We start from the raw sequence: 70,596 nt of genomic DNA, 5'->3' as shown, positions 1-70,596 counted from the left end.
ACTGTGCACACAGCACTTCCAGGCACCAACTGGCGGTGTTAGAGCCCAGGGACAGCAGGAGGAGCAGATTGGAGGTATTGCCGCACACACAGCTGGGGATCAGCTGACGTTACTGAACCCCAATAACAGAGGAGCGACTGTTGACTGTGCACACAGCACTTCCAGGCACCAACTGGCGGTGTTAGAGCCCAGGGACAGCAGGAGGAGCAGAGGAACAGAGTGTAGGCCGAAGCCTGATTGGAGCAAGTTGAAAGGAAACCTTTAACCCCCCCCCCCAAGACGTTTGTAGCTGAAAGAGCCATGTTGTGCAGCACTAAGGATGCAAAAGGAAAAGGTTGCTCTTTTAATTATGCTCCTTGCAAACACCGAAGTAAACACTAAAAATGTGTCCCTTTATACCGTTAAACCGTTCCGGAGGTGCGAATTTCCTTCGTAATGGGACACAGCACAGCTGTCATTCCTATCCCCTTGATGCCGTGCGCTGCCTCCTCAGCGTTGTTTTAAGCTGCCACGGAGCCTGCGCTGTTCTGTTAGCCCTTGGCCATGCCCAATTAGCGCTGCCTGTCTTCTGACATAATTTGGTGTCAGGCTGTCAGTGCCTGTGCGTCCACGCTGCTCCAGATCCCACCTCGCAGTCTCATCTAACGTAATCCCACTGCGGGCCTTGGAACCATGGGCATGCACAGTGCATAACCTCGACTCTCACTCCCCTCCTTCCCTCTTCTTCAGACTGTGCGGTGTCACGGCCGTGGCATGCTAGGGATCAGCTGACGGCGCACAGTCTAAAGAAGGCGGAGGGAAATGAGCGAGAGCCCGAGGGGAAGATATGCACTGCGCATGCCCATGGATCCCAGGCCCGCAGTGTGACTCAATCAGAAGACACTGCGAGGCGGGATCTCGGGCACCGCGGCCGCACAGGCGCAGCCAGCCTGACACCAAATTATGTCAGAAGACAGGCAGCGCAAATAGGGCATGCCCAAGGGATAACAGAACAGCGCAGGCTCCGTGACAGCTTAAAACAACGCTGAGGAGGCAGCGCATGGCACCAAGGGGGTAGGAATGACGGCTGTGCTGCGTCACATTACGAAGGAAAGTCCCAGCTCCGGGACGGTATAACGGTATCAGTGAACACATTTTATAAGTGTTAAGTTCTGCGTGTGCAAAGAGCTAAAAAAAAAGAGCTACCTTTTCCTTGTGCAGCATTACTGCTGCACAAGATGGCTCTTTCAGTAACAAACGACGGGGGGGGGGGGGGGGGGGACAGGTTCCCTTACATTTAGGTTGTTGTGCCAGCGTGGCGGTCGCAGGACACATTGCCGGCTACACAGCTGGGGATCAGCTGACGTTACTGAAACCCAATAACACTGGGTCGTATGTTTTTACTGTGCAGCCTGCACTTCTGAGCCGCAACTGGCGGTGTTGGAGCCCAGGAATAGCAGTTCAGGTGGTAGAAAGATGAACACAGCAGGAGACCTGGATGACACCCAATTACTTAATCAGGCAGAGGAGTGGCAAATTCCTGCGAGATCCAGGCCTGGTTCATTTTCAGGAAAGTAAGCCGGTCAACGTTATCGGAGGATAGTCGCATGCGACGGTCTGTTAGTACACCACCTGCGGCACTAAAGACACGTTCCGATAAGACACTAGCCGCAGGGCAAGCCAGCACCTCCAATGCATACTGGCTTAGCTCTGGCCATGTATCCAGCTTAGAGACCCAAAACTTGAACGGGGAAGAGCCGTCTGGGAGTACAGTAAGAGGGCAAGCCATGTAGTCTGTCACCATCTGACGGAACCGTTGCCTCCTGCTGACTGGAGCCGCCGGTGATGGTGTAGACATTTGGGGCGGGCACACAAAAGTGTGCCAGAGTTGTGCCATACTGGGCTTGCCTTGGGCAGAGGCACTGCTTCTGCTCCCTCTTTGGGCAGAGCCTCCCCCACTGCCTCGACGCACTGAGCTGCTTTGTAAAGCACTAGCAGCACTCCTCTCAGTTGGACAGGAGAAGATGATGGAATTCACCAGTGTGTCGTGGTACTCCCGCAATTTACGCTCCCGGGTCAACGCAGGGATGAGGTTTTGGACGTTGTCCCGGTAGCGAGGATCGAGGAGGGTGAACACCCAATAATCAGGCATGTTGAGAATGTGGTCGATGCGGCGGTCGTTTCTCAGGCACTGCAGCATGAAATCCACCATGTGCTGCAGAGTGCCAACCGGCCCAGAAACGCTGTCCCCTGCTTGAGACATGATCTCTGCCCGCTCGTCATCACCCCACCCTCGCTGTACACACTGACCACTGGACAATTGTGTCGCTCCCTCCTCTGGACGGAGCTCTTCCTCCTCCATTGACTCCTCCTCATCCTCCTCACAAATTGGCCCCTGCGTACCCCTTTGTGAGGAACCACGTGGCGCTGACTCTCCAGAAGCTGATGGAAAAGGTGACTCCTCATCCTCCACCTCTTCCACCACATCATCCCTTAACCCTTGCAAAGTTTGCTGAAGCAGGCAGATAAGGGGGACAGTCATGCTGACTAGTGCATCATCTGCACTTGCCATCCGCGTGGAATAATCAAAAGGACGCAAAACCTGGCAGACGTCCTTCATAGTGGCCCACTCTGTGGTTGTGAAGTCTGATCGGCGCTGACTGCGACTTCTTTGCGCCTGATGCAGCTGGTACTCCATAACTGCTTGCTGCTGCTCACACAACCGCTCCAACATATGTAACGTGGAATTCCACCGGGTAGGTAGGTCACATATGATGCGGTGTTCCGGAAGGCGGAATCGGCGCTGCAGAGCAGCAATGCGGGATCTGGCCAAGCTGGAACGCCGCAAGTGAGCACACTCTAGGCGGACCTTGTGCAGCAGGGCATCAAGATCCGGATAGTCCCTCAGAAAACTCTGCACAACCAAATTGAGCACATGTGCCAGACATGGGATGTGAGTGAGGTTGCCAAGGGCCAAAGCTGCCACCAGATTTCGGCCATTGTCACACACTACCATGCCTGGCTGGAGATTCGCTGGCAGTAACCACACATCGCTCTCCTGCTTTATGGCATTCCAGAGCTCCTGCGCTGTGTGGCTTCGATGCCCCAATGAAACTAGTTTCAAGACGGCCTGCTGACGTTTGGCCACGGCTGTGCTCATGTCGGTCATAGGTAAACGTTCACGGGTCCATGTGGGGGTGGACTGTGACGGATCCTGCAGAGAGGAATCAGAGGAACTGGTGTAAGAGGAGGAGTCGATGCGTACAGACTGGATTCCTGCAATCCTTGGAGTGGGCAGGACACGTCCTGCGCCACTCGCACGATCTGTACCTGGCTCAACAACATTAACCCAATGGGCAGTGAGGGAAACATATCGCCCCTGTCCATGCTGACTGGTCCACGCATCGGTGGTGAGGTGGACCTTGCTACTGACGGCGTTCAGTAGCGCATGTTTTATGTTTGCCTCAACATGCCTGTGCAGGGCAGGGACAGCCTGCCTGCTGAAGTAAAAGCGGCTGGGCACCTTGTACTGTGGGACTGCCAATGCCATCAAGTCACGGAAGCTGTCAGTCTCCACCAGCCTGAACGAGAGCATTTCCAGGGACAACAGTTTGGCAATGCCTGCATTCAGAGCCTGTGCTCGGGGGTGGTTGGCCGAGAATGCCCGCCTTTTCTCCCATGCCTGTACTACCGATGGCTGTAGAGTAGACTGGGAGTGTGAGGATGACTGGGAAGGTGGTGCTGTGGGTGGAATTACACAAGGTCTCTGGGAGGAAGCCAAACCAGCTGTGCGTGAGCTGGAGGAAGAGGCAACACGAGCTGAAGAGGTGGTAGCTGCCGCTGTTGGTTGGCCTACATCTTCAGTGTGTTTCTGTAACTCCACCGCGTGCCTGGTCCGCACATGTTTCCACATATTTGTGGTATTGAGGTTGCTGACATTTTTCCCTCTTTTTACTTTATGATGACACAGCTTGCATTTGACAAAACAAATGTCATCTGCAACTGTGTCAAAAAAGGACCAGGCACTGCAAGTCTTGGGAGCGCCCTTTTTGGCTTTGGAAAGAGACAGGCTCCTAACGGGTGCCAAAGTGGAGGCTACAGGCTCCGCAGTCTTCCCCCTCCCTCTCCCTCTTTGGCCCGTAAGAGGAAGCTCTTCCTCTGAGCTGCTCCCACCACCTTCCTGTTCCTCACGCCACGATGGGTCAAGGACCTCATCATCTCCACTACCCTCTGCCACCAACTGCTCCTCCTGGGTAGTCTCAGCAGCACAGTACGCACGAGAAAGCGGCACCTGAGTTTCATCATCAGATGCGTACTGCGCTGTGGTCACCGGAGGCACTGGCCCACCTGCCTCTTCAGAGTCAGAGAGAAAAAGGTGTTGGGCATCACTGCACACTGCCTCTTCTTCCATTTCTCCAATGCTGCTTGGCTGGCCCCCTGTTTCCAAGCCAAGAGATTCAGAGAACAGAAGTAGAGACGGCTCCTGTCCTGGGCTCTCTGACTGCCTGGCCAATTTGGCAGGTGGTGAAGAGACAGATGGCTGCTCTCCAGTGCTCTGTGCCTGAGAGGATGTGGCACTAACTGAAGTCGATGCCGAGGCGTTAGCTGCCATCCACCCGACAACGGCTTCAATTTGGTCTTCACGCAGCAGCGGTGCACGGCGCTCTCCGACAAAGCTGCGCATGAAGGACTGTTCCCTGCTGAAACTGAGTGACGACGAGTCACCGGCGCCCGCAGCAGGCACAGAATCACCACGTCCTCTCCCTGCTCCTCTCCCTGCTCCGCGCCCACGCCCACGTGCCTTACTCCCTGCCCTCTTCATCTTGGTTGACAGATAAAGATAAGCAGAAAAGTACTAAGGCCTTAGTGTGCTTATTCCTGTAATGCTCCTCCTAACAGGTGTAAGAAACACTAATGTTGTAAATTGTGGACTAAACTTTATTATTTTTCAAATGTGGCCTACACAAGTGTAAGTTGTGTTTGGTGAACTTAACCTTTTTTTTGGTGCAGATCGGGCTACAGAGCTAGTTTAAATCACACGGAGACCGTGCAGACAGCCGTAAACGGCGCTGCAAGGCCAAGAAACCCTCCTCTAGGTTATCCTATATAGTGTTTTTCCACTATTTAGCTGGATACAAGTGGAAAGACACTAATAGGAATTTTTTTTTTCAAATTTTAAACTGGCTGCACTATTTGAAAAAAAGGAAATTGTTTTTCAAGGTATGAGGCAGTAACGCACCCTGAGCTGAATCCAACCGGCTATGGCTGCACACAGACTACAGGGCGAGCTGGGCTCACACGGAGACCGTGCAGACAGCCGTAAACGGCGCTGCAAGGCCAAAAAACCCTCCTCTAGGTTATCCTATATAGTGTTTTTCCACTATTTAGCTGGATACGAGTGGAAAGACACTAATAGGAATTTTTTTTTTCAAATTTTAAACAGGCTGCACTATTTGAAAAAAAGGAAAATTTTTCTCAAGGTATGAGCCAGTAACGAACCCTGAGCTGAATCCAACCGGCTATGGCTGCACACAGACTACAGGGCGAGCTGGGCTCACACGGAGACCGTGCAGACAGCCGTAAACGGCGCTGCAAGGCCAAAAAACCCTCCTCTAGGTTATCCTATATAGTGTTTTTCCACTATTTAGCTGGATACGAGTGGAAAGACACTAATAGGAATTTTTTTTTTCAAATTTTAAACAGGCTGCACTATTTGAAAAAAAGGAAAATTTTTCTCAAGGTATGAGCCAGTAACGAACCCTGAGCTGAATCCAACCGGCTATGGCTGCACACAGACTACAGGGCGAGCTGGGCTCACACGGAGACCGTGCAGACAGCCGTAAACGGCGCTGCAAGGCCAAAAAACCCTCCTCTAGGTTATCCTATATAGTGTTTTTCCACTATTTAGCTGGATACGAGTGGAAAGACACTAATAGGAATTTTTTTTTTCAAATTTTAAACAGGCTGCACTATTTGAAAAAAAGGAAAATTTTTCTCAAGGTATGAGCCAGTAACGAACCCTGAGCTGAATCCAACCGGCTATGGCTGCACACAGACTACAGGGCGAGCTGGGCTCACACGGAGACCGTGCAGACAGCCGTAAACGGCGCTGCAAGGCCAAAAAACCCTCCTCTAGGTTATCCTATATAGTGTTTTTCCACTATTTAGCTGGATACGAGTGGAAAGACACTAATAGGAATTTTTTTTTTCAAATTTTAAACAGGCTGCACTATTTGAAAAAAAGGAAAATTTTTCTCAAGGTATGAGCCAGTAACGAACCCTGAGCTGAATCCAACCGGCTATGGCTGCACACAGACTACAGGGCGAGCTGGGCTCACACGGAGACCGTGCAGACAGCCGTAAACGGCGCTGCAAGGCCCAAAAACCCCCCTCTAGGTTATCCTATGTAGTGTTTTTCCACAATAGAGCTGGAGACTGGTGGAAAAACACTAATAGGAAATTTGAGAAAAAATGTGCAGCAGGCTGCACTAAGAGCAAAAAAGAACAACTGTGTGAGGCAGTGTGAACCCCCCCTGAGCTGAATACAACCGGGTATATGGCTGCACACAGACTACAGAGTGAGCTGCACACACACACACACAGAGACCTTGCAGAACGCTGTTAAAACAGCGCTGCAAGGCAAGAGCACGGTGAACAGTGAAGAACACACAGCGTTTTGCTAAATTAGCCTTTGGAAAGGAAAATAAAGCAATTAGCTAGCTCAACTGGCCCTCAGTTAGAACACAGCGTCCTGTCCCTAACTGAAATCACAGCAGAGTGAGCGCAAAATGGCGGCAGCGCTTTTTTATAGTGCAGAGTGACATCATTTCAGCAGCCAATCCAAGCCTTGCCAGTACTTACATGCCCACCATGCTAAACAGGATGTGCCCACACTTTCATTCATTCCTCATTGGCTGCTGCGTTCAATTTGAATTCTGGGAACTTCCGATTCCGGTATCCGATACGCGGGAAGTATCGGAATTCAGTATCGGAATTCCGATACCGCAAATATCGGCCGATACCCGATACTTGCGGTATCGGAATGCTCAACACTAGTCTTCAGGCTTTCGGCCTATATCAGATATTTCACTGCATTTGGCCTACTAGTTTGGTTGGGGCTTACTAACGGTGTCTGCCGCTCCTTGCTGTTCTCCTGGTTTGTTTTCCTGAGCTTCGATCTTCAGGCTTTCGGCCTATATTTTTAATCTGAAACTGCATTTGGGCTACTAGTTTGGTTGGGGCCTACTAACGGTGTCTGCCGCTCCTTGGTGTTCTCCTGGTTTGTTTTCCTAAACTTTGATCTTCAGGCTTTCGGCCTATATTTTTAATCTGAAACTGAATTTGGGCCACTAGTTTGGTTGGGGACTACTAACGGAGTCTGCCGCTCCTTGGTGTTCTCCTGGTTTGTTTTCCTGAACTTCGATCTTCAGGGTTTTGGCCTATATTTTAAAAGGAAACTGCATTTGGGCTACTAGTTTGGTTGGGGCCTACTATCGGAGTCTGCCGCTCCTTGGTGTTCTCCTGTTTTTTTTTCCTGAGCATCGATCTTCAGGCTTTCGGCCTATATTTTTAATAAGAAACTGCATTTGGGCTACTAGTTTGGTTGGGGCCTACTAACGGCGTCTGCCGCTCCTTGGTGTTCTCCTGGTTTGTTTTTCTGAGGTTGATCTTCAGGCTTTCGGCCTATATTTTTAATCTGAAACTGCATTTGGGCTACTAGTTTGGTTGGGGCCTACTAACGGTGTCTGCCGCTTTTTGGTGCTCTCCTGGTTTATTTTCCTAAGCTTCGATCTTCAGGCTTTCGGCCTATATTTTTAGTAAGAAACTGCATTTGGGCTACAAATTTGGCTGGGGCCTATTAACGGTGTCTGCCGCTCCTTGGTGTTCTCCTAGTTTGTTTTCTTGAGCCTCAATTTTCAGGCTTTCGGCCTATATTTTTAATCTGAAACTGCATTTGGGCTACTGGTTTTGTTGGGGTCTACTAATGGTGTCTGCCGCTCCTTGGAGTTCTCCTGGTTTGTTTTTCTGAGCTTCGCTCTTCAGGCTTTCGGCCTATACTTTTAATACGAAACTGCATTTGGCCTACTAGTTTGGTTGGGCCCCGCTAACGGTGTCTGCCGCACCTTGGTGTTGTCCTCCAAGTAAAAAACCTGAGCTTCAGTCTTCAGGCTTTCGGCCTATATCAGATATTTCACTGCATTTGGCCTACTAGTTTGGTTGGGGCTTACTAACGGTGTCTGCCGCTCCTTGCTGTTCTCCTGGTTTGTTTTCCTGAGCTTCGATCTTCAGGCTTTCGGCCTATATTTTTAATCTGAAACTGCATTTGGGCTACTAGTTTGGTTGGGGCCTACTAACGGTGTCTGCCGCTCCTTGGTGTTCTCCTGGTTTGTTTTCCTGAACTTCGATCTTCAGGGTTTTGGCCTATATTTTAAAAGGAAACTGCATTTGGGCTACTAGTTTGGTTGGGGCCTACTATCGGAGTCTGCCGCTCCTTGGTGTTCTCCTGTTTTTTTTTCCTGAGCATCGATCTTCAGGCTTTCGGCCTATATTTTTAATAAGAAACTGCATTTGGGCTACTAGTTTGGTTGGGGCCTACTAACGGCGTCTGCCGCTCCTTGGTGTTCTCCTGGTTTGTTTTTCTGAGGTTGATCTTCAGGCTTTCGGCCTATATTTTTAATCTGAAACTGCATTTGGGCTACTAGTTTGGTTGGGGCCTACTAACGGTGTCTGCCGCTTTTTGGTGCTCTCCTGGTTTATTTTCCTAAGCTTCGATCTTCAGGCTTTCGGCCTATATTTTTAGTAAGAAACTGCATTTGGGCTACAAATTTGGCTGGGGCCTATTAACGGTGTCTGCCGCTCCTTGGTGTTCTCCTAGTTTGTTTTCTTGAGCCTCAATTTTCAGGCTTTCGGCCTATATTTTTAATCTGAAACTGCATTTGGGCTACTGGTTTTGTTGGGGTCTACTAATGGTGTCTGCCGCTCCTTGGAGTTCTCCTGGTTTGTTTTTCTGAGCTTCGCTCTTCAGGCTTTCGGCCTATACTTTTAATACGAAACTGCATTTGGCCTACTAGTTTGGTTGGGCCCCGCTAACGGTGTCTGCCGCACCTTGGTGTTGTCCTCCAAGTAAAAAACCTGAGCTTCAGTCTTCAGGCTTTCGGCCTATATCAGATATTTCACTGCATTTGGCCTACTAGTTTGGTTGGGGCTTACTAACGGTGTCTGCCGCTCCTTGCTGTTCTCCTGGTTTGTTTTCCTGAGCTTCGATCTTCAGGCTTTCGGCCTATATTTTTAATCTGAAACTGCATTTGGGCTACTAGTTTGGTTGGGGCCTACTAACGGTGTCTGCCGCTCCTTGGTGTTCTCCTGGTTTGTTTTCCTGAACTTCGATCTTCAGGGTTTCGGCCTATATTTTTAATCTGAAACTGAATTTGGGCCACTAGTTTGGTTGGGGCCTACTAACGGCGTCTGCCGCTCCTTGGTGTTCTCCTGGTTTGTTTTTCTGAGGTTGATCTTCAGGCTTTCGGCCTATATTTTTAATCTGAAACTGCATTTGGGCTACTGGTTTTGTTGGGGTCTACTAATGGTGTCTGCCGCTCCTTGGAGTTCTCCTGGTTTGTTTTTCTGAGCTTCGCTCTTCAGGCTTTCGGTCTATATTTTTAATACGAAACTGCATTTGGGCTACTAGTTTGGTTGGGGCCTACTAACGGTGTCTGCCGCTCCTTGGTGTTCTCCTGGTTTGTTTTCCTGAGCTTCGATCTTCAGGCTTTCGGCCTATATTTTTATTCTGAAACTGCATTTGGGCTACTAGTTTGGTTGGGGCCTACTAACGGTGTCTGCCGCTCCTTGGTGTACTCCTGGATTGTTTTCCTGAGCTTCGTTCTTCAGGCTTTCGGCCTATATTTTTAATCTGAAACTGCATTTGGCCTACTAGTTTGGTTGGGCCCCGCTAACGGTGTCTGCCGCACCTTGGTGTTGTCCTCCAAGTAAAAAAGTTGAGCTTCAGTCTTCAGGCTTTCGGCCTATATCAGATATTTCACTGCATTTGGCCTACTAGTTTGGTTGGGGCTTACTAACGGTGTCTGCCGCTCCTTGCTGTTCTCCTGGTTTGTTTTCCTGAGCTTCGATCTTCAGGCTTTCGGCCTATATTTTTAATCTGAAACTGCATTTGGGCTACTAGTTTGGTTGGGGCCTACTAACGGTGTCTGCCGCTCCTTGGTGTTCTCCTGGTTTGTTTTCCTAAACTTTGATCTTCAGGCTTTCGGCCTATATTTTTAATCTGAAACTGAATTTGGGCCACTAGTTTGGTTGGGGCCTACTAACGGAGTCTGCCGCTCCTTGGTGTTCTCCTGGTTTGTTTTCCTGAACTTCGATCTTCAGGGTTTTGGCCTATATTTTAAAAGGAAACTGCATTTGGGCTACTAGTTTGGTTGGGGCCTACTATCGGAGTCTGCCGATCCTTGGTGTTCTCCTGTTTTTTTTTCCTGAGCATCGATCTTCAGGCTTTCGGCCTATATTTTTAATAAGAAACTGCATTTGGGCTACTAGTTTGGTTGGGGCCTACTAACGGCGTCTGCCGCTCCTTGGTGTTCTCCTGGTTTGTTTTTCTGAGGTTGATCTTCAGGCTTTCGGCCTATATTTTTAATCTGAAACTGCATTTGGGCTACTAGTTTGGTTGGGGCCTACTAACGGTGTCTGCCGCTCCTTGGTGCTCTCCTGGTTTATTTTCCTAAGCTTCGATCTTCAGGCTTTCGGCCTATATTTTTAGTAAGAAACTGCATTTGGGCTACAAATTTGGCTGGGGCCTATTAACGGTGTCTGCCGCTCCTTGGTGTTCTCCTAGTTTGTTTTCTTGAGCCTCAATTTTCAGGCTTTCGGCCTATATTTTTAATCTGAAACTGCATTTGGGCTACTGGTTTTGTTGGGGTCTACTAATGGTGTCTGCCGCTCCTTGGAGTTCTCCTGGTTTGTTTTTCTGAGCTTCGCTCTTCAGGCTTTCGGCCTATACTTTTAATACGAAACTGCATTTGGCCTACTAGTTTGGTTGGGCCCCGCTAACGGTGTCTGCCGCACCTTGGTGTTGTCCTCCAAGTAAAAAACCTGAGCTTCAGTCTTCAGGCTTTCGGCCTATATCAGATATTTCACTGCATTTGGCCTACTAGTTTGGTTGGGGCTTACTAACGGTGTCTGCCGCTCCTTGCTGTTCTCCTGGTTTGTTTTCCTGAGCTTCGATCTTCAGGCTTTCGGCCTATATTTTTAATCTGAAACTGCATTTGGGCTACTAGTTTGGTTGGGGCCTACTAACGGTGTCTGCCGCTCCTTGGTGTTCTCCTGGTTTGTTTTCCTAAACTTTGATCTTCAGGCTTTCGGCCTATATTTTTAATCTGAAACTGAATTTGGGCCACTAGTTTGGTTGGGGCCTACTAACGGCGTCTGCCGCTCCTTGGTGTTCTCCTGGTTTGTTTTTCTGAGGTTGATCTTCAGGCTTTCGGCCTATATTTTTAATCTGAAACTGCATTTGGGCTACTGGTTTTGTTGGGGTCTACTAATGGTGTCTGCCGCTCCTTGGAGTTCTCCTGGTTTGTTTTTCTGAGCTTCGCTCTTCAGGCTTTCGGTCTATATTTTTAATACGAAACTGCATTTGGGCTACTAGTTTGGTTGGGGCCTACTAACGGTGTCTGCCGCTCCTTGGTGTTCTCCTGGTTTGTTTTCCTGAGCTTCGATCTTCAGGCTTTCGGCCTATATTTTTATTCTGAAACTGCATTTGGGCTACTAGTTTGGTTGGGGCCTACTAACGGTGTCTGCCGCTCCTTGGTGTACTCCTGGATTGTTTTCCTGAGCTTCGTTCTTCAGGCTTTCGGCCTATATTTTTAATCTGAAACTGCATTTGGGCTACTAGTTTGGTTGGGGCCTACTAACGGTGTCTGCCTCTCCTTTGTGCTCTCCTGGTTTATTTTCCTGAGCTTCGATCTTCAGGCTTTCGGCCTATATTTTTAATATTAAACTGCATTTGGCCTACTAGTTTGGTTGGGCCCACTAACGGTGTCTGCCGCACCTTGGTGTTGTCCTTCAAGGAAAAAAGCTGAGCTTCAGTCTTCAGGCTTTCGGCTCCTATCAGATATTTCCCTGCATTTGGCCTACTAGTTTGGTTGGGGCCTTCTAACGGTGTCTGTCGCTCCTTGGTGTTCTCATGGTTTGTTTTCCTGAGCTTCGATCTTCAGGCTTTCGGCCTATACTTTTAATCTGAAACTGCATTTGGGCTACTAGTTTCTTTGGGGCCTACTAAAGGTGTCTGCCGCTCCTTGGTGTTCTCCTGGTTTGTTTTCCTGAGCTTCGATCTTCAGGCTTTCGGCCAATATTTTTAATCTGAAACAGCTTTTGGGCTACTAGTTGGTGGGGGCCTACTAATGGTGTCTGCCCTTCTTGGTGTTCTCCTGGTTTGTTTTCCTGAGCTTCGATCTTCAGGCTTTCGGCCAATATTTTAAAAGGAAACTGCATTTGGGCTACTAGTTTGGTTGAGGCCTACTAACGGTGTCTGCCGCTCCTTGGTGTTCTCCTGTTTTTTTTTTCCTGAGCTTCGGTCTTCAGGCTTTCGGCCTATATTTTTAATCTGAAACTGCATTTGGGCTACTAGTTGGTTGGGGCCTATTAAAGGTGTCTGCCACTCCTTGGTGCTCTCCTGGTTTATTTTCCTGTGCTTCGATCTTCAGGCTTTCAGCCTATATTTTTAATAAGAAACTGCATTTGGGCTACTAGTTTGGTTGGGGCCTTCTAACGGTGTCTGCCGCACCTTGGTGTTCTCCTGGTTTGTTTTCCTGAGCTACAATCTTCAAGCTTTCGGCCTATATTTTTAATCTGAAACTGCATTTGGGCTACTAGTTTGGTTGGGGCCTACTAATGGTGTCTGCCCTTCTTGGTGTTCTCCTGGTTTGTTTTCCTGAGCTTCGATCTTCAGGCTTTCGGCCTATATTTTTAATACGAAACTGCATTTGGGCTACTTGTTTGGTTGGGGCCTACTAACTGTGTCTGCCGCTCCTTGGTGTTCTCCTGGTTTGTTTTCCTGAGCTTCGATCTTCAGGCTTTTGGCCTATATTTTAATCTGAAACTGCATTTGGGCTACTAGTTTGGTTGGGGCCTACTAACGGTGTCTGCCGCTCCTTGGTGTTCTCCTGGTTTGTTTTTCTGAGGTTGATCTTCAGGCTTTCGGCCTATATTTTTAATCTGAAACTGCATTTGGGCTACTGGTTTTGTTGGGGTCTACTAATGGTGTCTGCCGCTCCTTGGAGTTCTCCTGGTTTGTTTTTCTGAGCTTCGCTCTTCAGGCTTTCGGTCTATATTTTTAATACGAAACTGCATTTGGGCTACTAGTTGGTGGGGGCCTACTAATGGTGTCTGCCCTTCCTGGTGTTCTCCTGGTTTGTTTTCCTGAGCTTCGATCTTCAGGCTTTCGGCCTATATTTTAAAAGGAATCTGCATTTGGGCTACTAGTTTGGTTGAGGCCTACTAACGGTGTCTGCCTCTCCTTTGTGCTCTCCTGGTTTATTTTCCTGAGCTTCGATCTTCAGGCTTTCGGCCTATATTTTTAATATTAAACTGCATTTGGCCTACTAGTTTGGTTGGGCCCACTAACGGTGTCTGCCGCACCTTGGTGTTGTCCTCCAAGGAAAAAAGCTGAGCTTCAGTCTTCAGGCTTTCGGCTCCTATCAGATATTTCCCTGCATTTGGCCTACTAGTTTGGTTGGGGCCTTCTAACGGTGTCTGTCGCTCCTTGGTGTTCTCATGGTTTGTTTTCCTGAGCTTCGATCTTCAGGCTTTCGGCCTATACTTTTAATCTGAAACTGCATTTGGGCTACTAGTTTCTTTGGGGCCTACTAAAGGTGTCTGCCGCTCCTTGGTGTTCTCCTGGTTTGTTTTCCTGAGCTTCGATCTTCAGGCTTTCGGCCAATATTTTTAATCTGAAACAGCTTTTGGGCTACTAGTTGGTGGGGGCCTACTAATGGTGTCTGCCCTTCTTGGTGTTCTCCTGGTTTGTTTTCCTGAGCTTCGATCTTCAGGCTTTCGGCCAATATTTTAAAAGGAAACTGCATTTGGGCTACTAGTTTGGTTGAGGCCTACTAACGGTGTCTGCCGCTCCTTGGTGTTCTCCTGTTTTTTTTTTCCTGAGCTTCGGTCTTCAGGCTTTCGGCCTATATTTTTAATCTGAAACTGCATTTGGGCTACTAGTTGGTTGGGGCCTATTAAAGGTGTCTGCCACTCCTTGGTGCTCTCCTGGTTTATTTTCCTGTGCTTCGATCTTCAGGCTTTCAGCCTATATTTTTAATAAGAAACTGCATTTGGGCTACTAGTTTGGTTGGGGCCTTCTAACGGTGTCTGCCGCACCTTGGTGTTCTCCTGGTTTGTTTTCCTGAGCTACAATCTTCAAGCTTTCGGCCTATATTTTTAATCTGAAACTGCATTTGGGCTACTAGTTTGGTTGGGGCCTACTAATGGTGTCTGCCCTTCTTGGTGTTCTCCTGGTTTGTTTTCCTGAGCTTCGATCTTCAGGCTTTCGGCCTATATTTTTAATACGAAACTGCATTTGGGCTACTAGTTTGGTTGGGGCCTACTAACTGTGTCTGCCGCTCCTTGGTGTTCTCCTGGTTTGTTTTCCTGAGCTTCGATCTTCAGGCTTTTGGCCTATATTTTAATCTGAAACTGCATTTGGGCTACTAGTTTGGTTGGGGCCTACTAACGGTGTCTGCCGCTCCTTGGTGTTCTCCTGGTTTGTTTTTCTGAGGTTGATCTTCAGGCTTTCGGCCTATATTTTTAATCTGAAACTGCATTTGGGCTACTGGTTTTGTTGGGGTCTACTAATGGTGTCTGCCGCTCCTTGGAGTTCTCCTGGTTTGTTTTTCTGAGCTTCGCTCTTCAGGCTTTTGGTCTATATTTTTAATACGAAACTGCATTTGGGCTACTAGTTGGTGGGGGCCTACTAATGGTGTCTGCCCTTCCTGGTGTTCTCCTGGTTTGTTTTCCTGAGCTTCGATCTTCAGGCTTTCGGCCTATATTTTAAAAGGAAACTGCATTTGGGCTACTAGTTTGGTTGAGGCCTACTAACGGTGTCTGCCGCTCCTTGGTGTTCTCCTGTTTTTTTTTTCCTGAGCTTCGGTCTTCAGGTTTTCGGCCTATATTTTTAATCTGAAACTGCATTTGGGCTACTAGTTGGTTGGGGCCTACTAAAGGTGTCTGCCACTCCTTGGTGCTCTCCTGGTTTATTTTCCTGAGCTTCGATCTTCAAGCTTTCAGCCTATATTTTTAATAAGAAACTGCATTTGGGCTACTAGTTTGGTTGGGGCCTTCTAACGGTGTCTGCCGCACCTTGGTGTTCTCCTGGTTTGTTTTCCTGAGCTACAATCTTCAGGCTTTCGGCCTATATTTTTAATCTGAAACTGCATTTGGGCTACTAGTTTGGTTGGGGCCTACTAATGGTGTCTGCCCTTCTTGGTGTTCTCCTGGTTTGTTTTCCTGAGCTTCGATCTTCAGGCTTTCGTCCTATATTTTTAATAAGAAACTGCATTTGGGCTACTAGTTTGGTTGGGGCCTACTAACGGTGTCTGCCGCTCCTTGCTGTTCTCCTGGTTTGTTTTCCTGAGCTTCGATCTTCAGGCTTTCGGCCTATATTTTTATTCTGAAACTGCATTTGGGCTACTAGTTTGGTTGGGGCCTACTAACGGTGTCTGCCGCTCCTTGGTGTACTCCTGGTTTGTTTTCCTGAGCTTCGTTCTTCAGGCTTTCGGCCTATATTTTTAATCTGAAACTGCATTTGGGCTACTAGTTTGGTTGGGGCCTACTAACGGTGTCTGCCTCTCCTTTGTGCTCTCCTGGTTTATTTTCCTGAGCTTCGATCTTCAGGCTTTCGGCCTATATTTTTAATATTAAACTGCATTTGGCCTACTAGTTTGGTTGGGCCCACTAACGGTGTCTGCCGCACCTTGGTGTTGTCCTCCAAGGAAAAAAGCTGAGCTTCAGTCTTCAGGCTTTCGGCTCCTATCAGATATTTCCCTGCATTTGGCCTACTAGTTTGGTTGGGGCCTTCTAACGGTGTCTGTCGCTCCTTGGTGTTCTCATGGTTTGTTTTCCTGAGCTTCGATCTTCAGGCTTTCGGCCTATACTTTTAATCTGAAACTGCATTTGGGCTACTAGTTTCTTTGGGGCCTACTAAAGATGTCTGCCGCTCCTTGGTGTTCTCCTGGTTTGTTTTCCTGAGCTTCGATCTTCAGGCTTTCGGCCAATATTTTTAATCTGAAACAGCTTTTGGGCTACTAGTTGGTGGGGGCCTACTAATGGTGTCTGCCCTTCTTGGTGTTCTCCTGGTTTGTTTTCCTGAGCTTCGATCTTCAGGCTTTCGGCCTATATTTTAAAAGGAAACAGCATTTGGGCTACTAGTTTGGTTGAGGCCTACTAACGGTGTCTGCCGCTCCTTGGTGTTCTCCTGTTTTTTTTTTTCCTGAGCTTCGGTCTTCAGGCTTTCGGCCTATATTTTTAATCTGAAACTGCATTTGGGCTACTAGTTGGTTGGGGCCTATTAAAGGTGTCTGCCACTCCTTGGTGCTCTCCTGTTTTATTTTCCTGTGCTTCGATCTTCAGGCTTTCAGCCTATATTTTTAATAAGAAACTGCATTTGGGCTACTAGTTTGGTTGGGGCCTTCTAACGGTGTCTGCCGCACCTTGGTGTTCTCCTGGTTTGTTTTCCTGAGCTACAATCTTCAAGCTTTCGGCCTATATTTTTAATCTGAAACTGCATTTGGGCTACTAGTTTGGTTGGGGCCTACTAATGGTGTCTGCCCTTCTTGGTGTTCTCCTGGTTTGTTTTCCTGAGCTTCGATCTTCAGGCTTTCGGCCTATATTTTTAATACGAAACTGCATTTGGGCTACTAGTTTGGTTGGGGCCTACTAACTGTGTCTGCCGCTCCTTGGTGTTCTCCTGGTTTGTTTTCCTGAGCTTCGATCTTCAGGCTTTTGGCCTATATTTTAATCTGAAACTGCATTTGGGCTACTAGTTTGGTTGGGGGCTACTAACGGTGTCTGCCGCTCCTTGGTGTTCTCCTGGTTTTTTTGCTTTAGCTTCAATCTTCAGGCTTTCGGTCTATATTTTTAATATTAAACTGCATTTGGCCTACTAGTTTGGTTGGGCCCCACTAACGGTGTCTGCCGCTCCTTGGTGTTGCCCTCCAAGGAAAAAAGCTGAGCTTCAGTTTTTAGGCTTTTGGCCTATATCAGATATTTCACTGCATTTGGGCTACTAGTTTGGTTGGGGCCTACTAACTGTGTCTGCCGCTCCTTGGTGTTCTCCTGGTTTGTTTTTCTGAGGTTGATCTTCAGGCTTTCGGCCTATATTTTTAATCTGAAACTGCATTTTTGCTACTAGTTTGGTTGGGGCCTACTAACGGTGTCTGCCACTCCTTTGTGCTCTCCTGGTTTATTTTCCTAAGCTTCGATCTTCAGGCTTTCGGCCTATATTTTTAATAAGAAACTGCATTTGGGCTACTAGTTTGGTTGGGGCCTATTAACGGTGTCTGCCGCTCCTTGGTGTTCTCCTAGTTTGTTTTCATGAGCTTCAATTTTCAGGCTTTCGGCCTATATTTTTAATCTGAAACTGCATTTGGGCTACTGGTTTTGTTGGGGTCTACTAATGGTGTCTGCCGCTCCTTGGGGTTCTCCTGGTTTGTTTTTCTGAGCTTCACTCTTCAGGCTTTCGGCCTATATTTTTAATACGAAACTGCATTTGGGCTACTAGTTTGGTTGGGGCCTACTAACGGTGTCTGCCGCTCCTTGGTGTTCTCCTGGTTTGTTTTCCTGAGCTTCGATCTTCAGGCTTTCGGCCTATATTTTTAATCTGAAACTGCATTTGGGCTACTAGTTTGGTTGGGGCCTACTAACGGTGTCTGCCGCTCCTTGGTTTTCTCCTGGTTTGTTTTCCTGAGCTTCGTTCTTCAGGCTTTCGGCCTATATTTTTAATCTGAAACTGCATTTGGGCTACTAGTTTGGTAGGGGCCTACTAACGGTGTCTGCCGCTCCTTGGTGTTCTCCTGTTTTTTTTTTTCTGAGCTTCGATCTTCAGGCTTTCGGCCTATATTTTTAATATGAAACTGCATTTGGGCTTCTAGTTGGTTGGGGCCTACTAACGGTGTCTGCAGCTCCTTGGTATTCTCCTGATTTATTTTCCTGAGCTTCGATCTTCATGCTTTCGGCCTATATTTTTAATCTGAAACTGCATTTGAGCTGCTAGTTTGGTTGTGGCCTACTTACGGTGTCTGCCGCTCCTTGGTGTTCTCCTGGTTTTTTTGCTTTAGCTTCAATCTTCAGGCTTTCGGCCTATATTTTTAATATTAAACTGGATTTGGGCTACTAGTTTGGTTGGGCCCCACTAACGGTGTCTGCCGCTCCATGGTGTTGCCCTCCAAGGAAAAAAGCTGAGCTTCAGTCTTTAGGCTTTCGGCCTATATCAGATATTTCACTGCATTTGGGCTACTAGTTTGGTTGGGGCCTACTAACGGTGTCTGACGCTCCTTGGTGTTCTCCTGGTTTGTTTTCCTGAGCTTCGATCTTCAGGCTTTCGTCCTATATTTTTAATAGGGAACTGCATTTGGGCTACTAGTTTGGTTGGGGCCTACTAACGTTGTCTGCCGCTCCTTGGTGTTTTCCTGGTTTGTTTTCCTGAGCTTCGATCTTCAGGCTTTCGGCCTATATTTTTAATCTGAAACTGCATTTGGGCTACTAGTTGGTTGGGCCTACTAACGGTGTCTTCCACTCCTTGGTGTTCTCCTGTTTTTTTCCTGAGCTTCGATCTTCAGGCTTTCGGCCTATATTTTTAATCTTAAACTGCATTTGGGCTTCTAGTTGGTTGGGGCCTACTAACGGTGTCTGCCTCTCCTTTGTGCTCTCCTGGTTTATTTTCCTGAGCTTCGATCTTCAGGCTTTCGGCCTATATTTTTAATATTAAACTGCATTTGGCCTACTAGTTTGGTTGGGCCCACTAACGGTGTCTGCCGCTCCTTGGTGCTGTCCTCCAAGGAAAAAAGTTGAGCTTCAGTCTTCAGGCTTTCGGCTCCTATCAGATATTTCCCTGTATTTGGCCTACTAGTTTGGTTGGGGCATTCTAACGGTGTCTGCCGCTCCTTGGTGTCCTCATGGGTTGTTTTCCTGAGCTTCGATCTTCAGGCTTTCGGCCTATACTTTTAATCTGAAACTGCATTTGGGCTACTAGTTTCTTTGGGGCCTACTAAAGGTGTCTGCCGCTCCTTGGTGTTCTCTTGGTTTGCTTTCCTGAGCTTCGATCTTCAGGCTTTCGGCCAACATTTTTAATCTGAAACAGCTTTTGGGCTACTAGTTGGTGGGGGCCTACTAATGGTGTCTGCCCTTCCTGGTGTTCTCCTGGTTTGTTTTCCTGAGCTTCGATCTTCAGGCTTTCGGCCTATATTTTAAAAGGAAACTGCATTTGGGCTACTAGTTTGGTTGAGGCCTACTAACGGTGTCTGCCGCTCCTTGGTGTTCTCCTGTTTTGTTTTCCTGAGCTTCGGTCTTCAGGTTTTCGGCCTATATTTTTAATCTGAAACTGCATTTGGGCTACTAGTTGGTTGGGGCCTACTAAAGGTGTCTGCCACTCCTTGGTGCTCTCCTGGTTTATTTTCCTGAGCTTCGATCTTCAGGCTTTCAGCCTATATTTTTAATAAGAAACTGCATTTGTGCTACTAGTTTGGTTCGGGCCTTCTAACGGTGTCTGCCGCACCTTGGTGTTCTCCTGGTTTGTTTTCCTGAGCTACAATCTTCAGGCTTTCGGCCTATATTTTTAATCTGAAACTGCATTTGGGCTACTAGTTTGGTTGGGGCCTACTAATGGTGTCTGCCCTTCTTGGTGTTCTCCTGGTTTGTTTTCCTGAGCTTCGATCTTCAGGCTTTCGTCCTATATTTTTAATAAGAAACTGCATTTGGGCTACTAGTTTGGTTGGGGCCTACTAACGGTGTCTGCCGCTCCTTGGTGTTCTCCTGGTTTGTTTTCCTGAGCTTCGATCTTCAGGCTTTCGGCCTATATTTTTAATCTGAAACTGCATTTGGGCTACTAGTTGGTTGGGCCTACTAACGGTGTCTACCACTCCTTGGTGTTCTCCTGTTTTTTTCATGAGCTTCGATCTTCAGGCTTTCGGCCTATATTTTTAATATTAAACTGCATTTGGCCTACTACTTTGGTTGGGCCCCACTAACGGTGTTTGCCGCTCCTTGTTGTTTTCCTCCAAGGAAAAAAGCTGAGCTTCAGTCTTCAGGCTTTCGGCCTATATCAGATATTTCACTGCATTTGGCCTACTAGTTTGGTTGGGGCCTACTAACGGTGTCTGCCGCTCCTTGATGTTCTCCTGGTTTATTTTCCTGTGCTTCGATCTTCAGGCTTTCGGCAATTATTTTTAATCTGAAACTGCATTTGGGCTACTAGTTGGTTGGGGCCTACTAACGGTGTCTGCCACTCCTTGGTGCTCTCCTGGTTTATTTTCCTGAGCTTCGATCTTCAGGCTTTCGGCCTATATTTTTAATAAGAAACTGCATTTGGGCTACTAGTTTGGTTGGGGCCTTCTAACGGTGTCTGCCGCTCCTTGGTGTTCTCCTGGTTTGTTTTCCTGAGCTTCAATCTTCAGGCTTTCGGCCTATATTTTTAATCTGAAACTGCATTTGGGCTACTAGTTGGTTGGGGCCTACTAAAGGTGTCTGCCACTCCTTGGTGCTGTCCTGGTTTATTTTCCTGAGCTTTGATCTTCAGGCTTTCGGCCTATATTTTTAATATGAAACTGCATTTGGGCTACTAGTTTGGTTGGGGCCTTCTAACGGTGTCTGCCGCTCCTTGGTGTTCTCCTGGTGTGTTTTCATGAGCTACAATCTTCAGGCTTTCGGCCTATATTTTTAATCTGAAACTGAATTTGGGCTACTAGTTTGGTTGGGGCCTACTAATGGTGTCTCCCCTTCTTGGTGTTCTCCTGGTTTGTTTTCCTGAGCTTCGATCTTCAGGCTTTCGGCCTATATTTTTAATACAAATCTGCATTTGGGCTACTAGTTTGGTTGGGGCCTACTAACGGTGTATGCCGCTCCTTGTTGTTCTCCTGGTTTGTTTTCCTGAGCTTCGATCTTCAGGCTTTCGGGATATATTTTAATAGGAAACTGCATTTGGGCTACTAGTTTGGTTGGGGCCTACTAACGGTGTCTGCCGCTCGTTGGTGTTCTCCTGGTTTGTTTTCCTGAGCTTTGATCTTCAGGCTTTCGGCCTATATTTTTAATCTGAAACTGCATTTGGGCTACAAGTTGGATGGGGCTACTAACAGTGTCTGCCACTCCTTGGTGTTCTCCTGTTTTTTTCCTGAGCTTCGATCTTCAGGCTTTCGGCCCATATTTTTAATCTGAAACTGCATTTGGGCTTCTAGTTCTTTGGGGCCTACTAACGGTGTCTGCCGCTCCTTGGTGCCCTGTTGTGAATTCTGTTATCGAAATCCCTCCTGTGGTCATGAGTGGTACTTCGGCGAGTTCTGTCCATGGACTCCCTCTGGTGGCTGTGAGTGGAGCTGCTGCTTCTGAGGTTCCTTCCACAGGTGACGTAGTTTATTCTTTGGCTGGCTGTTCTATTTAACTCCACTCAGATCGTTACTCCATGCCAGCTATTAATGTTCTTGTACTGGTTCAGTTCGCTCTTGGATCTTTCTGGTGACCTGTCTACTCCAGCAGAAGCTAAGTCCCTGCTAGTTATTTATTTGTTCATTGTTTCCTTGTCCAGCTGGCTATCATGATCTTGCCCTGCTAGCTGGAAGCTCTGGGATGCAGAGTGGCACCTCCGCACCGTGAGTCGGTGCGGAGGTCTTTTTGCACACTCTGTGTGGTCTTTTTGTAGGGTTTTGTGCTGACCGCAAAGATACCTTTCCTATCCTCAGTCTGTTTAGTAAGTCTGGCCTCCCTTTGCTAAAACCTGTTTCATTTCTGTGTTTGTGACTTTCATCTTAACTCACAGTCAATATATGTGGGGGGCTGCCTTTTCCTTTGGGGAATTTCTCTGAGGCAAGGTAGGCTTTATTTTCTATCTTTAGGGCTAGTTAGCTCTTAGGCTGTGAAGAGGCGTCTAGTTCGTGTTAGGTACGCTCCACGGCTATTTCTAGTTGTGTGATAGGCTTAGGGGTTGCGGTCGGCAGAGCTCCCACTTCCCAGAGCTTGTCCTGTGTGAGTTTAACCATCAGGTCGTTCCGGGTGCTCCTAACCACCAGGTCCAAAACAGTACAGCTGGCCCAAAGTATTAATGCATCTCAATAGAGGGATAAGAGAAGTTCTGAGACCATTTTTTTTTCTCTGCAGTGTTTTTTGTCTTTCTTTTCCCCTAAACCTCTGGGTGGTTCAGGACACCGGTGTAGATCTGGACATTCAAGGTCTGTCCTCTTGTGTGGATCATCTCACTGCAAGGGTACAAAACATTCAAGATTTTGTGGTTCAGAATCCGATGTTAGAGTCTAGAATTCCAATTCCTGATTTGTTTTCTGTGGATAGATCTAAGTTCCTGAATTTCAAAAATAATTGTAAACTGTTTCTAGCTTTGAAACCCCGCTCCTCTGGTGACCCAGTTCTACAGGTAAAAATCATTATTTCTTTGTTGCGTGGTGACCCTCAAGACTGGGCATTTTCCCTTGCACCAGGAGATCCTGCATTGCGTGATGTAGATGCATTTTTTCTGGCGCTTGGATTGCTTTATGATGAACTAAATTCAGTGGATCAGGCAGAGAAAATCTTGCTGGCTTTGTGTCAGGGTCAGGATGAAGCGGAGGTGTACTGTCAGAAGTTTAGAAAGTGGTCTGTGCTTACTCAGTGGAATGAGTGTGCCCTGGCGGCAATTTTCAGAAAGGGTCTTTCTGAAGCCCTTAAGGATGTCATGGTGGGATTTCCCACGCCTGCTGGTCTGAATGAGTCTATGTCCTTGGCCATTCAGATCGATCGGCGCTTGCGTGAGCGCAAAGCTGTGCACCATTTGGCGGTATTCTCTGAGCATAGGCCTGAGCCTATGCAGTGTGATAGGACTTTGACTAGAGCTGAACGGCAAGAACACAGACGTCGGAATGGGCTGTGTTTTTACTGTGGTGATTCCACTCATGCTATCTCCGATTGTCCTAAGCGAACTAAGCGGTTCGCTAGGTCTGCCACCATTAGTACGGTACAGTCTAAATTTCTTTTGTCCGTTACTCTGATTTGCTCTCTGTCGTCCTATTCTGTTATGGCATTTGTGGATTCAGGCGCTGCCCTGAATTTGATGGACTTGGAGTTTGCCAGGCGCTGTGGTTTTTTCTTGGAGCCCTTGCAGTATCCTATTCCATTGAGAGGAATTGATGCTACGCCTTTGGCCAAGAATAAGCCTCAGTACTGGACTCAATTGACCATGTGCATGGCTCCTGCACATCAGGAGGATATTCGCTTTTTGGTGTTGCATAATCTGAATGATGTGGTCGTTTTGGGGTTGCCATGGCTACAGGTCCATAATCCAGTTTTGGATTGGAAATCTATGTCTGTGTCCAGCTGGGGTTGCCAGGGGGTACATGGTGATGTTCCATTGCTGTCAATTTCACCTTCCACTCCTTCCGAAGTCCCTGAGTTTTTGTCAGATTACCGGGATGTATTTGAAGAGCCCAAATCCGGTGCCTTACCTCCTCATAGGGATTGCGATTGTGCTATTAATTTGATTCCTGGTAGTAAGTTTCCTAAGGGCCGACTGTTTAATTTATCTGTGCCAGAGCACGCCGCTATGCTGAGTTATATAAAGGAATCCTTGGAGAAAGGTCATATTCGCCCGTCGTCATCACCGTTGGGAGCAGGGTTCTTTTTTGTGGCCAGGAAGGATGGCTCTTTGAGACCCTGTATTGATTACCGCCTTCTTAATAAGATCACAGTCAAATTTCAGTACCCTTTGCCGCTGCTGTCTGATTTGTTTGCTCGGATTAAGGGGGCTAGTTGGTTCACCAAGATAGATCTTCGAGGGGCGTATAATCTTGTGCGAATTAAACAGGGCGATGAATGGAAAACAGCATTTAATACGCCCGAGGGCCATTTTGAGTACCTGGTTATGCCATTCGGGCTTTCTAATGCTCCATCTGTGTTTCAGTCCTTTATGCATGACATCTTCCGAGAGTACCTGGATAGATTCATGATTGTATATTTGGATGATATTTTGGTCTTTTCGGATGATTGGGAGTCTCATGTGAAGCAGGTCAGAATGGTGTTCCAGGTCCTTCGTGCGAATTCCTTGTTTGTGAAGGGGTCGAAATGTCTCTTTGGGGTTCAGAAGGTTTCATTTTTGGGTTTCATGTTTTCCCCTTCTACTATCGAGATGGACCCTGTTAAAGTTCAGGCCATTTATGATTGGACTCAGCCGACATCTGTGAAGAGCCTGCAGAAGTTCCTGGGCTTTGCTAATTTTTACCGTCGCTTCATCGCTAATTTTTCTAGTGTTGCTAAACCGTTGACTGATTTGACCAAGAAAGGTGCTGATGTTGTCAAATGGTCCTCTGCGGCTGTAGAGGCTTTTCAGGAGTTGAAGCGTCGTTTTTCTTCTGCCCCTGTGTTGTGCCAGCCAGATGTTTCGCTCCCGTTTCAGGTCGAGGTTGATGCTTCTGAGATTGGAGCAGGGGCTGTTTTGTCGCAAAGAAGTTCTGATGGCTCGGTGATGAAACCATGTGCCTTCTTTTCTAGAAAATTCTCGCCTGCTGAGCGCAATTACGATGTTGGCAATCGAGAGTTGCTGGCCATGAAGTGGGCATTCGAGGAGTGGCGACATTGGCTTGAAGGAGCCAAGCATCGTGTGGTGGTCTTGACGGATCACAAGAATTTGACTTATCTCGAGTCTGCCAAACGGTTGAATCCTAGACAGGCTCGATAGTCACTGTTTTTCTCCCATTTTGATTTTGTGGTTTCGTATCTTCCGGGCTCTAAGAATGTGAAGGCTGATGCCCTGTCAAAGAGTTTTGTGCCAGACTCTCCGGGTGTTCCTGAGCCGGCGGGTATTCTCAAAGAGGGGGTAATTTTGTCTGCCATCTCCCCTGATTTGCGGCGCGTGCTGCAGAAGTTTCAGGCTGATAGACCTGACCGTTGTCCAGCGGAGAAACTGTTTGTCCCTGATAGATGGACTAGTAGAGTTATCTCTGAGGTTCATTGTTCGGTGTTGGCGGGTCATCCTGGAATCTTTGGTACCAGAGATTTGGTGGCTAGATCCTTTTGGTGGCCTTCTTTGTCACCGGATGTGCGTTCTTTTGTGCAGTCCTGTGGGACTTGTGCTCGGGCTAAGCCCTGCTGTTCTCATGCCAGTGGGTTGCTTTTGCCCTTGCCGATCCCGAAGAGGCCTTGGACGCATATTTCCATGGATTTTATTTCAGATCTCCCTGTCTCTCAAAGGATGTCGGTCATTTGGGTGGTTTGTGATCGCTTCTCTAAGATGGTCCATTTGGTACCCTTGTCTAAATTGCCTTCCTCCGATGATTTGGTGGCATTGTTTTTCCAGCATGTGGTTCCTTTGCATGGCATTCCGGAGAACATCGTCTCGGACAGAGGTTCCCAGTTTGTTTCGAAGTTTTGCCGGTCCTTTTGTGCTAAGATGGGCATTGATTTGTCTTTTTCTTCGGCTTTCCATCCTCAGACAAATGGCCAAACCGAACGAACTAATCAGACTTTGGAAACATATCTGAGATGCTTTGTTTCTGCTGATCAGGATGATTGGGTGTCCTTCTTGCCTTTGGCTGAGTTCGCCCTTAATAATCGGGCCAGCTCGGCTACTTTGGTTTCGCCTTTTTTCTGTAATTCTGGTTTCCATCCTCGTTTCTCTTCAGGGCAGGTGAGCCTTCGGACTGTCCTGGTGTGGATACAGTGGTGGACAGGTTGCAGCAGATTTGGACTCATGTGGTGGACAATTTGACATTGTCCCAGGAGAAGGCTCAACGTTTCGCTAACCGCCGGCGCTGTGTTGGTCACCGACTTCGTGTTGGGGATTTGGTTTGGTTGTCATCTTGTCATGTTCCTATGAAGGTTTCCTCTCCTAAGTTTAAGCCTCGTTTCATTGGTCTGCATAAGATTTCTGAAGTTCTCAATCCTGTGTCATTTCGTTTGGCCCTTCCAGCTTCTTTTGCCATCGATAATGTGTTCCATAGGTCGTTATTGCGGCGATACGTGGCGCCTATGGTTCCCTCCGTTGATCCTCCTGCCCCGGTGTTGGTCGAGGGGGAGTTGGAGTATGTGGTGGAGAAGATTTTGGATTCTCGTATTTCGAGACGGAAACTCCAGTACCTGGTCAAGTGGAAGGGTTATGGTCAGGAAGATAATTCCTGGGTTTTTGCCTCTGATGTTCATGCTGCCAATCTAGTTCGTGCCTTTCATTTGGCTCGTCCTGATCGGCCTGGGGGCTCTGGTGAGGCTTCGGTGACCCCTCCTCAATGGGGGGGTACTGTTGTGAATTCTGTTATCGAACTCCCTCCTGTGGTCATGAATGGTACTTCGGCGAGTTCTGTCCATGGACTCCCTCTGGTGGCTGTGAGTGGAGCTGCTGCTTCTGAGGTTCCTTCCACAGGTGACGTAGTTTATTCTTTGGCTGGCTGTTCTATTTAACTCCACTCAGATCGTTACTCCATGCCAGCTGTCAATGTTCTTGTACTGGTTCAGTTCGCTCTTGGATCTTTCTGGTGACCTGTCTACTCCAGCAGAAGCTAAGTCCCTGCTAGTTATTTATTTGTTCATTGTTTCCTTGTCCAGCTGGCTATCATGATCTTGCCCTGCTAGCTGGAAGCTCTGGGATGCAGAGTGGCACCTCCGCACCGTGAGTCGGTGCTGAGGTCTTTTTGCACACTCTGCGTGGTCTTTTTGTAGGGTTTTGTGCTGACCGCAAAGATACCTTTCCTATCCTCAGTCTGTTTAGTAAGTCTGGCCTCCCTTTGCTAAAACCTGTTTCATTTCTGTGTTTGTGACTTTCATCTTAACTCACAGTCAATATATGTGGGGGCTGCCTTCTCCTTTGGGGAATTTCTCTGAGGCAAGGTAGGCTTTATTTTCTATCTTTAGGGCTAGTTAGCTCTTAGGCTGTGAAGAGGCGTCTAGGTCGTGTTAGGTACGCTCCACGGCTATTTCTAGTTGTGTGATAGGATTAGGGGTTGCGGTCGGCAGAGCTCCCACTTCCCAGAGCTTGTCCTGTGTGAGTTTAACCATCAGGTCGTTCCGGGTGCTCCTAACCACCAGGTCCATAAAAGTGCCCTCCTGGTTTATTTTCCTGAGCTTCGATCTTCATGCTTTCGGACTATATTTTTAATCTGAAACTGCATTTGGGCTGCTAGTTTGGTTGGGGCCTTCTAACGGTGTCTGCCGCTCCTTGGTGTTCTCCTGATTTTTTTGCCTTAGCTTCAATCTTCAGGCTTTCTGCCTATATTTTTAATATTAAACTGAATTTGGCCTAATAGTTTGGTTGGGCCCCACTAACGGTGTTTGCCGCTCCTTGGTGTGGTCGTCCAAGGAAAAAAGCTGAGCTTCAGTCTTCAGGCTTTCGGCCTATATCAGTTATATTACTGCATTTGGCATACTAGTTTGGTTGGGGCCTACTAACGGTGTCTGCCGCTCCTTGGTGTTCTCCTGGTTTGTATTCCTGAGCTTCGAACTTCAGGCTTTCGGCCTATATTTTTAATCTGAATCTGCATTTGGGCTACTAGTTTGGTTGGGGCCTACTAATGGTGTCTGCCGCTCCTTGGTGTTCTCCTGGTTTGTTTTCCTGAGCTTCGATCTACAGGCTTTCGGGCTATATTATTAATCTGAAACTACATTTGGGCTACTAGTTTGGTTGGGGCCTACTAACGGTGTCTGCTGCTACTTGGTGTTCTCCTGGTTTGTTTTCCTGAGCTTCGATCTTCAGGTTTTCGACCTATATTTTTAATCTGAAACTGCACTTGGGCTACTAGTTAGGATGTGGCCTACTAATGGTGTCTGCCGCTCCTTGGTGTTCTCCTGGTTTGTATTCCTGAGCTTCGATCTTCAGGCTTTCGGCCTATATTTTTAATCTGAAACTGCATTTGGGCTACTAGTTTGGTAGGGGCCTACTAACGGTGTCTGACGCTCCTTGGTGTTCTCCTGTTTTTTTTTTCTGAGCTTCGATCTTCAGGCTTTCGGCCTATATTTTTAATCTGAAACTGCATTTGGGCTTCTAGTTGGTTGGAAACAGGAACACATGGGCTACTTGCACAGTGAACAAGTCTGTATGATCATGTTCACACACCACCAAGAAACCTGAAGACACAAAAGAGAATAGTAAAATGGTGGTGTGTGAACATGATCATACAGACTTGTTCACTGTGCAAGTAGCCCATGTGTTCCTGTTTCCATAATTGTTCTCTTGTGTCTACAAGACTGGGGAGTTCCACCACTCCTCTTGGGCTATCTGCACAAATGCTGTTCTACCCTGTATGCACACATGGGTTTTTCCTCTCTGAACCCTGTTCACACAGGTTATATACAGATGATCAGGTTTTTAAATACATCAGATAGGGATTCCATACATTAGTTAGGACTGCTCTGATAAGGGTATACCGTGAAGATTGGTAGAGCAGCTTAGTATACATTTTTTGCAAAAAACGTATCAACCAAATACCCTGTTTTTTACATCTTTTACTAGCACTTGCGGATTACTGCAACATTTTTTCAAACTGAGTGTTTTTGGTTTTACTATTCTCTTTTGTGTCTTCAGGTTTCTTGGTGGTGTGTGAACATGATCATACAGACTTGTTCACTGTGCAAGTAGCCCATGTGTTCCTGTTTCCATAATTGTTCTCTTGTGTCTACAAGACTGGGGAGTTCCACCACTCCTCTTGGGCTATCTGCACAAAAGCTGTTCTACCCTGTATGCACACATGGGTTTTTCCTCTCTGAACCCTGTTCACACAGGTTATATACAGATGATCAGGTTTTTAAATACATCAGATAGGGATTGCATACATTAGTTAGGACTGCTCTGATAAGGGTATACCGTGAAGATTGGTAGAGCAGCTTAGTATACATTTTTTGCAAAAAACGTATCAACCAAATACCCTGTTTTTTACATCTTTTACTAGCACTTGCGGATTACTGCAACATTTTTTCAAACTGAGTGTTTTTGGTTTTACTATTCTCTTTTGTGTCTTCAGGTTTCTTGGTGGTGTGTGAACATGATCATACAGACTTGTTCACTGTGCAAGTAGCCCATGTGTTCCTGTTTCCATAATTGTTCTCTTGTGTCTACAAGACTGGGGAGTTCCACCACTCCTCTTGGGCTATCTGCACAAAAGCTGTTCTACCCTGTATGCACACATGGGTTTTTCCTCTCTGAACCCTGTTCACACAGGTTATATACAGATGATCAGGTTTTTAAATACATCAGATAGGGATTCCATACATTAGTTAGGACTGCTCTGATAAGGGTATACCGTGAAGATTGGTAGAGCAGCTTAGTATACATTTTTTGCAAAAAACGTATCAACCAAATACCCTGTTTTTTACATCTTTTACTAGCACTTGCGGATTACTGCAACATTTTTTCAAACTGAGTGTTTTTGGTTTTACTATTCTCTTTTGTGTCTTCAGGTTTCTTGGTGGTGTGTGAACATGATCATACAGACTTGTTCACTGTGCAAGTAGCCCATGTGTTCCTGTTTCCATAATTGTTCTCTTGTGTCTACAAGACTGATGAGTTCCACCACTCCTCTTGGGCTATCTGCACAAAAGCTGTTCTACCCTGTATGCACACATGGGTTTTTCCTCTCTGAACCCTGTTCACACAGGTTATATACAGATGATCAGGTTTTTAAATACATCAGATAGGGATTGCATACATTAGTTAGGACTGCTCTGATAAGGGTATACCGTGAAGATTGGTAGAGCAGCTTAGTATACATTTTTTGCAAAAAACGTATCAACCAAATACCCTGTTTTTTACATCTTTTACTAGCACTTGCGGATTACTGCAACATTTTTTCAAACTGAGTGTTTTTGGTTTTACTATTCTCTTTTGTGTCTTCAGGTTTCCTGGTGGTGTGTGAACATGATCATACAGACTTGTTCACTGTGCAAGTAGCCCATGTGTTCCTGTTTCCATAATTGTTCTCTTGTGTCTACAAGACTGGGGAGTTCCACCACTCCTCTTGGGCTATCTGCACAAAAGCTGTTCTACCCTGTTTGCACACATGGGTTTTTCCTCTCTGAACCCTGTTCACACAGGTTATATACAGATGATCAGGTTTTTAAATACATCAGATAGGGATTGCATACATTAGTTAGGACTGCTCTGATAAGGGTATACCGTGAAGATTGGTAGAGCAGCTTAGTATACATTTTTTGCAAAAAACGTATCAACCAAATACCCTGTTTTTTACATCTTTTACTAGCACTTGCGGATTACTGCAACATTTTTTCAAACTGAGTGTTTTTGGTTTTACTATTCTCTTTTGTGTCTTCAGGTTTCTTGGTGGTGTGTGAACATGATCATACCGACTTGTTCACTGTGCAAGTAGCCCATGTGTTCCTGTTTCCATAATTGTTCTCTTGTGTCTCCAAGACTGGGGAGTTCCACCACTCCTCTTGGGCTATCTGCACAAAAGCTGTTCTACCCTGTATGCACACATGGATTTTTCCTCTCTGAACCCTGTTCACACAGGTTACATACAGATGATCAGGTTTTTAAATACATCAGATAGGGATTGCATACATTAGTTAGGACTGCTCTGATAAGGGTATACCGTGAAGATTGGTAGAGCAGCTTAGTATACATTTTTTGCAAAAAACGTATCAACCAAATACCCTGTTTTTTACATCTTTTACTAGCACTTGCGGATTACTGCAACATTTTTTCAAACTGAGTGTTTTTGGTTTTACTATTCTCTTTTGTGTCTTCAGGTTTCTTGGTGGTGTGTGAACATGATCATACAGACTTGTTCACTGTGCAAGTAGCCCATGTGTTCCTGTTTCCATAATTGTTCTCTTGTGTCTACAAGACTGGGGAGTTCCACCACTCCTCTTGGGCTATCTGCACAAAAGCTGTTCTACCCTGTATGCACACATGGATTTTTCCTCTCTGAACCCTGTTCACACAGGTTATATACAGATGATCAGGTTTTTAAATACATCAGATAGGGATTGCATACATTAGTTAGGACTGCTCTGATAAGGGTATACCGTGAAGATTGGTAGAGCAGCTTAGTATACATTTTTTGCAAAAAACGTATCAACCAAATACCCTGTTTTTTACATCTTTTACTAGCACTTGCAGATTACTGCAACATTTTTTCAAACTGAGTGTTTTTGGTTTTACTATTCTCTTTTGTGTCTTCTAGTTGGTTGGGCCTACTAATGGTGACTGCTGCTCCTTGGTGTTCTCCTGGTTTGTTTTCCTGAGCTTCGATCTTCAGGCTTTCGGCCTATATTTTTAATCTGAAACTGCATTTGGGCTACTAGTTGTTTGGGGCCTACTAACGGTGTCTGCCGCTCCTTGGTGTTCTCCTGGTTTGTGTTCCTGAGATTCGATCTTCAGGCTTTCGGCCTATATTTTTAATAAGAAACTGCATTTGGGCTACTAGTTTGGTTGGGGCCTACTAACGGTGTCTGCCACTCCTTGGTGTTCTCCTGGTTTGTTTTCCTGAGCTTCGATCTTCAGGCTATCGGCCTATATTTTTAATCTGAAACTGCATTTGGGTTACTAGTTGGTTAGGCCTACTAACGGGGTCTGCCGCTTCTTGGTGTTGTACTGGTTTTTTTGCTTTGGCTTCAATCTTCAGGCTTTCAGACTATATTTTTAATCTGAAACTGCATTTGGGCTGCTAGTTTGGTTGGGGCCTACTAACGGTGTCTGACCCTCCTTGGTGTTCTCCTTTTTTTTTTTGCCTTAGCTTCAATCTTCAGGCTTTCGGCCTATATTTTTAATATTAAACTGCATTTGGCCTACTAGTTTGGTTGGGCCCCACTAACGGTGTCTGCCGCTCCTTGGTGTTGTCCTCCAAGCAAAAAAGCTGAGTTTCAGTCTTTAGGCTTTTGGCCTATATCAGATATTTCACTGCATTTGGGCTACTAGTTTGGTTGGGGCCTACTAACGGTGTCTGCCGCTCCTTGGTGTTCTCCTGGTTTGTTTTCCTGAGCTTTGATCTTCAGGCTTTCGGCCTATATTTTTAATAGGAAACTGCATTTGGGCTACTAGTTTGGTTGGGGCATACTAACGGTGTCTGCCGCTCCTTGGTGTTTTCCTGGTTTGTTTTCCTGAGCTTCGATCTTCAGGCTTTCGGCCTATATTTTTAATATTAAACTGCATTTGGGCTACTAGTTTGGTTGGGGCCTACTAACAGTGTCTGCCGCTCCTTGGTGTTCTCCTGGTTTGTTTTTCTGAGCTTCGATCTTCAGGCTTTCGGCCTATAATTTTAATCTGAAACTGCATTTGGGCTACTAGTTTGGTAGGGGCCTACTAACGGTGTCTGCCGCTCCTTGGTGTTATCCTGGTTTGTTTTCCTGAGCTTCGATCTTCAGGCTTTCGAAATATATATTTTTAATCTGAAACTGCATTTGGGCTACTAGTTGGTTGGGCCTACTATCAGTGTCTTCCACTTTTTGGTGTTCTCCTGTTTTTTTCCTGAGCTTCGATCTTCAGGCTTTCGACCTATATTTTTAATCTGAAACTGCATTTGGGCTTCTAGTTGGTTGGGGCCTACTAACGGTGTCTGCCGCTCCTTGGTTTTCTCCTGGCTTATTTTCCTGAGCTTTGATCGTCAGGCTTTTGGCCTATATTTTTAATCTGAAACTGCATTTGGGCTGCTAGTTTGGTTGGGGCCTACTAACGGTGTCTGACGCTCCTTGGTGTTCTGCTGGTTTGTTTTCCTGAGCTTCGATCTTCAGGCTTTCGGCCTATATTTTTAATCTGAAACTGCATTTGGGCTTCTAGTTGGTTGGGGCCTACTAACGGTGTCTGCCACTCCTTGGTGCTCTCCTGGTTTTTTTTCCTGAGCTTCGATCTTCAGGCTTTTGGCCTATATTTTTAATCTGAAACTGCATTTGGGATACTAGTTTGGTTGGGGCCTACTAACGGTATCTGCCGCTCCTTGGTGTTCTCCTGGTTTTTTTGCCTTAGCTTCAATCTTCAGGCTTTCGGCCTATATTTTTAATATTAAACTGCATTTGGCCTACTAGTTTGGTTGGGCCCCACTAACGGTGTCTGCCGCTCCTTGGTGTTGTCCTCCAAGCAAAAAAGCTGAGCTTCAGTCTTCAGGCTTTCGGCCTATATCAGATATTTTACTGCATTTGGCCTACTAGTTTGGTTGGGGCCTACTAACGGTGTCTGCCGCTCCTTGGTGTTCTCCTGGTTTGTTTTCCTGAGCTTTGATTTTCAGGCTTTCGGCCTATATTCTTAATAGAAAACTGAATTTGGGCTACTAGTTTGGTTGGGGCCTACTAACGATGTCTGCCGCTCCTTGGTGTTCTCCTGGTTTGTTTTCCTGAGCTTCGATCTTCAGGCTTTCGGCCTATATTTTTAATAAGAAACTGCATTTGGGCTACTAGTTTGGTTGGGGCCTACTAACGGCATCGGCCGCTCCTTGGTGTTCTCCTGGTTTGTTTTCCTGAGCTTTGATCTTCAGGCTTTTGGCCTATATTTTTAATCTGAAACTGCATTTGGGCTACTAGTTTGGTTGGGGCCTACTAACGGTGTATGCCGCTCCTTGGTGTTCTCCTGGTTTGTTTTCCTGAGCTTCGATCTTCAGGCTTTCGGCCTTTATTTTTAATAAGAAACTGCATTTGGGCTACTAGTTTGGTTGGGGCCTTGTTGTGAATTCTGTGGCTGAATTCACTCCTGTGGTCACAAGTGGTATTGCAGCCTCTGGGCTTCCTCCCTCAGGTGTTTTGGTGAGCTCGTTGGCTGCCTTGCTATTTAACTCCACCTGAGTCTGTCTTCCTTGCTCCTTGTCAATGTTCCAGTGTTGGATCTGAGCTACTGCATCTTTCCTGTGGCCTGCTGCTCTGCTAGATAAGTGTTACTTTGTTTTTGTTTCCGTTTTTTCTGTCCAGTTGTGCTATTCTCTTTTGCTGGAAGCTCTGAGACGCAAAGGGTGCACCGCCGTGCCGTTAGTTCGGCACGGTGGGTCTTTTTGCCCCCCTTTGCGTGGTTCTGCTTTAGGGTTTTTTGTAGACTGCATAGTTCTCTTTGCTATCCTCGCTCTGTCTAGAATATCGGGCCTCACTTTGCTGAATCTATTTCATTCCTACGTTTTGTCTTTTCATCTTGCTAACAGTCATTATATGTGGGGGGCTGCCTATTCCTTTGGGGTATTTCTCTGAGGCAAGTCAGGCTTGTATTTCTATCTTCAGGCTAGTCAGCTCCTCAGGCAGTGCCGAGTTGCATAGGTAGTGACAGGCGCAATCCACTGCTGCTTTTAGTTGTGTGAGGATAGGTTCAGGTATTGCAGTCTGCAGAGATTCCACGTCTCAGAGCTTGTTCTATTGTTTTTGGGTTATTGCCATATCACTGTATGTGCGCTGATTACTGCACACTGTGTTGCCTGATAGCACAGCATAACAGTACAAGGAGCCAAAACCAATGATTCTCAATAGAGGGAAAAAAGAAGTCCTGACATCATTTTTTTTTTTCCTCAGCTCTGTCTTCAGTTTTTTTTTTTTTTTCCCCTAGACATTAGAGTGCTTCAGGACACAGCTGTGGACATGGATATTCAGGCTCTGTGCTCCTCAATGGATAATCTCGTTATAAATGTACAAAAGATTCAAGATACAATTGATCAGAAATCTATGCTAGAACCAAGAATTCCTATTCCTGATTTGTTTTTTGGTGATAGAACTAAGTTCCTGAGCTTCAAAAATAATTGTAAGCTATTTCTGGCCTTGAAACCTCATTCTTCTGGTAATCCTATTCAACAGGTTTTGATTATTATTTCTTTTTTGCGCGGCGACCCACAGGACTGGGCGTTTTCTCTTGCGCCAGGAGACCCTGCATTGAGTAATGTTGATGCGTTTTTCCAGGCGCTCGGATTGCTGTACGATGAGCCTAATTCAGTGGATCAGGCTGAGAAAAATTTGCTGGCTTTATGCCAGGGTCAGGATGATGTAGAAGTATATTGTCAGAAATTTAGGAAGTGGTCAGTACTCACTCTGTGGAATGAATCTGCACTGGCGGCTTGGTTCAGAAAGGGTCTCTCTGAAGCTCTTAAGGATGTCATGGTGGGATTTCCTATGCCTGCTGGTTTGAATGAGTCTATGTCCTTGGCCATTCAGATCGGTCGTCGCTTGCGCGAGCGTAAATCTGTGCACCATCTGGCGGTATTGTCTGAGAGTAAACCTGAGCCTATGCAGTGCGACAGGACTATGACTAAAGTTGAACGGCAAGAACACAGACGTCTGAACAGGCTGTGTTTCTACTGTGGTGATTCCACTCATGCTATTTCTAATTGTCCTAAGCGCACTAGGCGGTTCGATAGCTCTGCCGTCATTGGTACTGTACAGTCCAAATTCCTTCTGTCCATTACCTTGATATGCTCTTTGTCATCGTATTCTGTCATGGCGTTTGTGGATTCAGGCGCTGCCCTGAATCTGATGGATTTGGATTATGCTAAACGTTGTGGATTTTTCTTGGAGCCTTTGCGGTGTCCTATTCCGTTGAGAGGAATTGATGCTACACCTTTGGCCAAGAATAAGCCTCAGTACTGGGCCCAGCTGACCATGTGCATGGCTCCTGCACATCAGGAAGTTATTCGCTTTCTGGTACTGCATAATCTGCATGATGTGGTCGTGTTGGGGTTGCCATGGCTACAAACCCATAATCCAGTATTAGATTGGAACTCTATGTCGGTAACCAGCTGGGGTTGTCAGGAAGTACATGGTGATGTTCCATTTTTGTCTATTTCGTCATCCATTCCTTCTGACATCCCAGAGTTCTTGTCTGACTTTCAGGATGTATTTGAAGAGCCCAAGTCTGATGCCCTACCTCCACATAGGAATTGTGATTGTGCTATCAATTTGATTCCTGGTAGTAAATTCCCTAAGGGTCGTTTATTTAATTTGTCCGTGCCTGAACACACCGCTATGCGCAGTTATGTGAAAGAATCCCTGGAGAAGGGACATATTCGCCCATCGTCATCACCATTGGGAGCAGGGTTCTTTTTTGTAGCCAAAAAGGATGGTTCGCTAAGACCGTGTATTGATTACCGCCTTCTTAATAAGATCACTGTTAAGTTTCAGTATCCCTTGCCATTGATATCTGACTTGTTTGCTCGGATTAAGGGGGCTAGTTGGTTTACTAAGATTGATCTTCGTGGTGCGTATAATCTGGTGAGAATCAGGCAGGGAGATGAATGGAAAACGGCATTTAATACGCCCGAGGGTCATTTTGAGTATCTGGTGATGCCGTTCGGACTTGCCAATGCTCCATCTGTGTTTCAGTCTTTTATGCATGACATTTTCCGTGAGTATCTGGATAAATTCCTGATTGTTTACTTGGATGACATTTTGATCTTCTCTGATGATTGGGAGTCTCATGTGAAGCAAGTCAGAATGGTTTTCCAGGTACTGCGTGCTAATTCCTTGTTCGTGAAGGGATCAAAGTGTCTCTTCGGTGTGCAGAAAGTTTCATTTTTGGGGTTCATCTTTTCCCCTTCTACTATCGAGATGGATCCGGTTAAGGTCCAGGACATCCAGGATTGGACTCAGCCGACATCTCTGAAAAGTCTGCAGAAATTCCTGGGCTTTGCTAATTTTTATCGTCGCTTCATCTGTAATTTTTCTAGCATTGCCAGACCATTGACCGATTTGACCAAGAAGGGTGCTGATTTGGTTAATTGGTCTTCTGCTGCCGTGGAAGCTTTTCAGGAGTTGAAGCGTCGTTTTTGCTGTGCCCCTGTGTTGTGTCAACCAGATGTTTCTCTTCCGTTCCAGGTCGAGGTTGATGCTTCTGAGATTGGAGCAGGGGCGGTTTTGTCACAGAGAGGTTCTGGTTGCTCAGTGTTGAAACCATGTGCTTTCTTTTCCAGGAAATTTTCTGCCGCTGAGCGTAATTATGATGTGGGCAACCGAGAGTTGCTGGCCATGAAGTGGGCATTCGAGGAGTGGCGTCATTGGCTTGAGGGAGCTAAGCATCGCGTGGTGGTATTGACTGATCATAAGAATCTTACTTATCTCGAGTCTGCCAAGCGCTTGAATCCTAGACAGGCCCGTTGGTCGTTATTTTTTGCCCGTTTTGATTTTGTGATTTCGTACCTTCCGGGCTCTAAAAATGTGAAGGCGGATGCTCTGTCTAGGAGTTTTGTGCCCGACTCTCCGGGGTTATCTGAGCCGGCGAGTATCCTCAAGGAAGGAGTCATTGTGGTTGCCATCTCTCCTGATTTGCGGAGAGTGTTGCAGAAATTTCAGGCTAATAAACCTGATCGTTGTCCGGCCGAGAAACTGTTCGTCCCTGATAGGTGGACTAGTAAAGTTATCTCTGAACTTCATTGTTCGGTGCTGGCTGGTCATCCAGGAATCTTTGGTACCAGAGAGTTAGTGGCTAGATCCTTCTGGTGGCCATCTCTGTCACGGGATGTGCGTGCTTTTGTGCAGTCCTGTGGGATTTGTGCTAGGGCTAAGCCCTGCTGTTCACGTGCCAGTGGGTTGCTTTTGCCCTTGCCGGTCCCGAAGAGGCCTTGGACACATATTTCGATGGATTTCATTTCTGACCTTCCCGTTTCTCAAAAGATGTCGGTCATTTGGGTGGTCTGTGATCGCTTTTCTAAAATGGTCCATCTGGTGCCCTTGGTTAAATTGCCTTCCTCCTCTGATTTGGTGCCTTTGTTCTTCCAGCATGTGGTTCGTTTGCATGGCATTCCTGAGAATATTGTTTCTGACAGAGGTTCCCAGTTTGTCTCGAGGTTCTGGCGAGCCTTTTGTGGTAGGATGGGCATTGACCTATCTTTTTCCTCGGCCTTCCATCCTCAGACTAATGGCCAGACCGAACGAACCAATCAGACCTTGGAAACATATCTGAGATGTTTTGTTTCTGCTGACCAGGATGATTGGGTGTCATTTTTGACGTTGGCTGAGTTCGCCCTTAATAATCGGGCCAGCTCGGCTACCTTGGTCTCTCCATTTTTCTGCAATTCTGGGTTCCATCCTCGTTTCTCTTCAGGACAGGTTGAGTCTTCGGACTGTCCTGGTGTGGATTCTGTGGTGGACAGGTTGCAGCAGATCTGGACTCAGGTAGTGGACAATTTGACCTTGTCCCAGGAGAAGGCTCAGCTTTTCGCTAAACGTAGACGCCGTGTGGGTCCCCGACTTCGTGTTGGGGATCTGGTTTGGTTATCTTCTCGTCATATTCCTATGAAGGTTTCCTCTCCTAAATTTAAACCTCGTTTTATTGGTCCGTATAGGATTTCTGAGATTCTCAATCCGGTGTCTTTTCGTCTGACCCTCCCAGACTCCTTTTCCATACATAATGTATTCCATAGGTCGTTGTTGAGAAGATACGTGGCACCTATGGTTCCATCTGTGGAGCCTCCTGCCCCTGTTTTGGTGGAGGGGGAATTGGAGTATATTGTGGAGAAAATTTTGGATTCTCGTGTCTCTAGACGGAAACTCCAGTATCTGGTCAAGTGGAAGGGTTATGCTCAGGAGGATAATTACTGGGTTTTTGCCTCTGATGTCCATGCCCCAGATCTTGTTCGTGCCTTTCATGTGGCTCATCCTGGTCGGCCTGGGGGTTCTGGTGAGGGTTCAGTGACCCCTCCTCAAGGGGGGGGTACTGTTGTGAATTATGTGGCTGAATTCACTCCTGTGGTCACAAGTGGTATTGCAGCCTCTGGGCTTCCTCCCTCAGGTGTTTTGGTGAGCTCGTTGGCTGCCTTGCTTTTTAACTCCACCTGAGTCTGTCTTCCTTGCTCCTTGTCAATGTTCCAGTGTTGGATCTGAGCTACTGCATCTTTCCTGTGGCCTGCTGCTCTGCTAGATAAGTGTTACTTTGTTTTTGTTTCCGTTTTTTCTGTCCAGCTGTGCTATTCTCTTTTGCTGGAAGCTCTGAGACGCAAAGGGTGCACCGCCGTGCCGTTAGTTCGGCACGGTGGGTCTTTTTGCCCCCCTTTGCGTGGTTCTGCTTTAGGGTTTTTTGTAGACTGCATAGTTCTCTTTGCTATCCTCGCTCTGTCTAGAATATCGGGCCTCACTTTGCTGAATCTATTTCATTCCTACGTTTTGTCTTTTCATCTTGCTAACAGTCATTATATGTGGGGGGCTGCCTATTCCTTTGGGGTATTTCTCTGAGGCAAGTCAGGCTTGTATTTCTATCTTCAGGCTAGTCAGCTCCTCAGGCAGTGCCGAGTTGCATAGGTAGTGACAGGCGCAATCCACTGCTGCTTTTAGTTGTGTGAGGATAGGTTCAGGTATTGCAGTCTGCAGAGATTCCACGTCTCAGAGCTTGTTCTATTGTTTTTGGGTTATTGCCATATCACTGTATGTGCGCTGATTACTGCACACTGTGTTGCCTGATAGCACAGCATAACAGGGCCTACTAACGGCGTCTGCCGCTCCTTGTTGTTCTTCTGGTTTGTTTTCCTGAGCTTAGATCTTCAGGCTTTCGGCCTATATTTTTAATCTGAAACTGCATTTGGGCTACTAGTTTGGTTGAGGCCTACTAATGGTGTCTGCTGCTCCTTGGTGTTTTCCTTGTTAGTTTTCCTGAGCTCCGATCTTCAGGTTTTCGGCCTATATTTTAAAAGGAAACTGCATTTGGGCTACTAGTTTGGTTGGGGCCTACTAACGGTGTCTGCCGCTCCTTGGTGTTCTCCTGTTTTTTTTCCTGAGCTTCGATCTTCAGACTTTCGGCCTATATTTTTAATATTAAACTGCATTTGGGCTACTAGTTGGTTGGGGCCTACTAATGGTGTCTGCCGCTCCTTGGTGTTCTCCTGGTTTGTTTTCCTGAGATTCGATCTTCAGACTTTCAGGCCTATATTTTTAATAAGAAACTGCATTTGGGCTCCTAGTTTGGTTGGGGCCTACTAACGGTGTCTGCCGCTCCTTGGTGTTCTCCTGGTTTGTTTTCCTGAGCTTCGATCTTCAGGCTTTCGGGCTATATTTTTAATCTGAAACTGCATTTGGGCTACTTGTTGGTTGGGCCTACTAACGGGGTCTGCCGCTTCTTGGTGTTGTCCTGTTTTTTTTGCTTTAGCTTCAATCTTCAGGCTTTCGGCCTATATTTTTAATATTAAATTGCATTTGGCCTACTAGTTTGGTTGGGCCCCACTAACGGTGTCTGCCGCTCCATGGTGTTGTCCTCCAAGGAAAAAAGCTGAGCTTCAGTCTTTAGACTTTTGGCCTACATCAGATATTTCACTGCATTTGGCCTACTAGTTTGGTTGGGGCCTACTAACGGTGTCTGCCGCTCCTTGGTGTTCTCCTGGTTTGTTTTCCTGAGCTTCAATCTTCAGGCTTTTGGGCTATATTTTTAATCTGAAACTGCATTTGGGCTACTAGTTTGGTTGGGGCCTACTAACGGTGTCTGCCGCTCTTTGGTGTTCTCCTGGTTTGTTTTCCTGAGCTTCGATCTTCAGGCTTTCGACCTATATTTTTAATCTGAAACTCTATTTGGGCTACTAGGTGGTTGGGCCTAGTAACAGTGTCTGCCAGTCCTTGGTGTTCTCCTGGTTTTTTCCTGAGCTTCGATCTTCAGGCTTTCGGCCCATATTTTTAATCTGAAACTGCATTTGGGCTGCTAGTTTGGTTGGGGCCTACTAACGGTGTCTGCCGCTCCTTGGTGTTCTCCTGGTTTGCTTTACTGAGCTTCGATCTTCAGGCTTTCGCGCTATATTTTTAATAGGAAACTGCATTTGTGCTACTAATTTGGTTGGGGCCTACAAACGGTGCCTGCCGCTCCTTGGTGTTCTCCTGGTTTGTTTTCCTGAGCTTCGATCTTCAGGCTTTCGGCCTATATTTTTAATCTGAAACTCTATTTGGGCTACTAGTTTGGTTGGGCCTACTAACAGTGTCTGCCACTCCTTGGTGTTCTCCTGTTTTTTTCCTGAGCTTCGATCTTCAGGCTTTCGGCCCGTATTTTTAATCTGAAACTGCATTTGGGCTGCTAGTTTGGTTGGGGCCTACTAACGGTGTCTGCCCCTCCTTGGTGTTCTCCTTTTTTTTTTGCTTTAGCTTCAAACTTCAGGCTTTCGGCCTATATTTTTAATATTAAACTGCATTTGGCCTACTAGTTTGGTTGGGCCCCACTAACGGTGTCTGCCGCTCCTTGGTGTGGTCGTCCAAGGAAAAAAGCTGAGCTTCAGGCTTCAGGCTTTCGGCCTATGTCAGTTATATGACTGCATTTGGCCTACTAGTTTGGTTGGGGCCTACTAACGGTGTCTGCCACTCCTTGGTGTTCTCCTGGTTTGTTTTCCTGAGCTTCGATCTTCAGGCTTTCGGCCTATATTTTTAATCTGAAACTGCATTTGGGCTTCTAGTTGGTTGGGGCCTACTAACGGTGTCTGCCACTCCTTGGTGCTCTCCTGGTTTATTTTCCTGAGCTTCGATCTTCAGGCTTTCGGCCAATATTTTTAATCTGAAACTGCATTTGGGATGCTAGTTTGGTTGGGGCCTACTAACGGTGTCTGCCGCTCCTTGGTGTTCTCCTGGTTTTTTTGCCTTAGCTTCAATCTTCAGGCTTTCGGCCTATATTTTCAATATTAAACTGCATTTGGCCTACTAGTTTGGTTGGGCCCCACTAACGGTCACTGCCGCACCTTGGTGTTGTCCTCCAAGGAAAAAAGTTGAGCTTCAGTCTTCAGGCTTTCGGCCTATATCAGATATTTTACTGCATTTGGCCTACTAGTTTGGTTGGGGCCTACTAACGGTGTCTGCCGCTCCTTGGTGTTCTCCTGGTTTGTTTTCCTGAGCTTCGATCTTCAGGCTTTCGGCTTATATTTTTAATAGGAAACTGCATTTGGGCTACTAGTTTGGTTGGGGCCTACTAACGGTGTCTGCCGCTCCTTGGTGTTCTCCTTGTTTGTTTTCCTGAGCTTCGATTTTCAGGCTTTCGGCCTATATTTTTAATCTGAAACTGCATTTGGGCTACTAGTTTGGTTGGGGCCTACTAACTGGGTCTGCCGCTTCTTGGTGTTGTCCTGGTTTTTTGCTTTCTCTTCAATCTTCAGGCTTTCGGCCTATATTTTTAATATTAAAGTGCATTTGGCCTACTAGTTTGGTTGGCCCCACTAATGGTGTCTACCGCTCCTTGGTGTTGTCCTCCAAGAAAAAAGCTGAGATTCAGTCTTTAGGCTTTTGGCCTATATCAGATATTTCACTACATTTGGCCTACTAGTTTGGTTGGGGCCTACTAACGGTGTCTGCCGCTCCTTGGTGTTCTCCTGGTTTGTTTTCCTGAGCTTCGATCTACAGGCTTTCGGGCTATATTATTAATCTGAAACTACATTTGGGCTACTAGTTTGGTTGGGGCCTACTAACGGTGTCTGCCGCTCCTTGGTTTTCTCCTGGTTTGTTTTCCTGAGCTTCGATCTTCAGGCTTTCGGCTTATATTTTTAATAGGAAACTGCATTTGGGCTACTAGTTTGGTTGGGGCCTACTAACGGTGTCTGCCGCTCCTTGGTGTTCTCCTTGTTTGTTTTCCTGAGCTTCGATTTTCAGGCTTTCGGCCTATATTTTTAATCTGAAACTGCATTTGGGCTACTAGTTTGGTTGGGGCCTACTAACTGGGTCTGCCGCTTCTTGGTGTTGTCCTGGTTTTTTTGCTTTCTCTTCAATCTTCAGGCTTTCGGCCTATATTTTTAATATTAAAGTGCATTTGGCCTACTAGTTTGGTTGGGCCCCACTAATGGTGTCTACCGCTCCTTGGTGTTGTCCTCCAAGCAAAAAAGCTGAGATTCAGTCTTTAGGCTTTTGGCCTATATCAGATATTTCACTACATTTGGCCTACTAGTTTGGTTGGGGCCTACTAACGGTGTCTGCCGCTCCTTGGTGTTCTCCTGGTTTGTTTTCCTGAGCTTCGATCTACAGGCTTTCGGGCTATATTATTAATCTGAAACTACATTTGGGCTACTAGTTTGGTTGGGGCCTACTAACGGTGTCTGCTGCTACTTGGTGTTCTCCTGGTTTGTTTTCCTGAGCTTCGATCTTCAGGTTTTCGACCTATATTTTTAATCTGAAACTGCATTTGGGCTACTAGTTGGTTGGGCCTACTAACAGTGTCTGCCACTCCTTGGTGCTCTCCTGGTTTATTTTCCTGAGCTTCGATCTTCAGGCTTTCGGCCTATATTTTTAATCTGAAACTGCATTTGGGATGCCAGTTTTGTTGGGGCCTAGTAACGGTTTCTGCCGCTCCTTGGTGTTCTCCTGGTTTTTTTGCCTTAGCTTCAATCTTTAGGCTTTCGGCCTATATTTTTAATATTAAACTGCATTTGGCCTACTAGTTTGGTTGGGCCCCACTAACGGTGACTGCCGCTCCTTGGTGTTGTCCTCCAAGGAAAAAAGCTGAGCTTCAGTTTTCAGGCTTTCGGCCTATATCAGATATTTTACTGCATTTGGCCTACTAGTTTAGTTGGGGCCTACTAACGGCGTCTGCCGCTCCTTGGTGTTCTCCTGGTTTGTTTTCCCGAGCTTCGATCTTCAGGCTTTCGGCCTATATTTTTAATCTGAAACTGCATTTGGGCTACTAGTTTGGTTGGGGCCTACTAACGGTGTCTGCCGCTCCTTGGTGTTCTCCTGTTTTTTTCCTGAGCTTCGATCTTCAGGCTTTCGGCCTATATTTTTAATCTGAAACTGCATTTGGGCTACTAGTTGGTTGGGCCTATTAACAGTGTCTGCCACTCCTTGGTGTTCTCCTGTTTTTTTCCTGAGCTTCGATCTTCAGGCTTTCGGCCTATATTTTTAATCTGAAACTGCATTTGGGCTACTAGTTGGTTGGGCCTATTAACAGTGTCTGCCACTCCTTGGTGTTCTCCTGTTTTTTTCCTGAGCTTCGATCTTCAGGCTTTCGGCCTATATTTTTAATCTGAAACTGCATTTGGGCTTCTAGCTGGTTGGGGCCTACTAATGGTGTCTGCCGCTCCTTGGTGCTCTCCTGGTTTATTTTCCTGAGCTTCGATCTTCAGGCTTTCGACCTATATTTTTATTCTGAAACTGCATTTGGGCTGCTAGATTGATTGAGGCCTACTAACGGTGTCTGCCGCTCCTTGATGTTCTCCTGGTTTTTTTGCCTTAGCTTCAATCTTCAGGCTTTCTGCCTATATTTTTAATATTAAACTGCATTTGTCCTACTAGTTTGGTTGGGCCCCACTAACGGTGTCTGCCGCTCCTTGGTGTTGTCGTCCAAGGAAAAAAGCTGAGCTTCAGTTTTCAGGCTTTCGGCCTATACAAGTTATATCACTGAATTTGGCCTACTAGTTTGTTTGGGGCCTACTGACGGTGTCTGCCGCTTTTTGGTGTTCTCCTGGTTTGTTTTCCTTAGCTTCGATCTTCAGGCTTTCGGCCTATATATTTATTAGGAAACTGCATTTGGGCTACTAGTTTGATTGGGGCCTACTAACGGTGTCTGCCACTCCTTGGTGTTCTCCTGTTTTTTTCCTGAGCTTCGATCTTCAGGCTTTCGGCCTATATTATTAATAGAAAACTGAATTTGGGCTACTAGTTTGGTTGGGGCCTACTAACGGTGTCTGCCGCTCCTTGGTGTTCTCCTGGTTTGTTTTCCTGAGCTTCCATCTTCAGGCTTTCAGCCTATATTTTTAATAGGATTCTGCATTTGGGCTACGTGTTTGGTTGGGGCCTACTAACGGTGTCTGCCGCTCTTTGGTGTTTTCCTGGTTTGTTTTCCTGAGCTTCGATCTTCAGGCTTTCGGCCTATATTTTTAATCTGAAACTGCATTTGGGCTACTAGTTCGTTGGGGCCTACTAACGGTGACTGCCGCTCCTTGGTGTTCTTCTGGTTTGTTTTCCTGAGCTTCGATCTTCAGGCTTTCGGCCTATATTTTTAATAAGAAACTGCATTTGGGCTACTAGTTTGGTTGGGGCCTACTAACGGCGTCTGCCGCTCCTTGGTGTTCTCCTGGTTTGTTTTCCTAAGCTTCGATCTTCAGGCTTTCGGCCTATAATTTTAATAGGAAACTGCATTTGGGCTACTAGTTTGGTTGGGGCCTACTAACGATGTCTGCCGCTCCTTGGTGTTCTCCTGGTTTGTTTTCCTGTGCTTCGATCTTCAGGCTTTTGGCCTATATTTTTAATCTGAAACTGCATTTGGGCTACTAGTTTCGTTGGGGCCTACTAACGGTGTCTTCCGCTCCTTGGAGTTCTCCTGGTTTGTTTTCCTGAGCTTTGATCTTCAAGCTTTCGGCCATTATTTTTAAAAAGAAACTGCATTTGGGCTACTAGTTTGGTTGGGGCCTACTAACGGCGTCTGCCGCTCCTTGGTGTTCTCCTGGTTTGTTTTCCTGAGCTTCGTTCTTCAAGCTTTCAACCTATATTTTTAATCTGAAACTGTATTTGGGCTACTAGTTTGGTTGGGGCCTACTAACGGTGTCTGCCGCTCCTTGGTGTTCTCCTGGTTTGTTTTCCTGAGCTTCGATCTTCAGGCTTTCGGGCTATATTTTTAGTCTGAAACTGCATTTGGGCTACTAGTTTGGTTGGGGCCTACTAACGGTGTCTGCCGCTCCTTGGTGTTCTACTGGTTTGTTTTCCTGAGCTTCGATGTTCAGGCTTTCGGCCTATATTTTTAATAGGAAACTGAATTTGGGCTACTAGTTTGGTTGGGGCCTACTAACGGTGTCTGCCGCTCGTTGGTGTTCTCCTTGTTTGTTTTCCTGAGCTTCGATCTTCAGTTCCTTCGGGCTATATTTTTGATCTGAAACTACGTTTGGGCTACTAGTTTGGTGGGGGCCTACTAACGATGTCTGCCGCTCCTTGGTGTTCTCCTGGTTTGTTTTCCTGAGCTTCGATCTTCAGGCTTTCGACCTATATTTTTAATCTGAAACTGCACTTGGGCTTCTAGTTGGTTGTGCCTACTAACAGTGTCTGCCACTCCTTGGTGTTCTCCTGTTTTTTTCCTGAGCTTCGATCTTCAGGCTTTCGGCCTATATTTTTAATCTAAACTGTAATTGGGCTTCTAGTTGGTTGGGGCCTACTAATGGTGTCTGCCGCTCCTTGGTGCTCTCCTGGTTTATTTTCCTGAGCTTCGATCATCAGGTTTTCGGCCTATATTTTTAATCTGAAACTGCATTTGGGCTGCTAGTTTGGTTGGGGCCTACTAACGGTGTCTGCCGCTCCTTGGTGTTCTCCTGGTTTGTTTTCCTGAGCTTTGATCTTCAGGTTTTCGGCCTATATTTTTAATAAGAAACTGCATTTGGGCTACTAGTTTGGTTGGGTCCTACTAACGGCGTCTGCCGCTCCTTGGTGTTCTTCTGGTTTCTTTTCCTGAGCTTCGAACTTCAGGCTTTCGGCCTATATTTTTAATCTGAAACTGCATTTGGGCTACTAGTTTGGTTGGGGCCTACTAATGGTGTCTGCCGCTCCTTGGTGTTCTCCTGGTTTGTTTTCCTGAGCTTCGATCTTCAGGTTTTCGGCCTACATTTTAAAAGGAAACTGCATTTGGGCTACTAGTTTGGTTGGGGCCTACTAACGGTGTCTGCCACTCCTTGGTGTTCTCCTGTTTTTTTTTCCTGAGCTTCGATCTTCAGGCTTTCGGCTTATGTTTTTAATCTGAAACTGCATTTGGGCTACTAGTTGGTTGGGGCCTACTAACGGTGTCTGCCGCTCCTTGGTGTTCTCCTGGTTTGTTTTCCTGAGATTCGATCTTCAGGCTTTCGGCCTATATTTTTAATAAGAAACTGCATTTGGGCTACTAGTTTGGTTGGGGCCTACTAACGGTGTCTGCCGCTCCTTGGTGTTCTCCTGGTTTGTTTTCCTGAGCTTCGATCTTCAGGCTTTCGGCCTATATTTTTAATCTGAAACTGCATTTGGGCTACTAGTTTGGTTGGGGCCTACTAACAGTGTCTGCCGCTCCTTGGTGTTCTCCTGGTTTGTTTTTCTGAGCTTTGATCTTCAGGCTTTCGACCTATATTTTTAATCTGAAACTGCATTTGGGCTACTAGTTGGTTGGGCCTATTAACAGTGTCTGCCACTCCTTGGTGTTCTCCTGTTTTTTTCCTGAGCTTCGATCTTCAGGCTTTCGGCCTATATTTTTAATCTGAAACTGCATTTGGGCTACTAGTTTGGTTGGGGCCTACTAACCATGTCTGCCGCTCCTTGGTGTTCTCCTGGTTTGTTTTTCTGAGCTTCGATCTTCAGGCTTTTGGGCCTATATTTTTAATCTGAAACTGCGTTTGGGCTGCTAGTTTGGTTGGGGCCTACTAACGGTGTCTGCCGCTCCTTGGTGTTCTCCTGGTTTGTTTTATTGATCTTCGATCTTCAGGCTTTCGACCTATATTTTTAATCTGAAACTGCATTTGGGCTACTAGTTGATTGGGCCTATTAACAGTGTCTGCCACTCCTTGGTGTTCTCCTGTTTTTTTCCTGAGCTTCGATCTTCAGGCTTTCGGCCTATATTTTTAATCTGAAACTGCATTTGGGCTTCTAGCTGGTTGGGGCCTACTAATGGTGTCTGCCGCTCCTTGGTGCTCTCCTGGTTTATTTTCCTGAGCTTCGATCTTCAGGCTTTCGGCCTATATTTTTATTCTGAAACTGCATTTGGGCTGCTAGATTGATTGAGGCCTACTAACGGTGTCTGCCGCTCCTTGATGTTCTCCTGGTTTTTTTGCCTTAGCTTCAATCTTCAGGCTTTCTGCCTATATTTTTAATATTAAACTGCATTTGTCCTACTAGTTTGGTTGGGCCCCACTAACGGTGTCTGCCGCTCCTTGGTGTTGTCGTCCAAGGAAAAAAGCTGAGCTTCAGTTTTCAGGCTTTCGGCCTATACAAGTTATATCACTGAATTTGGCCTACTAGTTTGTTTGGGGCCTACTAACGGTGTCTGCCGCTTTTTGGTGTTCTCCTGGTTTGTTTTCCTTAGCTTCGATCTTCAGGCTTTCGGCCTATATATTTATTAGGAAACTGCATTTGGGCTACTAGTTTGATTGGGGCCTACTAACGGTGTCTGCCACTCCTTGGTGTTCTCCTGTTTTTTTCCTGAGCTTCGATCTTCAGGCTTTCGGCCTATATTATTAATAGAAAACTGAATTTGGGCTACTAGTTTGGTTGGGGCCTACTAACGGTGTCTGCCGCTCCTTGGTGTTCTCCTGGTTTGTTTTCCTGAGCTTCCATCTTCAGGCTTTCGGCCTATATTTTTAATAGGAATCTGCATTTGGGCTACGAGTTTGGTTGGGGCCTACTAACGGTGTCTGCCACTCTTTGGTGTTTTCCTGGTTTGTTTTCCTGAGCTTCGATCTTCAGGCTTTCGGCCTATATTTTTAATCTGAAACTGCATTTGGGCTACTAGTTCGTTGGGGTCTACTAACGGTGACTGCCGCTCCTTGGTGTTCTTTTGGTTTGTTTTCCTGAGCTTCGATCTTCAGGCTTTCGGCCTATATTTTTAATAAGAAACTGCATTTGGGCTACTAGTTTGGTTGGGGCCTACTAACGGCGTCTGCCGCTCCTTGGTGTTCTCCTGGTTTGTTTTCCTAAGCTTCGATCTTCAGGCTTTCGGCCTATAATTTTAATAGGAAACTGCATTTGGGCTACTAGTTTGGTTGGGGCCTACTAACGGTGTCTGCCGCTCCTTGGTGTTCTCCTGGTTTGTTTTCCTGAGCTTCGATTTTCAGGCTTTCGGCCTATATTTTTAATAGAAAATTGAATTTGGGCTACTAGTTTGGTTGGGGCCTACTAACTGTGTCTGCCGCTCCTTGGTGTTCTCCTGGTTTGTTTTCCTGAGCTTCGATCTTCAGGCTTTTGGCCTATATTTTTAATCTGAAACTGCATTTGGGCTACTAGTTTCGTTGGGGCCTACTAACGGTGTCTTCCGCTCCTTGGAGTTCTCCTGGTTTGTTTTCCTGAGCTTCGATCTTCAAGCTTTCGGCCATTATTTTTAAAAAGAAACTGCATTTGGGCTACTAGTTTGGTTGGGGCCTACTAACGGCGTCTGCCGCTCCTTGGTGTTCTCCTGGTTTGTTTTCCTGAGCTTCGTTCTTCAAGCTTTCAACCTATATTTTTAATCTGAAACTGTATTTGGGCTACTAGTTTGGTTGGGGCCTACTAACGGTGTCTGCCGCTCCTTGGTGTTCTCCTGGTTTGTTTTCCTGAGCTTCGATCTTCAGGCTTTCGGGCTATATTTTTAATCTGAAACTGCATTTGGGCTACTAGTTTGGTTGGGGCCTACTAACGGTGTCTGCCGCTCCTTGGTGTTCTACTGGTTTGTTTTCCTGAGCTTCGATGTTCAGGCTTTCGGCCTATATTTTTAATAGGAAACTGAATTTGGGCTACTAGTTTGGTTGGGGCCTACTAACGGTGTCTGCCGCTCGTTGGTGTTCTCCTTGTTTGTTTTCCTGAGCTTCGATCTTCAGTTCCTTCGGGCTATATTTTTGATCTGAAACTACGTTTGGGCTACTAGTTTGGTGGGGGCCTACTAACGATGTCTGCCGCTCCTTGGTGTTCTCCTGGTTTGTTTTCCTGAGCTTCGATCTTCAGGCTTTCGACCTATATTTTTAATCTGAAACTGCACTTGGGCTTCTAGTTGGTTGGGCCTACTAACAGTGTCTGCCACTCCTTGGTGTTCTCCTGTTTTTTTCCTGAGCTTCGATCTTCAGGCTTTCGGCCTATATTTTTAATCTAAACTGTATTTGGGCTTCTAGTTGGTTGGGGCCTACTAATGGTGTCTGCCGCTCCTTGGTGCTCTCCTGGTTTATTTTCCTGAGCTTCGATCATCAGGTTTTCGGCCTATATTTTTAATCTGAAACTGCATTTGGGCTGCTAGTTTGGTTGGGGCCTACTAACGGTGTCTGCCGCTCCTTGGTGTTCTCCTGGTTTGTTTTCCTGAGCTTTGATCTTCAGGTTTTCGGCCTATATTTTTAATAAGAAACTGCATTTGGGCTACTAGTTTGGTTGGGTCCTACTAACGGCGTCTGCCGCTCCTTGGTGTTCTTCTGGTTTCTTTTCCTGAGCTTCGAACTTCAGGCTTTCGGCCTATATTTTTAATCTGAAACTGAATTTGGGCTACTAGTTTGGTTGGGGCCTACTAATGGTGTCTGCCGCTCCTTGGTGTTCTCCTGGTTTGTTTTCCTGTGCTTCGATCTTCAGGTTTTCGGCCTACATTTTAAAAGGAAACTGCATTTGGGCTACTAGTTTGGTTGGGGCCTACTAACGGTGTCTGCCACTCCTTGGTGTTCTCCTGTTTTTTTTTCCTGAGCTTCGATCTTCAGGCTTTCGGCTTATGTTTTTAATCTGAAACTGCATTTGGGCTACTAGTTGGTTGGGGCCTACTAACGGTGTCTGCCGCTCCTTGGTGTTCTCCTGGTTTGTTTTCCTGAGATTCGATCTTCAGGCTTTCGGCCTATATTTTTAGTAAGAAACTGCATTTGGGCTACTAGTTTGGTTGGGGCCTACTAACGGTGTCTGCCGCTCCTTGGTGTTCTCCTGGTTTGTTTTCCTGAGCTTCGATCTTCAGGCTTTCGGCCTATATTTTTAATCTGAAACTGCATTTGGGCTACTAGTTTGGTTGGGGCCTACTAACGGTGTCTGCCGCTCCTTGGTGTTCTCCTGGTTTGTTTTTCTGAGCTTTGATCTTCAGGCTTTCGACCTATATTTTTAATCTGAAACTGCATTTGGGCTACTAGTTGGTTGGGCCTATTAACAGTGTCTGCCACTCCTTGGTGTTCTCCTGTTTTTTTCCTGAGCTTCGATCTTCAGGCTTTCGGCCTATATTTTTAATCTGAAACTGCATTTGGGCTACTAGTTTGGTTGGGGCCTACTAACCATGTCTGCCGCTCCTTGGTGTTCTCCTGGTTTGTTTTTCTGAGCTTCGATCTTCAGGCTTTTGGGCCTATATTTTTAATCTGAAACTGCGTTTGGGCTGCTAGTTTGGTTGGGGCCTAAAAACGGTGTCTGCCGCTCCTTGGTGTTCTCCTGGTTTGTTTTATTGATCTTCGATCTTCAGGCTTTCGACCTATATTTTTAATCTGAAACTGCATTTGGGCTACTAGTTGGTTGGGCCTATTAACAGTGTCTGCCACTCCTTGGTGTTCTCCTGTTTTTTTCCTGAGCTTCGATCTTCAGGCTTTCGGCCTATATTTTTAATCTGAAACTGCATTTGGGCTTCTAGCTGGTTGGGGCCTACTAATGGTGTCTGCCGCTCCTTGGTGCTCTCCTGGTTTATTTTCCTGAGCTTCGATCTTCAGGCTTTCGGCCTATATTTTTATTCTGAAACTGCATTTGGGCTGCTAGATTGATTGAGGCCTACTAACGGTGTCTGCCGCTCCTTGATGTTCTCCTGTTTTTTTTGCCTTAGCTTCAATCTTCAGGCTTTCTGCCTATATTTTTAATATTAAACTGCATTTGTCCTACTAGTTTGGTTGGGCCCCACTAACGGTGTCTGCCGCTCCTTGGTGTTGTCGTCCAAGGAAAAAAGCTGAGCTTCAGTTTTCAGGCTTTCAGCCTATACAAGTTATATCACTGAATTTGGCCTACTAGTTTGTTTGGGGCCTACTAACGGTGTGTGCCGCTTTTTGGTGTTCTCCTGGTTTGTTTTCCTTAGCTTCGATCTTCAGGCTTTCGGCCTATATATTTATTAGGAAACTGCATTTGGGCTACTAGTTTGATTGGGGCCTACTAACGGTGTCTGCCACTCCTTGGTGTTCTCCTGTTTTTTTCCTGAGCTTCGATCTTCAGGCTTTCGGCCTATATTATTAATAGAAAACTGAATTTGGGCTACTAGTTTGGTTGGGGCCTACTAACGGTGTCTGCCGCTCCTTGGTGTTCTCCTGGTTTGTTTTCCTGAGCTTCCATCTTCAGGCTTTCGGCCTATATTTTTAATAGGAATCTGCATTTGGGCTACGAGTTTGGTTGGGGCCTACTAACGGTGTCTGCCGCTCTTTGGTGTTTTCCTGGTTTGTTTTCCTGAGCTTCGATCTTCAGGCTTTCGGCCTATATTTTTAATCTGAAACTGCATTTGGGCTACTAGTTCGTTGGGGCCTACTAACGGTGACTGCCGCTCCTTGGTGTTCTTCTGGTTTGTTTTCCTGAGCTTCGATCTTCAGGCTTTCGGCCTATATTTTTAATAAGAAACTGCATTTGGGCTACTAGTTTGGTTGGGGCCTACTAACGGCGTCTGCCGCTCCTTGGTGTTCTCCTGGTTTGTTTTCCTAAGCTTCGATCTTCAGGCTTTCGGCCTATAATTTTAATAGGAAACTGCATTTGGGCTACTAGTTTGGTTGGGGCCTACTAACGGTGTCTGCCGCTCCTTGGTGTTCTCCTGGTTTGTTTTCCTGAGCTTCGATTTTCAGGCTTTCGGCCTATATTTTTAATAGAAAATTGAATTTGGGCAACTAGTTTGGTTGGGGCCTACTAACTGTGTCTGCCGCTCCTTGGTGTTCTCCTGGTTTGCTTTCCTGAGCTTCGATCTTCAGGCTTTTGGCCTATATTTTTAATCTGAAACTGCATTTGGGCTACTAGTTTCGTTGGGGCCTACTAACGGTGTCTTCCGCTCCTTGGAGTTCTCCTGGTTTGTTTTCCTGAGCTTCGATCTTCAAGCTTTCGGCCATTATTTTTAAAAAGAAACTGCATTTGGGCTACTAGTTTGGTTGGGGCCTACTAACGGCGTCTGCCGCTCCTTGGTGTTCTCCTGGTTTGTTTTCCTGAGCTTCGATCTTCAGGCTTTCGGGCTATATTTTTAATCTGAAACTGCATTTGGGCTACTAGTTTGGTTGGGGCCTACTAACGGTGTCTGCCGCTCCTTGGTGTTCTACTGGTTTGTTTTCCTGAGCTTCGATGTTCAGGCTTTCGGCCTATATTTTTAATAGGAAACTGAATTTGGGCTACTAGTTTGGTTGGGGCCTACTAACGGTGTCTGCCGCTCGTTGGTGTTCTCCTTGTTTGTTTTCCTGAGCTTCGATCTTCAGTTCCTTCGGGCTATATTTTTGATCTGAAACTACGTTTGGGCTACTAGTTTGGTGGGGGCCTACTAGCGATGTCTGCCGCTCCTTGGTGTTCTCCTGGTTTGTTTTCCTGAGCTTCGATCTTCAGGCTTTCGACCTATATTTTTAATCTGAAACTGCACTTGGGCTTCTAGTTGGTTGGGCCTACTAACAGTGTCTGCCACTCCTTGGTGTTCTCCTGTTTTTTTCCTGAGCTTCGATCTTCAGGCTTTCGGCCTATATTTTTAATCTAAACTGTATTTGGGCTTCTAGTTGGTTGGGGCCTACTAATGGTGTCTGCCGCTCCTTGGTGCTCTCCTGGTTTATTTTCCTGAGCTTCGATCATCAGGTTTTCGGCCTATATTTTTAAACTGAAACTGCATTTGGGCTGCTAGTTTGGTTGGGGCCTACTAACGGTGTCTGCCGCTCCTTGGTGTTCTCCTGGTTTGTTTTCCTGAGCTTTGATCTTCAGGTTTTCGGCCTATATTTTTAATAAGAAACTGCATCTGGGCTACTAGTTTGGTTGGGTCCTACTAACGGCGTCTGCCGCTCCTTGGTGTTCTTCTGGTTTCTTTTCCTGAGCTTCGAACTTCAGGCTTTCGGCCTATATTTTTAATCTGAAACTGCATTTGGGCTACTAGTTTGGTTGGGGCCTACTAATGGTGTCTGCCGCTCCTTGGTGTTCTCCTGGTTTGTTTTCCTGAGCTTCGATCTTCAGGTTTTCGGCCTACATTTTAAAAGGAAACTGCATTTGGGCTACTAGTTTGGTTGGGGCCTACTAACGGTGTCTGCCACTCCTTGGTGTTCTCCTGTTTTTTTTTCCTGAGCTTCGATCTTCAGGCTTTCGGCTTATGTTTTTAATCTGAAACTGCATTTGGGCTACTAGTTGGTTGGGGCCTACTAACGGTGTCTGCCGCTCCTTGGTGTTCTCCTGGTTTGTTTTCCTGAGATTCGATCTTCAGGCTTTCGGCCTATATTTTTAATAAGAAACTGCATTTGGGCTACTAGTTTGGTTGGGGCCTACTAACAGCGTCTGCCGCTCCTTGGTGTTCTCCTGGTTTGTTTTCCTAAGCTTCGATCTTCAGGCTTTCGGCCTATAATTTTAATAGGAAACTGCATTTGGGCTACTAGTTTGGTTGGGGCCTACTAACGGTGTCTGCCGCTCCTTGGTGTTCTCCTGGTTTGTTTTCCTGAGCTTCGATTTTCAGGCTTTCGGCCTATATTTTTAATAGAAAATTGAATTTGGGCTACTAGTTTGGTTGGGGCCTACTAACTGTGTCTGCCGCTCCTTGGTGTTCTCCTGGTTTGTTTTCCTGAGCTTCGATCTTCAGGCTTTTGGCCTATATTTTTAATCTGAAACTGCATTTGGGCTACTAGTTTCGTTGGGGCCTACTAACGGTGTCTTCCGCTCCTTGGAGTTCTCCTGGTTTGTTTTCCTGAGCTTCGATCTTCAAGCTTTCGGCCATTATTTTTAAAAAGAAACTGCATTTGGGCTACTAGTTTGGTTGGGGCCTACTAACGGCGTCTGCCGCTCCTTGGTGTTCTCCTGGTTTGTTTTCCTGAGCTTCGTTCTTCAAGCTTTCAACCTATATTTTTAATCTGAAACTGTATTTGGGCTACTAGTTTGGTTGGGGCCTACTAACGGTGTCTGCCGCTCCTTGGTGTTCTCCTGGTTTGTTTTCCTGAGCTTCGATCTTCAGGCTTTCGGGCTATATTTTTAATCTGAAACTGCATTTGGGCTACTAGTTTGGTTGGGGCCTACTAACGGTGTCTGCCGCTCCTTGGTGTTCTACTGGTTTGTTTTCCTGAGCTTCGATGTTCAGGCTTTCGGCCTATATTTTTAATAGGAAACTGAATTTGGGCTACTAGTTTGGTTGGGGCCTACTAACGGTGTCTGCCGCTCGTTGGTGTTCTCCTTGTTTGTTTTCCTGAGCTTCGATCTTCAGTTCCTTCGGGCTATATTTTTGATCTGAAACTACGTTTGGGCTACTAGTTTGGTGGGGGCCTACTAACGATGTCTGCCGCTCCTTGGTGTTCTCCTGGTTTGTTTTCCTGAGCTTCGATCTTCAGGCTTTCGACCTATATTTTTAATCTGAAACTGCACTTGGGCTTCTAGTTGGTTGGGCCTACTAACAGTGTCTGCCACTCCTTGGTGTTCTCCTGTTTTTTTCCTGAGCTTCGATCTTCAGGCTTTCGGCCTATATTTTTAATCTAAACTGTATTTGGGCTTCTAGTTGGTTGGGGCCTACTAATGGTGTCTGCCGCTCCTTGGTGCTCTCCTGGTTTATTTTCCTGAGCTTCGATCATCAGGTTTTCGGCCTATATTTTTAATCTGAAACTGCATTTGGGCTGCTAGTTTGGTTGGGGCCTACTAACGGTGTCTGCCGCTCCTTGGTGTTCTCCTGGTTTGTTTTCCTGAGCTTTGATCTTCAGGTTTTCGGCCTATATTTTTAATAAGAAACTGCATTTGGGCTACTAGTTTGGTTGGGTCCTACTAACGGCGTCTGCCGCTCCTTGGTGTTCTTCTGGTTTCTTTTCCTGAGCTTCGAACTTCAGGCTTTCGGCCTATATTTTTAATCTGAAACTGCATTTGGGCTACTAGTTTGGTTGGGGCCTACTAATGGTGTCTGCCGCTCCTTGGTGTTCTCCTGGTTTGTTTTCCTGAGCTTCGATCTTCAGGTTTTCGGCCTACATTTTAAAAGGAAACTGCATTTGGGCTACTAGTTTGGTTGGGGCCTACTAACGGTGTCTGCCACTCCTTGGTGTTCTCCTGTTTTTTTTTCCTGAGCTTCGATCTTCAGGCTTTCGGCTTATGTTTTTAATCTGAAACTGCATTTGGGCTACTAGTTGGTTGGGGCCTACTAACGATGTCTGCCGCTCCTTGGTGTTCTCCTGGTTTGTTTTCCTGAGATTCGATCTTCAGGCTTTCGGCCTATATTTTTAATAAGAAACTGCATTTGGGCTACTAGTTTGGTTGGGGCCTACTAACGGTGTCTGCCGCTCCTTGGTGTTCTCCTGGTTTGTTTTCCTGAGCTTCGATCTTCAGGCTTTCGGCCTATATTTTTAATCTGAAACTGCATTTGGGCTACTAGTTTGGTTGGGGCCTACTAACGGTGTCTGCCGCTCCTTGGTGTTCTCCTGGTTTGTTTTTCTGAGCTTTGATCTTCAGGCTTTCGACCTATATTTTTAATCTGAAACTGCATTTGGGCTACTAGTTGGTTGGGCCTATTAACAGTGTCTGCCACTCCTTGGTGTTCTCCTGTTTTTTTCCTGAGCTTCGATCTTCAGGCTTTCGGCCTATATTTTTAATCTGAAACTGCATTTGGGCTACTAGTTTGGTTGGGGCCTACTAACCATGTCTGCCGCTCCTTGGTGTTCTCCTGGTTTGTTTTTCTGAGCTTCGATCTTCAGGCTTTTGGGCCTATATTTTTAATCTGAAACTGCGTTTGGGCTGCTAGTTTGGTTGGGGCCTACTAACGGTGTCTGCCGCTCCTTGGTGTTCTCCTGGTTTGTTTTATTGATCTTCGATCTTCAGGCTTTCGACCTATATTTTTAATCTGAAACTGCATTTGGGCTACTAGTTGATTGGGCCTATTAACAGTGTCTGCCACTCCTTGGTGTTCTCCTGTTTTTTTCCTGAGCTTCGATCTTCAGGCTTTCGGCCTATATTTTTAATCTGAAACTGCATTTGGGCTTCTAGCTGGTTGGGGCCTACTAATGGTGTCTGCCGCTCCTTGGTGCTCTCCTGGTTTATTTTCCTGAGCTTCGATCTTCAGGCTTTCGGCCTATATTTTTATTCTGAAACTGCATTTGGGCTGCTAGATTGATTGAGGCCTACTAACGGTGTCTGCCGCTCCTTGATGTTCTCCTGTTTTTTTTGCCTTAGCTTCAATCTTCAGGCTTTCTGCCTATATTTTTAATATTAAACTGCATTTGTCCTACTAGTTTGGTTGGGCCCCACTAACGGTGTCTGCCGCTCCTTGGTGTTGTCGTCCAAGGAAAAAAGCTGAGCTTCAGTTTTCAGGCTTTCGGCCTATACAAGTTATATCACTGAATTTGGCCTACTAGTTTGTTTGGGGCCTACTAACGGTGTCTGCCGCTTTTTGGTGTTCTCCTGGTTTGTTTTCCTTAGCTTCGATCTTCAGGCTTTCGGCCTATATATTTATTAGGAAACTGCATTTGGGCTACTAGTTTGATTGGGGCCTACTAACGGTGTCTGCCACTCCTTGGTGTTCTCCTGTTTTTTTCCTGAGCTTCGATCTTCAGGCTTTCGGCCTATATTATTAATAGAAAACTGAATTTGGGCTACTAGTTTGGTTGGGGCCTACTAACGGTGTCTGCCGCTCCTTGGTGTTCTCCTGGTTTGTTTTCCTGAGCTTCCATCTTCAGGCTTTCGGCCTATATTTTTAATAGGAATCTGCATTTGGGCTACGAGTTTGGTTGGGGCCTACTAACGGTGTCTGCCACTCTTTGGTGTTTTCCTGGTTTGTTTTCCTGAGCTTCGATCTTCAGGCTTTCGGCCTATATTTTTAATCTGAAACTGCATTTGGGCTACTAGTTCGTTGGGGTCTACTAACGGTGACTGCCGCTCCTTGGTGTTCTTTTGGTTTGTTTTCCTGAGCTTCGATCTTCAGGCTTTCGGCCTATATTTTTAATAAGAAACTGCATTTGGGCTACTAGTTTGGTTGGGGCCTACTAACGGCGTCTGCCGCTCCTTGGTGTTCTCCTGGTTTGTTTTCCTAAGCTTCGATCTTCAGGCTTTCGGCCTATAATTTTAATAGGAAACTGCATTTGGGCTACTAGTTTGGTTGGGGCCTACTAACGGTGTCTGCCGCTCCTTGGTGTTCTCCTGGTTTGTTTTCCTGAGCTTCGATTTTCAGGCTTTCGGCCTATATTTTTAATAGAAAATTGAATTTGGGCTACTAGTTTGGTTGGGGCCTACTAACTGTGTCTGCCGCTCCTTGGTGTTCTCCTGGTTTGTTTTCCTGAGCTTCGATCTTCAGGCTTTTGGCCTATATTTTTAATCTGAAACTGCATTTGGGCTACTAGTTTCGTTGGGGCCTACTAACGGTGTCTTCCGCTCCTTGGAGTTCTCCTGGTTTGTTTTCCTGAGCTTCGATCTTCAAGCTTTCGGCCATTATTTTTAAAAAGAAACTGCATTTGGGCTACTAGTTTGGTTGGGGCCTACTAACGGCGTCTGCCGCTCCTTGGTGTTCTCCTGGTTTGTTTTCCTGAGCTTCGTTCTTCAAGCTTTCAACCTATATTTTTAATCTGAAACTGTATTTGGGCTACTAGTTTGGTTGGGGCCTACTAACGGTGTCTGCCGCTCCTTGGTGTTCTCCTGGTTTGTTTTCCTGAGCTTCGATCTTCAGGCTTTCGGGCTATATTTTTAATCTGAAACTGCATTTGGGCTACTAGTTTGGTTGGGGCCTACTAACGGTGTCTGCCGCTCCTTGGTGTTCTACTGGTTTGTTTTCCTGAGCTTCGATGTTCAGGCTTTCGGCCTATATTTTTAATAGGAAACTGAATTTGGGCTACTAGTTTGGTTGGGGCCTACTAACGGTGTCTGCCGCTCGTTGGTGTTCTCCTTGTTTGTTTTCCTGAGCTTCGATCTTCAGTTCCTTCGGGCTATATTTTTGATCTGAAACTACGTTTGGGCTACTAGTTTGGTGGGGGCCTACTAACGATGTCTGCCGCTCCTTGGTGTTCTCCTGGTTTGTTTTCCTGAGCTTCGATCTTCAGGCTTTCGACCTATATTTTTAATCTGAAACTGCACTTGGGCTTCTAGTTGGTTGGGCCTACTAACAGTGTCTGCCACTCCTTGGTGTTCTCCTGTTTTTTTCCTGAGCTTCGATCTTCAGGCTTTCGGCCTATATTTTTAATCTAAACTGTATTTGGGCTTCTAGTTGGTTGGGGCCTACTAATGGTGTCTGCCGCTCCTTGGTGCTCTCCTGGTTTATTTTCCTGAGCTTCGATCATCAGGTTTTCGGCCTATATTTTTAATCTGAAACTGCATTTGGGCTGCTAGTTTGGTTGGGGCCTACTAACGGTGTCTGCCGCTCCTTGGTGTTCTCCTGGTTTGTTTTCCTGAGCTTTGATCTTCAGGTTTTCGGCCTATATTTTTAATAAGAAACTGCATTTGGGCTACTAGTTTGGTTGGGTCCTACTAATGGTGTCTGCCGCTCCTTGGTGTTCTCCTGGTTTGTTTTCCTGAGCTTCGATCTTCAGGTTTTCGGCCTACATTTTAAAAGGAAACTGCATTTGGGCTACTAGTTTGGTTGGGGCCTACTAACGGTGTCTGCCACTCCTTGGTGTTCTCCTGTTTTTTTTTCCTGAGCTTCGATCTTCAGGCTTTCGGCTTATGTTTTTAATCTGAAACTGCATTTGGGCTACTAGTTGGTTGGGGCCTACTAACGGTGTCTGCCGCTCCTTGGTGTTCTCCTGGTTTGTTTTCCTGAGATTCGATCTTCAGGCTTTCGGCCTATATTTTTAGTAAGAAACTGCATTTGGGCTACTAGTTTGGTTGGGGCCTACTAACGGTGTCTGCCGCTCCTTGGTGTTCTCCTGGTTTGTTTTCCTGAGCTTCGATCTTCAGGCTTTCGGCCTATATTTTTAATCTGAAACTGCATTTGGGCTACTAGTTTGGTTGGGGCCTACTAACGGTGTCTGCCGCTCCTTGGTGTTCTCCTGGTTTGTTTTTCTGAGCTTTGATCTTCAGGCTTTCGACCTATATTTTTAATCTGAAACTGCATTTGGGCTACTAGTTGGTTGGGCCTATTAACAGTGTCTGCCACTCCTTGGTGTTCTCCTGTTTTTTTCCTGAGCTTCGATCTTCAGGCTTTCGGCCTATATTTTTAATCTGAAACTGCATTTGGGCTACTAGTTTGGTTGGGGCCTACTAACCATGTCTGCCGCTCCTTGGTGTTCTCCTGGTTTGTTTTTCTGAGCTTCGATCTTCAGGCTTTTGGGCCTATATTTTTAATCTGAAACTGCGTTTGGGCTGCTAGTTTGGTTGGGGCCTACTAAAGGTGTCTGCCGCTCCTTGGTGTTCTCCTGGTTTGTTTTATTGATCTTCGATCTTCAGGCTTTCAACCTATATTTTTAATCGGAAACTGCATTTGGGCTACTAGTTGGTTGGGCCTATTAACAGTGTCTGCCACTCCTTGGTGTTCTCCTGTTTTTTTCCTGAGCTTCGATCTTCAGGCTTTCGGCCTATATTTTTAATCTGAAACTGCATTTGGGCTTCTAGCTGGTTGGGGCCTACTAATGGTGTCTGCCGCTCCCTGGTGCTCTCCTGGTTTATTTTCCTGAGCTTCGATCTTCAGGCTTTCGGCCTATATTTTTATTCTGAAACTGCATTTGGGCTGCTAGATTGATTGAGGCCTACTAACGGTGTCTGCCGCTCCTTGATGTTCTCCTGTTTTTTTTGCCTTAGCTTCAATCTTCAGGCTTTCTGCCTATATTTTTAATATTAAACTGCATTTGTCCTACTAGTTTGGTTGGGCCCCACTAACGGTGTCTGCCGCTCCTTGGTGTTGTCGTCCAAGGAAAAAAGCTGAGCTTCAGTTTTCAGGCTTTCGGCCTATACAAGTTATATCACTGAATTTGGCCTACTAGTTTGTTTGGGGCCTACTAACGGTGTGTGCCGCTTTTTGGCGTTCTCCTGGTTTGTATTCCTTAGCTTCGATCTTCAGGCTTTCGGCCTATATATTTATTAGGAAACTGCATTTGGGCTACTAGTTTGATTGGGGCCTACTAACGGTGTCTGCCACTCCTTGGTGTTCTCCTGTTTTTTTCCTGAGCTTCGATCTTCAGGCTTTCGGCCTATATTATTAATAGAAAACTGAATTTGGGCTACTAGTTTGGTTGGGGCCTACTAACGGTGTCTGCCGCTCCTTGGTGTTCTCCTGGTTTGTTTTCCTGAGCTTCCATCTTCAGGCTTTCGGCCTATATTTTTAATAGGAATCTGCATTTGGGCTACGAGTTTGGTTGGGGCCTACTAACGGTGTCTGCCGCTCTTTGGTGTTTTCCTGGTTTGTTTTCCTGAGCTTCGATCTTCAGGCTTTCGGCCTATATTTTTAATCTGAAACTGCATTTGGGCTACTAGTTCGTTGGGGCCTACTAACGGTGACTGCCGCTCCTTGGTGTTCTTCTGGTTTGTTTTCCTGAGCTTCGATCTTCAGGCTTTCGGCCTATATTTTTAATAAGAAACTGCATTTGGGCTACTAGTTTGGTTGGGGCCTACTAACGGCGTCTGCCGCTCCTTGGTGTTCTCCTGGTTTGTTTTCCTAAGCTTCGATCTTCAGGCTTTCGGCCTATAATTTTAATAGGAAACTGCATTTGGGCTACTAGTTTGGTTGGGGCCTACTAACGGTGTCTGCCGCTCCTTGGTGTTCTCCTGGTTTGTTTTCCTGAGCTTCGATTTTCAGGCTTTCGGCCTATATTTTTAATAGAAAATTGAATTTGGGCTACTAGTTTGGTTGGGGCCTACTAACTGTGTCTGCCGCTCCTTGGTGTTCTCCTGGTTTGCTTTCCTGAGCTTCGATCTTCAGGCTTTTGGCCTATATTTTTAATCTGAAACTGCATTTGGGCTACTAGTTTCGTTGGGGCCTACTAACGGTGTCTTCCGCTCCTTGGAGTTCTCCTGGTTTGTTTTCCTGAGCTTCGATCTTCAAGCTTTCGGCCATTATTTTTAAAAAGAAACTGCATTTGGACTACTAGTTTGGTTGGGGCCTACTAACGGCGTCTGCCGCTCCTTGGTGTTCTCCTGGTTTGTTTTCCTGAGCTTCGTTCTTCAAGCTTTCAACCTATATTTTTAATCTGAAACTGTATTTGGGCTACTAGTTTGGTTGGGGCCTACTAATGGTGTCTGCCGCTCCTTGGTGTTCTCCTGGTTTGTTTTCCTGAGCTTCGATCTTCAGGCTTTCGGGCTATATTTTTAATCTGAAACTGCATTTGGGCTACTAGTTTGGTTGGGGCCTACTAACGGTGTCTGCCGCTCCTTGGTGTTCTACTGGTTTGTTTTCCTGAGCTTCGATGTTCAGGCTTTCGGCCTATATTTTTAATAGGAAACTGAATTTGGGCTACTAGTTTGGTTGGGGCCTACTAACGGTGTCTGCCGCTCGTTGGTGTTCTCCTTGTTTGTTTTCCTGAGCTTCGATCTTCAGTTCCATCGGGCTATATTTTTGATCTGAAACTACGTTTGGGCTACTAGTTTGGTGGGGGCCTACTAACGATGTCTGCCGCTCCTTGGTGTTCTCCTGGTTTGTTTTCCTGAGCTTCGATCTTCAGGCTTTCGACCTATATTTTTAATCTGAAACTGCACTTGGGCTTCTAGTTGGTTGGGCCTACTAACAGTGTCTGCCACTCCTTGGTGTTCTCCTGTTTTTTTCCTGAGCTTCGATCTTCAGGCTTTCGGCCTATATTTTTAATCTAAACTGTATTTGGGCTTCTAGTTGGTTGGGGCCTACTAATGGTGTCTGCCGCTCCTTGGTGCTCTCCTGGTTTGTTTTCCTGAGCTTCGATCATCAGGTTTTCGGCCTATATTTTTAATCTGAAACTGCATTTGGGCTGCTAGTTTGGTTGGGGCCTACTAACGGTGTCTGCCGCTCCTTGGTGTTCTCCTGGTTTGTTTTCCTGAGCTTTGATCTTCAGGTTTTCGGCCTATATTTTTAATAAGAAACTGCATCTGGGCTACTAGTTTGGTTGGGTCCTACTAACGGCGTCTGCCGCTCCTTGGTGTTCTTCTGGTTTCTTTTCCTGAGCTTCGAACTTCAGGCTTTCGGCCTATATTTTTAATCTGAAACTGCATTTGGGCTACTAGTTTGGTTGGGGCCTACTAATGGTGTCTGCCGCTCCTTGGTGTTCTCCTGGTTTGTTTTCCTGAGCTTCGATCTTCAGGTTTTCGGCCTACATTTTAAAAGGAAACTGCATTTGGGCTACTAGTTTGGTTGGGGCCTACTAACGGTGTCTGCCACTCCTTGGTGTTCTCCTGTTTTTTTTTCCTGAGCTTCGATCTTCAGGCTTTCGGCTTATGTTTTTAATCTGAAACTGCATTTGGGCTACTAGTTGGTTGGGGCCTACTAACGGTGTCTGCCGCTCCTTGGTGTTCTCCTGGTTTGTTTTCCTGAGATTCGATCTTCAGGCTTTCGACCTATATTTTTAGTAAGAAACTGCATTTGGGCTACTAGTTTGGTTGGGGCCTACTAACGGTGTCTGCCGCTCCTTGGTGTTCTCCTGTTTTTTTCCTGAGCTTCGATCTTCAGGCTTTCGGCCTATATTTTTAATCTGAAACTGCATTTGGGCTACTAGTTTGGTTGGGGCCTACTAACCATGTCTGCCGCTCCTTGGTGTTCTCCTGGTTTGTTTTCCTGAGCTTCGATCTTCAGGCTTTTGGGCCTATATTTTTAATCTGAAACTGCGTTTGGGCTGCTAGTTTGGTTGGGGCCTACTAACGGTGTCTGCCGCTCCTTGGTGTTCTCCTGGTTTGTTTTATTGATCTTCGATCTTCAGGCTTTCGACCTATATTTTTAATCTGAAACTGCATTTGGGCTACTAGTTGGTTGGGCCTATTAACAGTGTCTGCCACTCCTTGGTGTTCTCCTGTTTTTTTCCTGAGCTTCGATCTTCAGGCTTTCGGCCTATATTTTTAATCTGAAACTGCATTTGGGCTTCTAGCTGGTTGGGGCCTACTAATGGTGTCTGCCGCTCCTTGGTGCTCTCCTGGTTTATTTTCCTGAGCTTCGATCTTCAGGCTTTCGGCCTATATTTTTATTCTGAAACTGCATTTGGGCTGCTAGATTGATTGAGGCCTACTAACGGTGTCTGCCGCTCCTTGATGTTCTCCTGTTTTTTTTGCCTTAGCTTCAATCTTCAGGCTTTCTGCCTATATTTTTAATATTAAACTGCATTTGTCCTACTAGTTTGGTTGGGCCCCACTAACGGTGTCTGCCGCTCCTTGGTGTTGTCGTCCAAGGAAAAAAGCTGAGCTTCAGTTTTCAGGCTTTCGGCCTATACAAGTTATATCACTGAATTTGGCCTACTAGTTTGTTTGGGGCCTACTAACGGTGTGTGCCGCTTTTTGGTGTTCTCCTGGTTTGTTTTCCTTAGCTTCGATCTTCAGGCTTTCGGCCTATATATTTATTAGGAAACTGCATTTGGGCTACTAGTTTGATTGGGGCCTACTAACGGTGTCTGCCACTCCTTGGTGTTCTCCTGTTTTTTTCCTGAGCTTCGATCTTCAGGCTTTCGGCCTATATTATTAATAGAAAACTGAATTTGGGCTACTAGTTTGGTTGGGGCCTACTAACGGTGTCTGCCGCTCCTTGGTGTTCTCCTGGTTTGTTTTCCTGAGCTTCCATCTTCAGGCTTTCGGCCTATATTTTTAATAGGAATCTGCATTTGGGCTACGAGTTTGGTTGGGGCCTACTAACGGTGTCTGCCGCTCTTTGGTGTTTTCCTGGTTTGTTTTCCTGAGCTTCGATCTTCAGGCTTTCGGCCTATATTTTTAATCTGAAACTGCATTTGGGCTACTAGTTCGTTGGGGCCTACTAACGGTGACTGCCGCTCCTTGGTGTTCTTCTGGTTTGTTTTCCTGAGCTTCGATCTTCAGGCTTTCGGCCTATATTTTTAATAAGAAACTGCATTTGGGCTACTAGTTTGGTTGGGGCCTACTAACGGCGTCTGCCGCTCCTTGGTGTTCTCCTGGTTTGTTTTCCTAAGCTTCGATCTTCAGGCTTTCGGCCTATAATTTTAATAGGAAACTGCATTTGGGCTACTAGTTTGGTTGGGGCCTACTAACGGTGTCTGCCGCTCCTTGGTGTTCTCCTGGTTTGTTTTCCTGAGCTTCGATTTTCAGGCTTTCGGCCTATATTTTTAATAGAAAATTGAATTTGGGCTACTAGTTTGGTTGGGGCCTACTAACTGTGTCTGCCGCTCCTTGGTGTTCTCCTGGTTTGCTTTCCTGAGCTTCGATCTTCAGGCTTTTGGCCTATATTTTTAATCTGAAACTGCATTTGGGCTACTAGTTTCGTTGGGGCCTACTAACGGTGTCTTCCGCTCCTTGGAGTTCTCCTGGTTTGTTTTCCTGAGCTTCGATCTTCAAGCTTTCGGCCATTATTTTTAAAAAGAAACTGCATTTGGGCTACTAGTTTGGTTGGGGCCTACTAACGGCATCTGCCGCTCCTTGGTGTTCTCCTGGTTTGTTTTCCTGAGCTTCGTTCTTCAAGCTTTCAACCTATATTTTTAATCTGAAACTGTATTTGGGCTACTAGTTTGGTTGGGGCCTACTAATGGTGTCTGCCGCTCCTTGGTGTTCTCCTGGTTTGTTTTCCTGAGCTTCGATCTTCAGGCTTTCGGGCTATATTTTTAATCTGAAACTGCATTTGGGCTACTAGTTTGGTTGGGGCCTACTAACGGTGTCTGCCGCTCCTTGGTGTTCTACTGGTTTGTTTTCCTGAGCTTCGATGTTCAGGCTTTCGGCCTATATTTTTAATAGGAAACTGAATTTGGGCTACTAGTTTGGTTGGGGCCTACTAACGGTGTCTGCCGCTCGTTGGTGTTCTCCTTGTTTGTTTTCCTGAGCTTCGATCTTCAGTTCCTTCGGGCTATATTTTTGATCTGAAACTACGTTTGGGCTACTAGTTTGGTGGGGGCCTACTAACGATGTCTGCCGCTCCTTGGTGTTCTCCTGGTTTGTTTTCCTGAGCTTCGATCTTCAGGCTTTCGACCTATATTTTTAATCTGAAACTGCACTTGGGCTTCTAGTTGGTTGGGCCTACTAACAGTGTCTGCCACTCCTTGGTGTTCTCCTGTTTTTTTCCTGAGCTTCGATCTTCAGGCTTTCGGCCTATATTTTTAATCTAAACTGTATTTGGGCTTCTAGTTGGTTGGGGCCTACTAATGGTGTCTGCCGCTCCTTGGTGCTCTCCTGGTTTATTTTCCTGAGCTTCGATCATCAGGTTTTCGGCCTATATTTTTAATCTGAAACTGCATTTGGGCTGCTAGTTTGGTTGGGGCCTACTAACGGTGTCTGCCGCTCCTTGGTGTTCTCCTGGTTTGTTTTCCTGAGCTTTGATCTTCAGGTTTTCGGCCTATATTTTTAATAAGAAACTGCATCTGGGCTACTAGTTTGGTTGGGTCCTACTAACGGCGTCTGCCGCTCCTTGGTGTTCTTCTGGTTTCTTTTCCTGAGCTTCGAACTTCAGGCTTTCGGCCTATATTTTTAATCTGAAACTGCATTTGGGCTACTAGTTTGGTTGGGGCCTACTAATGGTGTCTGCCGCTCCTTGGTGTTCTCCTGGTTTGTTTTCCTGAGCTTCGATCTTCAGGTTTTCGGCCTACATTTTAAAAGGAAACTGCATTTGGGCTACTAGTTTGGTTGGGGCCTACTAACTGTGTCTGCCACTCCTTGGTGTTCTCCTGTTTTTTTTTCCTGAGCTTCGATCTTCAGGCTTTCGGCTTATGTTTTTAATCTGAAACTGCATTTGGGCTACTAGTTGGTTGGGGCCTACTAACGGTGTCTGCCGCTAGTTGGTGTTCTCCTGGTTTGTTTTCCTGAGATTCGATCTTCAGGCTTTCGGCCTATATTTTTAATAAGAAACTGCATTTGGGCTACTAGTTTGGTTGGGGCCTACTAACAGCGTCTGCCGCTCCTTGGTGTTCTCCTGGTTTGTTTTCCTAAGCTTCGATCTTCAGGCTTTCGGCCTATAATTTTAATAGGAAACTGCATTTGGGCTACTAGTTTGGTTGGGGCCTACTAACGGTGTCTGCCGCTCCTTGGTGTTCTCCTGGTTTGTTTTCCTGAGCTTCGATTTTCAGGCTTTCGGCCTATATTTTTAATAGAAAATTGAATTTGGGCTACTAGTTTGGTTGGGGCCTACTAACTGTGTCTGCCGCTCCTTGGTGTTCTCCTGGTTTGTTTTCCTGAGCTTCGATCTTCAGGCTTTTGGCCTATATTTTTAATCTGAAACTGCATTTGGGCTACTAGTTTCGTTGGGGCCTACTAACGGTGTCTTCCGCTCCTTGGAGTTCTCCTGGTTTGTTTTCCTGAGCTTCGATCTTCAAGCTTTCGGCCATTATTTTTAAAAAGAAACTGCATTTGGGCTACTAGTTTGGTTGGGGCCTACTAACGGCGTCTGCCGCTCCTTGGTGTTCTCCTGGTTTGTTTTCCTGAGCTTCGTTCTTCAAGCTTTCAACCTATATTTTTAATCTGAAACTGTATTTGGGCTACTAGTTTGGTTGGGGCCTACTAACGGTGTCTGCCGCTCCTTGGTGTTCTCCTGGTTTGTTTTCCTGAGCTTCGATCTTCAGGCTTTCGGGCTATATTTTTAATCTGAAACTGCATTTGGGCTACTAGTTTGGTTGGGGCCTACTAACGGTGTCTGCCACTCCTTGGTGTTCTACTGGTTTGTTTTCCTGAGCTTCGATGTTCAGGCTTTCGGCCTATATTTTTAATAGGAAACTGAATTTGGGCTACTAGTTTGGTTGGGGCCTACTAACGGTGTCTGCCGCTCGTTGGTGTTCTCCTTGTTTGTTTTCCTGAGCTTCGATCTTCAGTTCCTTCGGGCTATATTTTTGATCTGAAACTACGTTTGGGCTACTAGTTTGGTGGGGGCCTACTAACGATGTCTGCCGCTCCTTGGTGTTCTCCTGGTTTGTTTTCCTGAGCTTCGATCTTCAGGCTTTCGACCTATATTTTTAATCTGAAACTGCACTTGGGCTTCTAGTTGGTTGGGCCTACTAACAGTGTCTGCCACTCCTTGGTGTTCTCCTGTTTTTTTCCTGAGCTTCGATCTTCAGGCTTTCGGCCTATATTTTTAATCTAAACTGTATTTGGGCTTCTAGTTGGTTGGGGCCTACTAATGGTGTCTGCCGCTCCTTGGTGCTCTCCTGGTTTATTTTCCTGAGCTTCGATCATCAGGTTTTCGGCCTATATTTTTAATCTGAAACTGCATTTGGGCTGCTAGTTTGGTTGGGGCCTACTAACGGTGTCTGCCGCTCCTTGGTGTTCTCCTGGTTTGTTTTCCTGAGCTTTGATCTTCAGGTTTTCGGCCTATATTTTTAATAAGAAACTGCATTTGGGCTACTAGTTTGGTTGGGTCCTACTAACGGCGTCTGCCGCTCCTTGGTGTTCTTCTGGTTTCTTTTCTTGAGCTTCGAACTTCAGGCTTTCGGCCTATATTTTTAATCTGAAACTGCATTTGGGCTACTAGTTTGGTTGGGGCCTACTAATGGTGTCTGCCGCTCCTTGGTGTTCTCCTGGTTTGTTTTCCTGAGCTTCGATCTTCAGGTTTTCGGCCTACATTTTAAAAGGAAACTGCATTTGGGCTACTAGTTTGGTTGGGGCCTACTAACGGTGTCTGCCACTCCTTGGTGTTCTCCTGTTTTTTTTTCCTGAGCTTCGATCTTCAGGCTTTCGGCTTATGTTTTTAATCTGAAACTGCATTTGGGCTACTAGTTGGTTGGGGCCTACTAACGGTGTCTGCCGCTCCTTGGTGTTCTCCTGGTTTGTTTTCCTGAGATTCGATCTTCAGGCTTTCGGCCTATATTTTTAATAAGAAACTGCATTTGGGCTACTAGTTTGGTTGGGGCCTACTAACGGTGTCTGCCGCTCCTTGGTGTTCTCCTGGTTTGTTTTCCTGAGCTTCGATCTTCAGGCTTTCGGCCTATATTTTTAATCTGAAACTGCATTTGGGCTACTAGTTTGGTTGGGGCCTACTAACGGTGTCTGCCGCTCCTTGGTGTTCTCCTGGTTTGTTTTTCTGAGCTTTGATCTTCAGGCTTTCGACCTATATTTTTAATCTGAAACTGCATTTGGGCTACTAGTTGGTTGGGCCTATTAACAGTGTCTGCCACTCCTTGGTGTTCTCCTGTTTTTTTCCTGAGCTTCGATCTTCAGGCTTTCGGCCTATATTTTTAATCTGAAACTGCATTTGGGCTACTAGTTTGGTTGGGGCCTACTAACCATGTCTGCCGCTCCTTGGTGTTCTCCTGGTTTGTTTTTCTGAGCTTCGATCTTCAGGCTTTTGGGCCTATATTTTTAATCTGAAACTGCGTTTGGGCTGCTAGTTTGGTTGGGGCCTACTAACGGTGTCTGCCGCTCCTTGGTGTTCTCCTGGTTTGTTTTATTGATCTTCGATCTTCAGGCTTTCGACCTATATTTTTAATCTGAAACTGCATTTGGGCTACTAGTTAGTTGGGCCTATTAACAGTGTCTGCCACTCCTTGGTGTTCTCCTGTTTTTTTCCTGAGCTTCGATCTTCAGGCTTTCGGCCTATATTTTTAATCTGAAACTGCATTTGGGCTTCTAGCTGGTTGGAGCCTACTAATGGTGTCTGCCGCTCCTTGGTGCTCTCCTGGTTTATTTTCCTGAGCTTCGATCTTCAGGCTTTCGGCCTATATTTTTATTCTGAAACTGCATTTGGGCTGCTAGATTGATTGAGGCCTACTAACGGTGTCTGCCGCTCCTTGATGTTCTCCTGGTTTTTTTGCCTTAGCTTCAATCTTCAGGCTTTCTGCCTATATTTTTAATATTAAACTGCATTTGTCCTACTAGTTTGGTTGGGCCCCACTAACGGTGTCTGCCGCTCCTTGGTGTTGTCGTCCAAGGAAAAAAGCTGAGCTTCAATTTTCAGGCTTTCGGCCTATACAAGTTATATCACTGAATTTGGCCTACTAGTTTGTTTGGGGCCTACTAACGGTGTCTGCCGCTTTTTGGTGTTCTCCTGGTTTGTTTTCCTTAGCTTCGATCTTCAGGCTTTCGGCCTATATATTTATTAGGAAACTGCATTTGGGCTACTAGTTTGATTGGGGCCTACTAACGGTGTCTGCCACTCCTTGGTGTTCTCCTGTTTTTTTCCTGAGCTTCGATCTTCAGGCTTTCGGCCTATATTATTAATAGAAAACTGAATTTGGGCTACTAGTTTGGTTGGGGCCTACTAACGGTGTCTGCCGCTCCTTGGTGTTCTCCTGGTTTGTTTTCCTGAGCTTCCATCTTCAGGCTTTCGGCCTATATTTTTAATAGGAATCTGCATTTGGGCTACGAGTTTGGTTGGGGCCTACTAACGGTGTCTGCCGCTCTTTGGTGTTTTCCTGGTTTGTTTTCCTGAGCTTCGATCTTCAGGCTTTCGGCCTATATTTTTAATCTGAAACTGCATTTGGGCTACTAGTTCGTTGGGGCCTACTAACGGTGACTGCCGCTCCTTGGTGTTCTTCTGGTTTGTTTTCCTGAGCTTCGATCTTCAGGCTTTCGGCCTATATTTTTAATCTGAAACTGCACTTGGGCTTCTAGTTGGTTGGGCCTACTAACAGTGTCTGCCACTCCTTGGTGTTCTCCTGTTTTTTTCCTGAGCTTCGATCTTCAGGCTTTCGGCCTATATTTTTAATCTAAACTGTATTTGGGCTTCTAGTTGGTTGGGGCCTACTAATGGTGTCTGCCGCTCCTTGGTGCTCTCCTGGTTTATTTTCCTGAGCTTCGATCATCAGGTTTTCGGCCTATATTTTTAATCTGAAACTGCATTTGGGCTGC

The sequence above is a fragment of the Ranitomeya imitator genome, chromosome 3 (assembly GCF_032444005.1).
Source record: "Ranitomeya imitator isolate aRanImi1 chromosome 3, aRanImi1.pri, whole genome shotgun sequence".
NCBI lineage: Eukaryota > Metazoa > Chordata > Amphibia > Anura > Dendrobatidae > Ranitomeya > Ranitomeya imitator.
This window is presented reverse-complemented; position numbering follows the sequence as displayed.